Raw genomic sequence first — 72,089 nt, 5'->3', positions numbered from 1 at the left:
CAGCCATGTGTGCTTGCAGCTCAGAAGGCCAACCATATCCTGGGCTGCATCAAAAGAAGCATGACCAGCAGGTTGAGGGAGGTGATTCTGCCCCTCTACTCTACTCTGGTGTGACCACATCTAGAATATTGCACCCAGCTCTGGAGCCCTCACCACAGGAAAGACATTGACCTGTTGGAGTGGGTCCAGAGGATGGCCACAAAAATCATCAAAGGCCTTGTCGTGACCCAGCCTGGACAGTCTAGGAACTGCCAGGGTAAGACCCTGTGTCTCCCTATAAAATTTATGCGTTCAGTACCCATTGGGATAAATGAAGGCAAAACAATGCCAAACACTTTGTCCAAAAAGAAATTTATTTGTACAGGCTTTCTTAGGGATAAGATTGGCGTTGGTTCACTGAATCTGTGTTAAGGGAAAAGAAAGAAAGAGATAAAGGGAGGACAGTGAGAAAGAAAAGTGCAAGGACACCACCTGGGCTCCTGTCCTCCTCATCTGTCTCAGAATGGCAGGCCCCTCTCCCAGAGTATTATTTATAGTTTTCAGTGGACTTGCACAGTGATTCTTCTAGGAAAGTTCTGGAACTGAGTTTCAGGTGGGCTTAGTGGGGTTCTGAGGTCTGAGGCAAGTTCAAGGTATCATTCTGCCCCTGCTCTCCCTACTAGCAAGACTGCAGCATGACCCCTCTGGGCAGCAAGCGCAGCTGGGCTGCTTGAGAGAGTGAGATAAGGGTGAAAGACACTGCCTTTACTGCAGTCAAAAACAAGCAGTTTAAGGTAGGAAAACAAGTGGTTTAAGGCAGCCAAAAAGAATCAGTCTCTTACAGGCCTGGAACACCTTCCCTATGAAGGGAGGTTTAGAGAGTTAGGGCTGTTCAATTTGGAGAAGATTCTGAGGAGACCTTATTGAGGCCTTTCAATACTTAAAGGGGGCTCACAAGAAAGATGGGGAAAAACTTTTTAGCAGGGCCTGTAGCAATAGGACATGGGATAATGGTTTTAAACAAGACTCCAGTATAATGTGATTTTTAAAACAGAATACATTGACTAAAGCTAGAAAGACTTAATTTTCTCATATTATTTTAGAGAAAAATAGAGCCAATCATGAACCACTGCAAATAGACATTTCAATTAAAGTCAATGGATTACTCTCCTAATTTTACAAAGGAAGCACAGCAAATGAGAAAAATACAGGGTAGTTCTTTACACAAGTGAGCCCTGGCTTGCAGTTACCAGTCTCAAGCATGATTAGTTCACCGTGTAAAAGACTTTCAAGAACGGATAAAGTAATTTCATTCCAGGGAAAGAAACCTCTCTTGGGCTTTTATGCTGATCATACTTTGTGCTAAAAGCCTTGTAGCACCTGTTGTTTGTACCTTCTCTTATAAGGGAGGAGGATGAGCCCCTCAACCTGTCTGAATCCAAATTATCTGATATTCCTCTCGTCGAGACGTGACTAAGGTCATGAGGTGGACTGTGGTACAATGGAGTTGCTAGGTTTTGTGGATAGCAAACATCATCAGGAGGTCCAGGCTTGACATCATGAAAAAATTTTCACAGAAAGGCACTGAAATAGACTGCCCAGGGAGGTAGTTGAGTCACCTTCCCTGGAAGTGTTTAAGGGACAGGTGAATGAGGTGCTGAGGGGCATGGTTTAGGGAGCGTTAGGAATGGTTGGACTCGATGACCCAGTGGGTCCCTTCCAGCCTAGTGATTCTATGATTCTATGATCATACTCACTGTGAGTTTGCAAAAGAGAGTGGTTTGCAAAAGGGAGCAATTCTACTGCAAGACAGACTGGACCAGGTCATCTCTCAAATCAGCTGAGTGACACCTGGGGTGAGGCGGAGGCCTGATGTTGCTTCAGTTAAGAACAGAAATATCACCGCCCCCCCCCCCCCCCAAAAAGAAAAAGCACGTACTGAGCTCCCCACCTCGAAGGCATGGTGAACTGCGAGTCCCTGCTTCTGACAACACTAGCAGCCTTGCCAACAGCCAATCAACACATACTAATTGACTTAGTCCCACCTGGCTAAGAGGCACCAATGAGTTTCAAAAAAGTGTAAAAACAACACCTGAAAATCCTTTCTTTGGGGAGAAAAAATGACCACTTTACCTGATGGATGGGTCTAGGGGCCTTGACCTCTCTTTCCCTACCAAAGAAGGATGCCTTTTTGGTAAGAACTGACTCTGTCAGATGGTTTCTGGGAAAATAATTACTAACTCAGGTTTTTATTGTTACTTGTTACATATATATATATATGCACACTCATTGTTAACAAGTTGTAATTGTTTAGCACTGAGGCAGCGAGTGAATTTATCAATGGCAATCCCAAACTTGTTTTAATCTGTCACTTGAATTAAATTACTTATCACCTCAGCATTGTGAAATTATCTTTCTGACAGGCATTGTGAAACTTTCTCCAGGGACAGCTGACGCACGGAATCAAGCTTCACAGCTCAGGAGAGTTATAAAGCAGGTATGTTTTATTGCCAGCTGGGGTGCTAAGGGGGAATTTCTTCTAGCTTGCACACCCATGCACTTCTAAGAAGCAGCTACTTATGGTGTAAAGGCATACATATTCATTAATGTGGGCTAGGCTATTACAATTAGTTCACTAAAAGGGCGTTACTATTACAATTATTTCCATTATCATAAGTCCACTCTTTGCCTTAGCTGAGTTGGCTGTGTTTCAAACCACAGAAACGGTTAGCCTTGGACAGCCTCCTTTCTTACTGAATGAAGCAGAGCAGCACAGCTTCTGCCTGGGCCCGGAGTGTTCCTGATAATGTGCTCTTGTTTTGAAGAATGCCTTCAATTCTTGTTACTGAATACCTCTGTTGGTTAACCCTTTCATTCCCTTTTTCAATTCTCCCCTTTTCTAGCCTATTAGTAAATTCTTTATTTAAAGGGTGCTTTCTGTATTAAGGCTCTTCTTAAAGTATTTTCTCGATTCTATCTTCCGGCGAAGTGGATGTTTTTTTTCCGTTGTTCGTAATCATTATTAGCCCCTTTAGTACAACATATAAAACATTTAAACATAAAATACAGTAAAAGTCCTAAAATCATTAAAGCAATTATCAAAGCAAGCAATTATCTAAGCCAAGCAAAGTTAGGTAACCAAGAGGTAAGCTTTTCCCAAAGTTCAGTAAAACTAAAAGAGGTACTATCTTGTGCTGCTTTGTGTAAAACCTTGGTTTGTTTCCAGATTTCATCTATGTCTTTTGTCACCTTTCCTGATTGGTCAATGTAGGTGCAGCAACTTGTATTTATTGTATTTACAGTCCACTAGGGCTCACTGGCAGCAAGTATTAAATCTGTGTGTACCAGTCTCTGAGGAGACTCACAGGTAACTGAATTCTGACTTGTGGCAAAACACGTATAAGCACACACACATAATCCTTTAGTCATAAACCATCTAGGACTAGAGACGAATCTAGCCACACCTAGGCTCCTCTCTGAGGGGATTCTTAGAAAGCAAGGGGGTTCATCTTGAACCCTGTTACCTGACAGGAAGGCCTCCCTCAGCCACCTGTCAGAATCTTACCTATTTAGTGTGACACCTTTTCCCACCAATTCTGGGATAGCCTTAATTTGCCCAGGAATAGGTGTGAGCAGAGGCCTCTCTACACGCCAATGGCCCTTCACCTTGGTGATAACTATCAGGCTGGAAAGTCAGAGAAAAAATGTTCTGCTTTAGCCCAAACCAGCACAAGTGCAAATATATTTTTACACATCAAAATTTTTATGATTTTCTAAACACAAAAAATACCTACAAAGCACAACCTTCATTTTGTAGGTTTGGGTTTTTTTTCAAAAAAAGAATCAACTAATGATCTTCATTATTATTTTTAACTAAGAAATGTCTTTTCTTAAAAAGAAAGAAAATTTTATGAACACTGAGGTCTAGAACACAGCTATCTCTAGGAAACTGTGTTATTAAAAGGATCCAAAACTTGAATGAACTGTAAAAACAGAACAAAGTCTAAATATAATGACATCTTTTGTTATAGGTTTTTAAATACTTTTTGAATGTTGCCATCCACCTACATCTCATTCATAATACATCCATAAAATTTCTCTGTGCCTTTAGTCCAAAGGTCTGTCTAGTGCAGAGAGACTGCTTATCTCCAGCAGTTAGTAGGCCAGAGAGAATAAGAAACTCAGCAGGTATAAACTTATCTTTCCCAGTACATATTTTTCTACTGCTAGTATTCAGTGGTTTAGGCATGTCATTAACTAGCAATGACATCTGGCCCAAAGTGCTGCACTCAGTTTTCATATCTGAGCTATAGAGTTGCATCTGGAAGTTTCTTTGGCCCAACTGTCTATCTTCTATAAGGATAGTTCTAAATTAGGCTAAGATAGATACATTCAGATAAGACAAAAAAAAGAGTTACAATTATACAGGATTTTCAAATCTGTGAATAGGCAAACCCCAAGCAAATATAGAGTACATATTTCATGTTAAAATTAATTGTTGGCGACTCCAAATTGACTGATTTCACTTAATGACCAAATCAGAGTAAGAGCTGTTAAGAATGTTAAAGGCATTCAAGAGGCCTTGGTTCTCAGCTAGTTTTTGGGTTTTTTTTACTTTTTCTTACTTTTTTCACACTTCTTCCACACTTTTTCTAAGTTTTCTAACAATAAGGGAAAAAAAATTTTGATAGAAATAAAGGCCAATATTTGCTGGGGTGAGGGGAATAAAAGGTTCCTACAGAATGGTTTCACCTTCCAGTTGAATTGGCAGAAAATGTACACTGTTGAAAATCAAATCAAATCAAACCAGGAACTATTCTTGTTAGAGCAAGAAATTTAGAGAAACTGTTATAAAAACTGTATGTTAAGAAACTAAAGAGTAAAATCCATTTAACATTTCTGTATTTTAAAATATTTATATATTCAATGTATTTCTACTTAGAGAAATCAAACTTTTAAAGAAAATAAATATTGAAATAAACTACCAACCTTGTATATGATCTTGATTATATGGTTGCACAACTAAAACTGTCAGGTGTTTTACTTATTTTATTGTAGCTGGAACAAACTAGATAAAATATACCATTGAGGAGAACCATTATACATTCTGAGGGCCTGAAGGGGTCAAAAGCAGAATGATGAAGCCAGAGGCCTTGAGAGCAGTGTTCTGTGGGGCCTGAAAGGGTCGATAACAGAAAACTGTGCTGAGATTAAAAGCCGCTCCTCCTGGAAGGGAGGATGCGGACACAGAGGTTCTTGGCAGTATAATGTGTTTCTCCCCATTCCAGGGCCCAAGCTAAATGTATACACTCCAGGAACACCTGCAGATTTAGTTAAGGATGTTATGTGAACTCTGGACAGACACGTAGACCCTTGTTTTGTAGAACTTGTAGAGCCTGCTTTCTCACGACAAGAATAATAATAAAGTATGTAAACAGTGCATACAAGTACGATGTTATCTCAACCAGAAGAGTATGAAAACCCCGTTTGGAGAATAAAATGTTGCTACTTGCCACCAGAGCGGTAGTCCGTCTGTCGATTTAGGCGTCCCTGTGAGCTGGTCTCCGTCATACCATGCAACAAAATAGAATTTCATAAAATCACCAATCAAGATGCGAATTTACATCTTGGGAAGAATGCTATATGAAGATCTCTGAATTGGTACATGGAAGCTAGTTATCCTTCAGGATATTAGTTGAAGAAACAAATCCAGTATGGTATAAGGAAAAGACAAATAAGGTTCCTTTTCAGTTATGTCGAAAGCAAACGCTTGCACAGCTGTATGGAAAATAGTTTTGCCTTGTTGGCAGTTTGAGTACTCTGAACAAAACAACTTTTTTTTGTCACTGTAAAAGAGATCAGACAAACAGAAGGTCTTTCTAACCAAAGGGAGATAAATAATCCAGTGAGTGGGATGAGGAGGAAAACTTTATTATTAGTTTACAGACCTCTGGAGCAGAGTTCACAGGGAAGCCATGTAACAAGTAGCAAACAACATGAAATGTTTTTGCATGTCTATGGAACCCAGTTATTCTTCTCTGTCTTTCTGTCTTCCCCTAATTTACTGCTCTAATCAACAGACATACTGTCTGCCCTCTTGGGTACTACCATCTTGTGGGGGTCCACAGCGGGCTGGGGACCCCTGCTTACTGCACCCGGAAGGAGATCATGGGACGGGAAGTGGGCATACAATATAGGACCGTGCACGAAAGTAGTACCATCCCTTCACAGATTGTTTATGTATAAGCTAATCCAATCATGCAGAGACGCGTGTGTTAATAAAGGGTATAAGAGGCGCCTGTAAGATCAAGCGCGTGCCAGCCATGTAACTTCAATAAAGAAACTTGCTTCCACGTCACCGTGTCGTGTCTCAACAGCGACAGCTGGTGACCCCCAATGTGATATAGCTAGCGATTTTCTGAGAGTTTTAATTTTGGGGTTCCCCAAGGTGGCACAGCCACTAAAAAAGAGTTTTTGGCAAGAATAGCCAAGAGGAGCGGCAAGAGAAGCTGCTTAATTCCGGATCCGGGACTTTTAAGAAGACACCGAGTGCAGGTGAGGTGCTGGGGAAAAAGATGGGAGCCTCACTAACAAAAGAGGAGGAAACGATTATAAGCATGTGGAAGCAAATACTAGAAAAGAAGGGGGTAAAGCTAGAGGAATTAATGTTGCAAAAGATGCTTTTATGGAGCAAGAGACAGGGTTATACTTCAGATATAATAACATCATTTACTGTTTCAAATTGGAAAGAAATAGGGAACAGGCTGTTTGATAGCGCTTCACACGGAGACAAAGAGTCAGTATCCTTGTTAACCACATGGTGCCTTTTGTTTGATACTTTGAAAGACTTCAAAAAACAGAGGGATTGGGCAGAGCAAGATCTTTCACCCCTTGCCTCCCGAAACGAGCCTCCATCTGCTGAGGATCTGTTAACGGAGCAAGAGAAATTTTCTATATTAACTGCCAACCCAGAGTCTGCATCTCTATCTGAGTTTCAACACCTAAATTCAAGAAATCCGGTGACACGCCCAGAGAATAAACCATCTCGGTTAGCGCAAAAAAGTTTTCTTGTTGATGAGTCAGACGATGAAACAGACTCGGCTTCTCCGATATATAAACAAAGCTGATGGCAGGTTAACCCTGTAACACCGTCTGCCCCTCCACTGCCCCCTGAAGAGCAAGGGGCACCCGAAGCGTACAATCCTTTGGTACGCCTGCCTTTGCCAGATGAGCTGGGTGATTGGGACAATCCTGTGGCAGAGGGGGGCACTGAGGCGGCTGCTTCAAAAAACAGAAAGTTCGAGGCTAACGTCGAGCCAACCTCTGGGAGTTCCTCCGGTAAACCTCAAACCCCTCAGACGTGGGATTCACCCTCGGCACAGGTTACTGTGAGACCGTATGATCCCTGTTTATTTTGGCAAAAGGTAAACCAACAGGCTATGCTAGAAGGATGTTGGACATTGTCCGAGGCAATAACTACACCCTTAAAGGAACGTGACCCGAGTCCTGTGACAGCTATGGCATTCCCGTTGGTCCGGGGGGGATCCAGGACAGGGAATTATGGATGAGCACAGACCATACACCTGGAAAGTAATACAGGAACTTCAAAAAACTGTTACACAGTATGGTCCCAGCTCCCCTGCAACAATGCAATTGCTTCGATTATTAACTATGGAAGAAATGACACCATATGACTTTGCCCAAATTGCACAAATTATGTTTCAGCCTGTTCAGTGCACAGTTTTTCGAAATATTTGGACTCAAAAGGCAGAAGCACAGGCGATATGGAACCTGCAGCTCCCTGAGTCAGACCCCCGATATGGGAACGGTGTAGATGTTTTAACAGGAACTGGGCAGTTTAGTAATCCACAGCATCAAGCTCAGTGGCACCCTTTAGTGCTTGAACAGGTAAAAGCAGTAGGGCTTGAAGCACTGATGAGAACAGCTGAGATCGCTGAATCGAAGGATAAATATACAACAATTAGACAGGGAGTTTGAGAGCCATTTTTACAATTTGTAGAGAGGCTGCGGGCTGCTGTAGAACACCAAGTTTTTGATGACTATGTCAAAACACTGTTGATCACACAACTAGCGCGAGATAATGCTGATGCAGATTGTCAAAAAATAATACGTGCCTTGCCAGGTGAACCGACTCTTGAAACTATGATCATGGCTTGTGCCCATATGGGGTCGACTGACGAAAAATGGCTGCTCTCGCTGCTGCTATGGCAGCCATGGGAACACCTGACAAAGGATGTTGTAAATGTAACCAGACTGGACATCTCAAAACTGCCTGTTCAAATAGACAAAAAAAGAATAATGGCACTGCTAGATCAGCGATCACATCAGCTGTTAGCAGATGTCTCAGGTGTGGGAAAGCTGGACACTTTGCTAAGCAATGCCAGTCCAAATATCACATAAATGGAGAGTTGCTACAGCCGGGAAATGGGAGACAGAGCGCGGGGGGGGGCGCCCAGACACAAATACCCGTGCCCATGAAGAATGCTTGGTCTCCTGCAATGCGGCCCCAGGCCTTTGCGACTTCTTATCAGGAAAAACCAGTGGAGCAGCAGGGATGGATGTATCCACCGCCCACACAGTAACTATTAATACACAGGGAGTACACAAGGTCCCTCTGAAAGTGTGGGGGCCCATCGGTTATGGACTCAGTGCCTTACTTATTGGACGTTCCAGTGCTATCTTACAAAACATTCTAGTTCATGTGGGAGTAATTAATGAGGATTTTACAGGACAGATTTGTGCAATGGTTTCTACTATCACCCCCCCTGTTACAATACAAGAGGGAACTCGCATTGCACAATTGGTGCCTTTTAAAAGCAGTGTTCTTAAAACAGAGCAAGTCATCCGTGGAGATGGGGGATTTGGATCCACTGGACCACCTCAAATTTGTTGGTCACAACCTCTCTCATACACAAGGCCACAAATGAAATGTATCCTTGATATGAACACTGCTTTTCCACATTCCATTCAAATATCTGGACTGCTTGACACAGGGGCTGACATTACTATCATTGCTCGAAGGGACTGGCCTGATTCCTGGCCTGTGGTACCTGCAACTTCAGGAGTAATGGGACTAGGAGGTATGGCTACTAGTCTCATAGTAGCAAAACCTGTAATTATTACGAACCCTGAAGGGCAAAATGCCACTGTACGACCTTATATTACTCCAGCCCCCTTAAACCTCTGGGGAAGAGACTGTTTGGGACAATGGGGAGTCCGTATCACAACGGATTTTCCATAGGGGTCCTATGGATCCAGGATGGATCCTGCAGGGCACTAAAAACCCACTTTAAGGTTGCGATGGCTTACAGATAAGCCAGTGTGGGTGGATCAGTGGCCCCTTAACAAAGAGAAACTCACAGCCCTGCACACAGTAGTGGTAGAACAGTTAGCTGCAGGCTATATTGAAGAGTCACACAGTCCTTGGAACACACCGTTTTTTGTGATCAAAAAGAAATCAGGAAAATGGCGATTATTACATGACCTGCAAAAAATCCATGAAGTACTTGCAACCATGGAGGCACTACAGCCGGGACTACCTTCCCCAACAATGATTCCAATGCAATGGGACATATTGGTCATGGACTTAAAAGATTGTTTCTTTACAATTCCTTTAGATGGAAATGATGTTGAAAAATTTGCTTTTACAGTTCCTTCGACTAATCATGCAGAACCCACAAAAAGATATCATTGGAAGGTTTTACCCCAAGGGATGAAAAACTCACCTACCATCTGTCAATGGTTTGTAGCCCAGACACTGAGTGTTGTGTGGCAGAAATATCCTGAATGCTATTGCTATCGTTATATGGATGACATCTTATTGGCTGCTGCAATGTCAGAACAATTAGGAGAATTGGAAAGGGACACTAGACAAATGTTGGAATGTTATAGCCTGGTCATTGCCCCTGAAAAGGTACAACGTGTTCAACCGTGGTTGTATTTGGGCATGAAAGTGCTGGCCAAAACAGTCCAACCTCAGGCAATTGAGATAGTAACTGAAATCAAGACTTTAAATGATGTTCAAAATATAGTTGGAATTATAAATTGGCTGAGGCCCTATTTGGGCCTTACATCATCACAAATACAACCCCTAGTTGATCTGTTAAAAGGGGACACAGATATTGCAGCACCCAGGGTTCTAAATAAGGAAGCCAGAAATGTTCTGACACTTGTAGAGCAAGCCATTCAGGAAAAGCATGTCTGGCGCATTGACCTGACTGTAATTGTGCAGGCATTGGTCTTTGTGGAAGGCACAGTGCCCCATGCTGCGCTCGTGCAGTGGGATCAGGGGTGGGAAGACCCCCTCCATATATTGGAGTGGATCTTCTTACCATTTTGAACAAAAAAGGCTGCTCCAGGATTATATGAGCTGTTAGCTCAACTCATTATAAAAATTCAAACATGATGTGTGGAACTATTGGCACAAGATCCGGAATGTATTGTTATTCCTCTACAAGTTCAATATTTTGAATGTTTGAATGGTATTTTGAATAAGTGCCAATAGTTCTGCACTTCAAGCTGCGTTACTTAATTTTACAGGCCAGATATCGTATCATTTTCCTTCCCATCCACTTTGTAAACTGGGAACTCAAATCTCTATTGCACAGAAATTGTTAAGCCAAACAGCACCTGTTGATGGACCCACAGTTTTCACAGATGAGTCTGGGAAAACAGGAAAAGCTGCTGTTACATGGTTTGATGGACAAAATTGGCAACATTTAATTGAGCATCAACAAGGCTCCCCACAAGTGGTGGAATTACGAGCAGTCACATTGGCATTTCAACAGTTCCCACAAGCCATCAATGTAGTAACTGACTCTGCTTATGTTGCAGGCCTAGTACAGAGATTGGATAAAACAGTTCTTGGACAAGTGACAAACCCCCTGTTGTTTGGAGTTATGAAGCTCCTGTGGGAAACCGTACAAAAATGCAGCCAACCCTATTATATTCTACACATAAAAAGCCATACTGACTTACCTGGTTTTATAGCAGAAGGAAATGCCTGGGCTGACCAATTAGTATCTGTGGTAGCATTAGGACCAGTACCAAACATTATGCGACAAGCAATTGCTTCTCATCAGTTTTTTTCACCAGGGTCACATAGTGCTCAAGAGACAGTTTCAACTTTCTACTACTGAAGCTTGATCTATCATTGCCTCATGTCCCGATTGTCAAGGCCAACATTTTCCAACAGTTTATGGAGTAAATCCTAGAGGCTTACAAGCCCTACACATTTGGCAACCTGATATAACTCATATTTCGGAATTTGGCCGACAAAAGTATGTACATGTATCAATTGATACACCTTTTCTTCTGTCATTATTGCTACTGCACATACTGGAGAAACAGCAAAAGATGCTATTAGGCATTGGCAAAAGGCCTTCGCCACCTGTGGTGTTCCTTGACAAATTAAAACTGACAACGGTCCCGCTTATGTTTCTGGATGACTGAAAGCATTTTCACAGTCTTGGGGTGTCAGCCATGCTACAGGTATTCCTCACTCCCCCACTAGTCAGGCACTTGTAGAACGTGCCCGTGGTACACTTAAGTGCTTTTTACAAAAACAAAAGGCGGGAATGTCTGGGGAATCACCTGAAGCAAGGCTGAACAAGGTGATGTATGTATTAAATTTCTTAACTATCAATGATGAACATCAGAATCCCCCAGTGATTCAACATTTGGAATCCTTGAAGTCTACCACAGCTATCTCTGATGGAGTGAAGGTTCAAGTGAAGGACCTTCAAAGTGGTCAGTGGTCAGGCCCATGCAAGCTATTAACTTGGGGTCGAGGGTATGCTTGTGTTTCCACAGATGAAGGACCTCGGTGGTACCCTGCTCGTTGTGTTTGCCCTGCTGTGGATAAGCCACGGAGGCCACGTGTGGAGAATCAAACAGCTGGAGATGAGTGTGATGGATAGCCCTTGCTAACATCAAAGAACTGCCATAACAACTGGAGTATAAATCATATACCGGAACCACAAGTTAGGGTTTTTAGGATCAGTAGAAATAGAGTATAAGTCATGTACTGGAACCACAAGTTAGACCTGTTAGGATCAGTAGAAATGGAGTATAAGTCAATGCTTGTATACTTCTCAGACGCACCTACGATATTACTCAGAGCGGTCAAATGTTGATACTGCTTTACTTCCCTGTTTCAAGAGTGGGTATGTTTGTAGTTGTGCTGTCGATGTTGCCGTACATTGTGTGTCTGCTGCGAAGGGCCCCGCAGTGGATGACACAGGCAATCTTTAACAGGCAGTTTTCTTTAGCACAAATACTAAAAGGGGGAATTGTTGGGGTCCACAGCGGGCTGGGGACCCCTGCTTACTGCACCCGGAAGGAGATCATGGGACGGGAAGTGGGCAGACAATATAGGACTGTGCACGAAAGTAGTACCATCCATTCACAGATTGTTTATTTATAAGCTAATCCAATGATGCGGAGACGCATGTGTTAATGAAGGGTATAAGAGGCGCGTGTAAGATCAAGCACACGCTGGCCAGCCATATAACTTCAATAAAGAAACTTGCTTCCACGTCACCGTGTCATGTCTCAACAGCGACACCATCTCCATTATGGGTTGACATAAATAACAAAGAAGAGCTCTATCCCTTGACTTCACCAACATGAAACACTATATACAAAAGGAGTTACTGTAAATAAAGCAAGGGCTAGTGTTGTAAAACTGTCACCTTTACCCACAGGATTTTCCTTCCTAATAGACCTACACGCTTTTTTATTATCATCCACAGTAATTTTTTCTGAAATGCTGAAGCTGTAATTAATCAGATACAAAATCATTTAAGGACAGGAAGCAAAGGCATGTTTCCTTAATAAACAGCAGGGTAGACAATAATTGTCACGAATTTGGGAGTTATTTTTGCCAAAGAGAGAGTTTGATTCCACATTTTTTGGTGTTAATGATAAAACACCTGAATTCTGAGCCAGGGAGGATCTGACAAAACTTACTAAATAGTCTTAGGTAACTGGAATGTTGAAGCAATTATATTCCAAGCTACAGCTAGGATTTATCTAGACAGATATATCTCTGCTGTTACCCTGCCTGGTTTTTGAATTACAGCTTGAGTCAAATTTATCAGCTATAAATAACAGCAAAATTAACCAAACCATGTATGCAGTACAGTCTATTATGTGTAGCATAGCAGTTTGAAGATTACATTTGATTTAGTAAAGGGGAAATCTCATGTGATTTTTGAGGTCTGGTTGCATAAACCAATCAAAAGTTCAAAGGCATTATGATGAAGTGTGACATTAAAAATCTATTACATACAAATGTAAACATTCAGGTCTTATTTCAGTGGATGAGTTGGTTCAGCTCTATGAGGTCTTTCTGGTTATTTTCTGACTTTAAAATATTTATGATCACTCTGAAATTCATGTTTACACTAGGGAGAGACTGCAATTCTAGCCTTTGCCTTTGTATAGATATCTGTGTTTAGTCCTAGAGCCGAGTGACTTTCAACTGTGGTTTCTGTCTTCTGGTTGCTATCTGCTGTTCACTGGAGTCAACAGATCAATTTAAAGTGATCTTTGGGTTATACCCACAGCCCTGAAGTAAACATTCAACAACTTGGGTGCACATGCTTGAGAAGGCACATGCTTGTTCTTAAGTTAAGCAGAACGTGTATCCTGAATGTCATAGCTGCCTGCAGCTACTAGGTTTTGATTGAAGAATCTGCAACAGATAACCTCACATTTAGAATGGATGCAGCACCTTACACCTAATATTTAAAATTTAGTTGCATGAGCCCTCTGAGTACAACAAACATTGCAGCAACCCCCTGAAGCTCAGAACACTCAATAACTGAGAATCACCATCTGGCTCAGAACCAATGGCTGAACCATTAGAGGAACAACAAAGCTGGTGAAGGAGCTGGAGAAAAAGTCTTATGAGGAGCAGCTGAGGGAACTGGGGCTGTTTAGCCTTGAGAAGAGGAGGCTGAGGGGAGACCTTATTGCTCTCTACAACTACCTGAAAGGAGGTTGTAGAGAGGAGGGTGCTGGCCTCTTCTCCCAAGTGACAGGTGATAGGACAAGGGGGAATGGCCTCAAGCTGCGCCAGGGGAGGTTCAGACTGGATATCAGAAAAATGTTTTTCACAGAAAGGGTCATTGGGCACTGGAACAGGCTGCCCAGGGAGGTGGTTGAGTCACCATCCCTGGAGGTATTTAAAAGACAGGTATATGAGGTGCTCAGGGACATGGTTTAGTGGCAGGTAGGAATGGTTGGACTTGATGATCCAAGTAGTCTTTTCCAACCTTGTGATTTTATGATTCTATGACTATTTCTGGGAAATTTACAGATCAAGCTCAACTAATAAACTTTATGTGTCTCACTTAAGAGAACTATGCTGAAATTACACTGACTCAGGGGTTATAAAACCAAGGAAGAAATGTTAACTTTTTGTGTCTCGTACACTAATTCTTACCTTAACCCAACCTAATTGCTCAAAATTCTGTTCAAACTTCTTCTATGGACCAAATTAATTCAAAATTTTGCAAATCATTTTATTCAATTCCCTTTCAGTTCAACAAGATTCCCTTGCATGATCATTATTTAAGTCTTCTTTGATGCCTCAAAGAAGTCACAAATAAACCATGTCCTGGACACCTGTAAGGAGCTGAATTTCAACCACTTACCTAGAAATAAACACTATCTCAAAATTCTTCAGAAGAGTTATTTTTATTCCAGTTTTACCAATGTAATGCTCAAACAAACTGAAATAAATGTCTAGACACAGGAGGAAGACTGTCACCAGGAGACAGCTCTGAGTTCTTAACCCTTACCACAATTCAACACTTCCTAGAAGCTGTCATTGAACTTTATGGTGACAAGGATCTGAATTTCTTCCAGTTCAAAATCCTACTCAAAACAGTAGCACAGAATAATCATACTAATTTTACACACAAGTAATTACAAATCATGAAGTCTAGCTCCCAAGCATTGTTCTTGAGTCTTATAGATGTGTCCCTTTAAAAATTATTGTGATAATTCCTGTTAAAATTAATTTTCAGTTGTACAAAGTTTACTTGAAAACAAAGTTAGAGAATAATGACTCTGGAAAAGTAAAAACAACACTCAAGTGTTGCCAGTTAAACATAGTCACTGCTGTAGATCTTCCTCTCCAATATACAAAACTAGGACATTTCAAAAGAGAAGTGTAATTAAAAAGACATATAAGTAATTTAGGCCCCTGAAAACAATAGAAGCTGCTCAGGCACTGTTTCAATGGATCTATACAGTGAAAGCACATCACTGAAGTCAACAGCAACAAACAACACTATCTGTAAAGCTGCTTTCAAACACCCAGAGCTTACAGCTGTCCAAGGTTATGATCTGGATCAAAAGGTCCCAGATACTAGTCACAAGGTTAATGAGCTCTGTGCAGGTTATCCATGACAGAAGATAATACATTCCTGTCAGCAAGCTAAATATTCAACAAGAAGATAAAATAATAAGTGGAAAGTGTAGTATCGCCCTCTTGCCTCCTGAAAAAATTAAATGTTTATACTTTGATAATGAAAAATCTAAGTTTTAAAGTGGGTCTGATCAAGAGATGATCTAGAGCTTCGGTCACACTATTAAAATGTTTGTCAAAAAATACAAATACTTTGTGGAAAAGCAATTAGCAAGTCCTTGATTTTTACAGAAGTAATTTTAATTTCTGATAAACCTGAATCAAAGGAAGATAATTTGACCCTGGCATATCTGACTAGGAAGAAATGCATGAATAAGTCATAAGAAAGGAAATTATTGTTTTTCCTTGGTTTCAAGGGTTGGTCACTGTCAATTAATGTAGTTTCAGTTTAGCTGTAGGTTTGTTTGTTAATCAAAGTCTTCTCTTCTGCTGACTATTGAGTGTTAAAGAGGCTTTCTCTCCAACAGAGGCTTGAAATCAGCTGCAAATAATGATTGCTCACACAGAGCAGATTTATTTATTTTTTAAGAAGGATGAGTGAGTCCTGAGAGCACAGCTATCACTGATCATTTTATTTATAGAAACGTGAATCCATTTTTTAATGATTACTTATTAAATATATCAGTGATTAGCTAATGTGTCCCTTACTTTGCAATGTAAAGACAAAGCATTAATGTCAAAATCAGTTGTCAAATACTTCTTCATACAGTACTCTGAAAAACAGAGATAATCAATAAAGCAAAAGTTTATTTTGCTTAATTTTATTTCCATTTATTGTGTTGAGTACCTTACAGTAAGTACCTTTTTGCTTTCTGTCATATATACATGGACAATTATCACTGTCTTTAGAGGCAGAGTTGCATTTTTTTCTCAGTTTAGATTCTGAATGGATTTAACAGAGAAGATTTCAACCATCCCATTATTTTAACTGGTGAGTTCCCTGTCCAAAACTCTTCCCTAATTTAGGATCTGATCCTTATTCACCTCTATTTATTCCATTGAGCCAAAGATCAAACATGCTAGATATAATTTCACAGAATCATAAAATCATAGAATGCCATGTTGGAAGGGACCTCAAGGATCATCTGGTCCAACCTTTATAGGTGATATATAGTTTAAATGAGATGGCCCAGCACCGTGTCAAGCTGAGCCTTAAAAGTGTCCAGTGTAGAGGACTCTACCACTTCCCCGGGGAGATTGTTCCAATGTTTAACTGTTCTCATGGTGAAAAATTTTCTTCTGGAATCCAATTGGAATCTCCCAGAAGCAACTTATAGCCATTACCCCTTGTCTTTTCCATGTGACCTCTTGTAAAAACAGAGTCTCCATCCTCTCAGTAGACACCCTTTATGTACTGGTACATGGTAATAAAGTCTCCCCTAAGCCTTCTCCTCTCAAGACTGAACAAACCCAGTTCTCTCAGCCTTAATTTGTACAGTAGGTTTCCTAGTCCTCTGATTGTATTAGCAGCCCTTCTTCGGACCCTCCCCAGCCTGTCTGCATCTTTTTTGTATAGTGGGGACCAAAATTGAAAGCAGTATTAAAGTGTGGCCTGACAAGCACTGAGTGGGATAATGACTTCTTTATCTCTGCTGGTGATTCCTTTCTTGTTGCATCCCAGCATCCTGTCGGCCTTCTTCGCTTCTGCAGATCACTGTTCACTCATGCTGAGCCTGTTGTCCACCAAGATCCCCAGGTCCTTCTCCACAGAGCTGCTCTCCAGCCAGGTGGAACCCAGTCTGAGCTGCACTCCAGGGTTATGTATTTCCAGGTGCAAGACCTTACGCTTATCTCCATTGAACTTCATAAGGTTCCTGCTAGCCCACTCTTCCAGCCTGTCCAGGTCTTCCTGGACAACTGTATTCTGGGCTGTGTCAAAAGAAGCGTGGCCAGCAGGTCAAGGGAGGTGATTATGCCCCTCTACTCTGCTCTTGTGAGACCTCACCTGGAGTATTATGTCCATTTCTGGAATCTCCAAAATAAGAAGGATATGGAACTGTTGGAACAGGTCCAGAGGAGGGCTACAAAGATGATCAGAGGACTGGAGCACCTCCCATACGAGGACAAGCTGAGAGTTGGGTTTGTTCAGCCTGGAGAAGAGAAGGCTCCGAGGAGACCTTATAGCTGCCTTCCAGTACCAGAAGGGAGCATACAAGAAAGCTGGGGAGGGACTTGTTACAAAGGCATGTAGTGATAGGACCAGGGGGAATAGCTTCAAATTTGAGAGGGGCAGATTTAGACTCGACATTAGGAAGAAATTCTTCACAATGAGGGTGGTGAAACATCTTACCTTACTATTAAAGACTGAAGCAAAGAAGGCATTAAGTACCTCAGCCTTGTCCTCATCCTTTGTCACTATTGTTCCCCCTGCATCCAGTAAAGGATGGAGATTCTCCTTGGCCCTCTTTTTGTTCTTAATATATTTGTAGAAACATTTTATTATCTTTCACAGAATTGGCCAATCTAAGTTCTAGTTGGGCTTTAGCCCTTCTGATTTTCTCTCTGCATGACCTCACTTCGTCCTTATAGCCCTCCTGAGATGCCTACTCCTTCTTCCAAAGCTCATATACTTTCCTCTTTTTTTCTGAGATCAACACAGATCTCTCTGATCAGACAAGATGATTTTCTTCCCTGATGGCTCATTTTTCATCACATGGGGATGGCCTGTTCTTGCACCACCAGGATTTCCTTCTTAAATAGCATCCAGTCCCCTTGGGCTCCTTTGCCTTTTAGGACTGCCTCCCATGGAACTTTATCAACCAGCCTTCTGAACAGTCCAAAGTTTGCCCTCCGGACGTCCAAGATGGCTGTTCTGCTGACTCCCCTCCTTACTTCTCCCAGAACTGAGAACTCTATCATCTCATGATCGCTGTGCCCCAGGCATACTCCAACCATCACATCTCCGACAAGGCCTTCTCTGTTGATAAACAACAGGTCCAGTGGGGCACCTTGGTTTATTCACCGGTTGTGTCAGGAAGTTGTCTTCCACACACTTCAGGAACCTCTTAGACTGTTTCCTTTGTGCTGTATTATACTTCCAGCAGACATCTGGTAAGTTGAAGTCTCCCACATGGACAAGGGCTAGCAATCGTGAATTTTAATCATGAGATTTTGTGTATCTAGGAGAGTGTTCTTGAAAAACTCCCAGCACTCACTTGCTCCTTTATCCTCCATGGAAGCTTCCCATGTGAACCCTTCCAACTGAACCTTGAGCAAGCTGAAGTTTGCGCTTCTAAAATATAAAACCTTGGTCTTGGAACTGACCCCCAGCGTGCTCAGCAGTATTTCATACTCCACAATACTGTGATCACTCCAGCCAAGGCTATCACTGACTGAGATATTACAAAGCAGGTTTTCTTGATTTGAGAGCAGCAAGTCCAGCAGTGCCCCCTTACTGGCTGGCATATTTAACATTTGTGTGAGGAAGGAGTCCTCTATATGATACCGAAAATGCCACCAAATAAACTCTCTGAGACTCGTTTTGGAATTTTAGAAAGGAAACATCCTTTATTACAGCACTGGGCACATGGAGGAATAATTCCATCAATCATGCATAATGAGACAAGAGTTTGTTACAGAATATATTTCCCATCTACATACATATGTATAACATTTCCCAGAAACCTTATGCATATTCTATTACTGTCCAAGGACTAATTTTAGTGTTATTATGATCTTCACAATAGCCAAATCTCCACTAATTGGAACAGTACCAATTCTCTGTATGACCTTACATTCTTTAGACAGAGAAAGATAATATAAACAAATGAAGAAGATTATAAAAGATGACACTTTTGTTCAGCACATATCATAATTAACACAGGCATTATCATTTCTCAAGAGAACAGTGTCTGGAAAAACACTTTTTGAATAAGAAACATAGTATCAGAGGGACATTCTGTCTGTAACTGTCAAAAATAGTTACTTAAATGAGACTTAACTGAAGTTAGAAAACTGATTCTACTTTAGCTTAAACCAGAATATTCCACTTCTGCAGTAGTAACTACTTCTTGCATTGTGCACATTCCAGGAACTTAATGGATGACATGTGAACTGCTATGTTGTTCTTCCAGCAAGTTAAAGTCACCCATAAGAACCAGGTTTTGTTGACTCAAAGCTTCCTTAAGTGACTCAAGCATTGCTTTGTTGGCCATGTTATTTTGGTTTGGGGGTCGGTAGCAGATGCCTACTATAAGGTCTCCCTTGGAGACAACCCCTCTGATTTTGACCCAGAGGCATTTGATAAGACTTCCGTAATTACCATAGTTGACTTCCATACATTCAAGGTTCTCCTTATATAGAGTGGGACTCCACCTCCACCTCTCCTTCCTTGCCTGTCTTTATGAAATAGCCTATAGCCATTCATCATGATCCTCCAGTCATGTGAGTTGTCCCACCATATTTCAGTTATTCCTATGTTATCATAGCTTTCTGACTAGGCACAGAGCTGCAGTTCTTCCTGTTTGTTTCCATACACTACAGGAACTTGATCTTTTGATTCTCATTTAGGGAGACAGGTAAGGCATATTCTACGCTGCTCTGGTTGGCCTGGTTTGTTCCCCAATTGATTGTGGTGGGGATAGTTGCATGGGCATTGCCATACTGGGTCCCTCTCCCCAAGTCCTTCAGTTTAAAGCCGACCTCACCAAGTTGGCCAGCCTACTAACAAAGACTCCTCTGTTTCTTCTGGACAGGTGGATTCCACCCCATCTGTCAAATCCCACTCCTGAGACACGACTAGTGTTCAGGCCTTCTCTAACCTGCACAGTCAAAGAAGGAGATTTTTTCATATCTGCGCAGCAATACGGAGACTGACAAGATCTCTCAGGGTGAAATCAAAATGCAGGATTTGAAAAACTTGTGTGCACATCCGAGAGGCAACTTCCCAAATTTACAGAAAACATCTCAATCTGCTCTACAAAGATGATCAGAGGGCTGGAGCACCTCTGCTATGAGGACAAGCTGGGAGAGTTGGGCTTGTTCAGCCTGGAGAAGAGAAGGCTCCGAGGAGACCTTATAGCGACCTTCCAATACCTGAAGGAGGCATACAAGAAAGCTGGGGAGGGACTTTTTAACAGGCATGTAGTGATAGGACCAGGGGGAATGGCTATACATTTGAGAGGGGCAGATTTAGACTAGACATAAAGAGGAATTTCTTTGTAATGAGGATGGTAAGGCACTGGAACAGGTTGCCCAGGGAAGTTGTGGATGCCCCATCCCTAGAGGTGTTCAAGGCCAGGTTAGATGGGGTCTTGGGCAGCCTGATCTAGTGGGATGTGTCCCTGCCCATGGCAGGGGGGTTGGAACTAGATGATCTTTAAAGTCCCTTCCAACCCAAACTATTCTATGATTCAATGATTCTCAGAGAATTTAGGCCTGAATGCCACTTTCTAAACCCTCTATCATTTGCCTGGAGAAACATCCATTCCGAATATGTGAAGTATTTTCCATTCAATTTCACTTTTAATGTATCTGCTCAAACATTGTCCACACCACCAAAGTCACAGAAGGCAAAGGCAGGGACTGGGAGATCAAAGAATGGCCCAGTGTACGAGAGGATCAGGTTTGAGACCATCGAAGAAACTTGAAGGTACACAAGTCTATGAAACTTGATGACATGCATCCATGGGTCCTGAGGGAATGGGCAGATGAAGTTGAGTTACTAAGCCACTATCAATCATATCTGGAAGTCATGGCAGTCCGGTGAAGTTCCCACTGACTCAAAAAGAGTAACTATAACTCCGATTTTTAAAGGTAAAATGAAAGACCTGGGGAACTACAGGCTGGTCAGTCTCACCTCTGTGCCTGGCAAGATCATGGAGCAGAGCCTCCTGGAAACTCAGCTGATTCACGTGTAAAATAAGGAGGTGATTGGTGACAGCCAACATGGCTTCACTAGAAGCAAATTGTGCCTGACGAATTTGGTGACCTTCTACAATGGGACTACAGCATTGGTGGATAAGGGAAGAGTAACTGACATCATCTACCTGAACTTGTGCAAAGCATTTGACAGTGTCCTGCATGACATTCTTGTCTCTAAATTGGTGAGACATGGATTTGACTGATGGACCACTCAGTGGATAAGGAATTGGCTGGATGTTTGCATTCAAAGAGTTGTGGTCAACAGCTCAGTGTCCAAGTGGAGACTGGATGATGAGTGGTCTTCCTCAAGGGTTGGTATTGGGACCAGCATTGTTTAACTTCTTTGTTGCATACATGGACAGTGGGATTGAGGTGACCCTCAGCAAGTTTGCTTATGACACCAAGCTTTGTGGTGTGGTTGACACATTGGAGGGAAGGGATGCCATCTCTGGACCTTGACGGGCTTGAGGGGTGAGCCTGTGCAAACCTCATGAAGTTCAACAAGGCCAAGTGCTAGATCATGCACCTGGGTCTGGGCAAACCCAAGCACAAATACAGTCTGGGTGGAGAATGGATTGAGAGTAGCCCCGAAGAGAAGAACTTGGGGGTGCTGGTGGATGAGAAGCTCAACTTGAGCCAGCAATGTGCACTTGCAGCCCAGAATGCCAACTGTATCCTGGGCTGCATCAAAAGAAGCGTGACCAGCAGGTTGAGGGAGACGATTCCGTCCCTCTACTCTGCTCTCATGAGACCTCACCTGGAGTACTGTGTTCATTTCTGGAGTCATCAGCACAGGAATTTATCTGTTAACAAGGGTCAGGAAGAAATGCTGATATGTTTCTTAATGCTACTCCCATTTTAGAGGGCCTCAACTCTTCCATGTTTCTTCCCAAGATCTGGCTATGCAGTGAATATCAGGATATGATACAACTGGCCAGAAATAGATATAGAAAACAAGTCAGGGAAATACCTATGATGGGTCCAGTAGCTGCTGTAGAGCAAGAAACCCTGCAATTTGCTACATAAATCCACTTAGGTTTTATTATTTATTTTTAAGATGGAGTCTAGTGGAGGAATAAAGACTGAATTCTTGATGCTACAAGAACATCTTGGTTTACTCTCTTGAGAAATGAGAGGCCTTGAAGAGAGATTTAGATGGACTGGAGCATTGGGCAATCATCAGTGGCATGAAATTTAACAAGAACAAATGCAAGATTCTGAGTAATGCTGGACACAAGTATAAATTGGGAGAGAAGTGGCTTGAGAGCAGCTCTGCAGAAAGGAGTTTGGGGGAGCTGGTTCACAGTAGGCTTAATATGTGGGAGCAGCGTGCCCTGGTGTTTTTCCACAGAGTGCAAACCACAAAGTGAAATCAGCGTAAAAGACTCATACTCTCGAATATTGTGTGAAATCAAGTTTTACTCAACTTATTTAAACAAGAAAGGCAACAAATGATTAGTAGTGATTAACAATGAGTTAACAATAACAGCTTTTAAAGGCAATGTGTCTAATCATTACTACAAGAGAATAAGTATAGTAATTAAGAAAGATACGTCACCAATTGCCCTATTATCATCCAGATCCGCAGTCACTGCGGAACTCGTGTAGCAGTGAGAATTTGGAGAACCTGCCCCAGCAATTGGGAGGTCCTACACAGTGCGTCCACTCGTAGGTGAGGTCTCCAAAATCTCTGCAAGAGGGTCCAGCTTTTATATAGTTAAATAAACAACCTCATCATCCTGAAAGTGTGGAATCTCTGATTTCAACTGCCCCTTTGGACCCCCTAACAGAGCCTGGACAGAGCCCGGGGAGAGAAATCAAGGGAGCTGCTCTATATCTATTATCTTTGAACTAAGGGGGTTGTTGTTAATGTAGCATTCCTGCATATCTCTTGTCCTTTCACACAGTGTCCATGCTCCATGTCTGCCATGCTGATTGGTCAGCCAAGGTGTCAATGGCCAATCAGAATGGTGATCACACGCTGTCCATAGACTCAGGTACTGTTGCTTATCTCTATGATGTACCTTCTCACGCCTTGTGTATACTGAAGAAGCTACAATTAAAACAGCAAAGTACAATTCTACTGATAATACGACTATGATGCATCTTCTCACGCTCTATGTACTACAATTGAAACAGCACAGCACAGTTCTACTGACCATAGCAATGGGAGAAGTTACAATCAAACAGTACACGTAGCAATGTGGTATGGATCATCCATAGGTAAACTATTTTGTTTGTTATCCTGTTGATCAGGCCCTACCACTTCATCTGGCAGCCAAGAGGGCAAATCATATCCTGGGGTGCATCGAACAGTAATCTAAGTAACTGTACTTTTTGTAAGTTAGACAGAATGTCCCTTTGATAGCATGGGTTTTTTTTCTCTCTGATAGCATGTTTTCTTTTAGACAGTATTTTTCCAGACACTGTTCATTCTTTGAAGATGATAAAGTCTTGTGTGAAGTATGAGAGGTGCTGAACAGACGTCTCTTCTTCTATAATCACCTCTGCTTGGAGTCTCTCATTATCTCAAATGCAAGGTCAGGCGGAGAGTTGGAGCCAGCTCCAAATTATCAAGAGTTTTGACTGTTGTGAAGTTCATAATAACATTAAAATTAGACCTTGGAAAGTAATAGAATATGCATAAGATTTCTGGGAAAATTTATACATGCATGTAATATATTCTGTAACCAGCTTTTGTCTCGTTGCACATCATTGATGGAGATCACTCCCACATGTTGTCCAGGCCTGATTAAAGGATACTTGTTTACTAAACTCCAAAACAAGTCTTAGAGAGTTTATTTGCCAGCATTTTTTGTATGAAAAGTACCGATCTGTCTTTGAGAATTCAAATAGAGAAAAAGTATCTTCAGACAGAGGCAGACCATCAAATATAGGTCATTATATAGAAACCTGTATATATATGATCCATTTTACTGATATGGCTAAGGATAATCCTTTTTGGAGGCTACCAGATGTAAGGAATTGACAGACATGACATCATATATTTCGGTTTTTGAAAAAATCTAGTCAACTGGTGAAGTATCCATTTACATCTGACTAAATATGGCTTCCTGCAGAAGTCTCTCAAATTCTGTGAAATTTTAGTGGGATATTTCTTATGCTAACCACAACATTGTTCAGTGGGAACTGGAATTGATTTGTAGTGTCACTAATGGAACTGCACAAATTCATGCCACCTACGGAGCTGCCACATTAAGAACATTGCTTCCTCCTCCCTGAACACATGTAAAGCACATTTAAAGATCAATTATTTTCCAACAAATTACTCTTATAAAACTTATAAAAACTTTGGTGTTTGTGAATAAAAACCATGAGCAGTTGTAGACAAACATACATATGAAGAAAATGGCAGATGATGTTAATTAAACATTAGAGATGTACTATGAGGCAAGAAGTACTATGGGTCAGTCTAAAACAAGAATAGTGGCACATGTGAAGGAAGACTGACGAGGACCTGGGGGAATCCACCCTAGTAGATCCATTGGTTATAATGAAGCCAGGGAAAGAGGAAAAGAAGGTACAATTTTTAGTTGACGCAGGGGCAACGTATTCACTTTTGAACCAACTTTTGATGCCCCTAGGAAATGACTATATCATGGTAAAAGGGGCAACTGGCCAAAGTGAAAAGGCATATTTTTGTGAACATCTAAGATATAAACTGGGAAAACAATGGGGCATCCACAGATTCTTGTATATGCTCAACTCCCTGAAGGCACTTTTGGGAAGAGCCTTATTAGAACAATTGGGTGCAATAATTAAATTTGAAAAGGGAGAGATTACTCTGGAGGTAAATGACCAGCAGTATATACAACTAATGAGTTTATCCCTAGCCAGTGTTCCCACAGAAGGAAAAATCGGTGAAGAAATCACAAACAAGGTATACTCCGAGGTATGGGCCACCGATGTGCACAGGAAAGCAAAGAATGCTCCAACTATTGAGGTCAAACCCAAAGAAGGACGACAGCCGGTAAGAATTAAACACTATCCCCTGAAGAGAGAAGATAGGGAAGGAATTTGCCCAGTAATAGAAAAATTTTTACAACTAGGGTTCCAGGACTTATGGACTGTAAATAAAATAATTGAAGCCCTCTACCCAGTGGTGGCAAATTCATATACCCTGTTGACTGTATTAACACCTGAACTAACCTGGTTTACTGTTTTAGACCTGAAGAATGCCTTCTTTTGCCTCTCTCTCTATGAAGCCAGCCAGAAAATATTTGCATTTGAATGGGGAAACCCTAAAAGTGGGCGCAGAACTCAACTCACCTGGACGGTGAGTCTGTTAAACTTTTTGGGACTCCAGGGATACTGGGTATCTAAAAAGAAGGCCCAAATAATGCAATGCGAGATGATCTATCTGGGATATAGAATCAGTGCTAGGACGTTATCTTTGGGACAGGCCCAAAAAGAGGCAATATGCCAAACTCCGAGACCGCAAACAGTGAAGGAGTTACGAACTTTCTTGGGGATGACTGGGTGGTGTCAGCTATGGATCTATAACTATGGGCTGCTTGTTAAACCTCTATATGCACTAACCACTGCCGAACAAAAATACCTTCAATGGAGCAAAGAGGCTGTGCAAGCCTTTGAACAGCTGGAGAAAGCTCTGATGTCGGCCCCGGACTTAGGACTTCCAGATGTGAGTAAGCCATTTTTCCTTTTCTCTCATGAGAAGCAAGGGATTGCCCTAGGGCCTGGCTTTTTATGAGCAGTTGCGGACGTAGTGCTAAACATCCAGGAGGCATGAAGATTTACCCTGGGCCAGAAAATGACTGTGTTAGTGTCCCATACAGTATCTGCACTACTGGAAGCAAAAGGTGGGCACTGTCTCTCTCCACAAAGGTTCCTAAAATACCAAGCTATAATGGTGGAACATGATGATATGGGAATTGTGGTTACTAACATCATCAACTCAGCTTCTTTTCTCAGTGGAAATACAGGAGAACCAGTGCTCCAGGACTGCTTAGAGACCATCGAGGCCACATACTTGAGCCCTTTGGACCTGAAAGACAGTCCCATGGAAGACGCGGAGAGCTGGCTCACAGATGAGAGCAGGTATGTCTTCAGCGGTAAAAGACATGCTGTGTATGCCATCACCACCAGTCAGTAAGTAATAGAGTCAGGGCCTTTGCCCATGAATACCTCTGCTCAAAATGCATAAATAATTGCCCTGACCCGCGCCTTGGAACTGGCCCAAGGCAAAGCTGTAAATATCTATATAGACTTGAAAAATGCTTTTGGAGTTGTACATGCACATGGAGCAATCTGGAAAGAGAGAGGATTATTGAATTCACAGGGCAAAAACATCAAGCATGCAGAGGAGATCCTGAGACTGCTGGAAGCAGTGCAGCTACCTGAGAAAGTGACAATCATGCACATCAATGCGCACCAGAAAGTGAATTTAGAATTGGAAAGAGGAAATGAGCTGGCAGACAGAGAGGTAAAACTGGCAGCCAAAGGCGAGGTAAAAACAGAAGGGGCTTTTATCCCTGAAGGGCGAATCTCCCTAAAAGGTAAGCCAGAATATACCAAGGAAGACCAGAAGCTTATAACAGACCTGGAAGGGTCATATAATAAAGAGGGGTGGGCCCTCACCCCACAAGGGAAACTAATCATTCCCTCTTATTTAACATGGTCTTTGATAAGGGAGGAACACAAGAAGAGGCATGGGGGGCAGAAGCTCTATATAAACACCTAACTAGAGAGATTACAGGTAGAAATTTATACACCACTGTGAGACAAGTGACTCAGCAGTGTGACCTTTGCCTCCTGACTAATCCCAAAAATACCCCAAACCAGAAATGGGCCAAATTGGAAGATGCAACGGGCCTGGGCAACAATGGCAGATTAATATTTCGGAACTCCCAAAAAGGGTGGGGTATTGATATTATTGGTATTAACTGGTACCTTTTCAGGTTGGCCGGAGGCATTCCCTACTAGAACAGCCAAGACTCGGGAAGTAACCAGAACGTTAACACAGGAGATAATACCATGTTTTGGGGTTCCAGCAACTATGTCTCCTGATAGGGGACCACATTTTATCTCAGAAGTAGTACAACAGATCAGTCACTATTTGGGTATGGAATCATGACCTCCTACATGGTGGCATTGGATAAACAACTCCAAAAAGATTGAAAAACATGAGGTTAAGACGTGAAGTAGGGGTTTGGATGGATCTGTGTATAACATATGACCTGGAGATTATGTGTATGTAAAGTCTCTTGCAGATAGGATTCTGGAACTGCAGTGAGAAGGACCATTCCAGGTGCTCCTTACCTCCTTCAGAGCAATCAAAATCAAGGAGCAGAGTGCATGGATCCATCGCACCCGAGTGAAAAAGGCACATAAATCTCCATGGAAGGTCACACAAGTCCAAGCAGGAAAATTATTTTTCTCATGATCATAATTATAATACAGGGATGGCAGAGCACCTCTAACCAAAAGAATACTGAGTGGCCTTGGTCCCAAGCTTTTATTGGGTATTCTGGACCCATGGGGAAATATTCTGATTGAAAGGGTTTAAATCTATCAACTGTTGTTATGCATGAAAATCAAGTATACGTGAGGCCTGTATTTCCAACAAATTAAACTGTTGGCATAATTTTACATTAGTACAGACTGTTAAGGTGGTTTGTCTCTGGGCCTGTGATACTAGTGGGCTCTCATTCAAATTTAAAATAAATGCCATAGATAAGCCTGTTACAACCCAGATCACCAGCACTCAAGCCCAAAACCAGATCACACAACCTACGCCAGCACTCAAACTCAGAATTTATGAGATCAGTCAGTATATAGTAAGGAATACAGGGCAACAGCAAATGCTGTTCAACCCGGAATGCTCTCTTAAATGTGTTGAACTGCTAATGCAAACTAATGTTTCTGAAATTCAACCAGCATGCTCTCCTTTCCTAAAAACATCCTTCAAGAGCTGGACAAGCTGTCTGCAGAAACAATTGCCCTTCAGGGGCAGAATGAAAAGGGACCTAACTGGAGTGTTAGAGACAGTATTGGGGGTCCTAAATGGAATTGACTCAGAAACACTAATGAATAAATTGGCCACTACAACTAGTGATTTAACAAAATTAAGACAACCTTTACAGTCTTCTTTATCAGCGTTAGGAACTAATCAGTGGCTGTTATCAAGAGTGTTACCAAATTGGGAAAAGTTGTAGGAACAGGACCGTGAATTGATAGTAAACGCACTCGGTGTGATCCAAGATAATGTTTCTTTGGCTCTCAGTTGTATACAGGCACAATTATGGATGCAATCAGTAGCCGCCTTAATTATAAGAGCTTCTCACTACCAAAGTAGCAAAGGCACTTTCCCCACAGAAATTCGGAAAATTGTTTGGGACAGTGCCACTGACTTAGAAAGTAAGCTCCAATCTTGGTAGACTCTGGTAAATTTTACCTATGAACCTATTACTAATATGGCCACAACCTTTGTGTTCACCATACGTAGCGCTTCAATATATGTAATCCACCCCATCATTGCATTAGGATTAAACCATGAAGGAATGGTGCTCTATCCTTCCAAACATAGGGCATGGGCATGAATGGTGAAGGGGAGGTGGCAAACTGTAAATTTGGAGTCTTGTATTGCACGAGAACAACAAGGGTTTATTTGCGAAAGTAATACAATTGATGCTCAAGACATCTGCTTCGACATTGAACAAGGCATTTGTCACTTTGAAATCCATCCAGACGTTAATCAAAAGACCGTGCTTGTATATATTGGTCAGGGTTGCGCGTATTTGAGAACTGCCTGTACCTTTATAACAATAGACAAGATGACTATAGATAGCAAGAATCATTCTAGTTTCTGTGTTTGTAATTTTGTTAGATTGTTGGGTGTGACTTTTCTTATTTAGCACCAGTCATATCCCACCAGGTGATAAAATCCAATTATATAATGTTTCACAAATTATCACCTGTACCTATTGGGATGAATCTTACATTGTTAAAACAATTACTGGAACATCAGGATTTGATCAAAATTTTGAAGGAGGTCCAAGAAAATGGGAGAAAAACCCTGATAACAATCCATCATGACACAGAGGAAATAAATAGGGTCCTGAAAAAGGTAAAAGAAGATGCAAGCCATAATTGGTGGGATGTACTTTTTGGATGGTCACCTACTGTGACTGGCATTCTAAATAAGTTTTGTCACCCCATCGTTGTTCTTTTAATACTAGTTTTAGTCAGCTTTGCTTTGTCTGCTATACTGTTTGCTTGGAATTGGAAAATGTTACAGCAACTAACAGTTCTAACTTCTATGTCTAGTGCGCATGAGAATGCATTAAGGGGAAACTTTGCTTGAAAGTATAAGGCAAACGACTTCGCCTGGCATCAAAGACAAGGGAGAAATTATAAATAAACATATAAAATACAGAGTTTGAAGCAACTTAGAAGAAGCTTAGTTTATTGTAAACTGCACCATATAAGGGAAGAGCTTAGACCATTGCGTTTCCTACTACCTGTTAGTAGGGGCCTTGAAAGCTGATAAGAAGGAGTTGGTATGCAGCATTCTGCTGATAAGAAGAAAACAGGAGTGTGAACATCAGCAGTCTCGAGCAAAAAACAGTTTAATCCTACTTCGTGGTTCAGAGGAACACCAAGAGTCCAGAGAGCATGTGCACAGTTCTGGGTTAAAAAAGTTCATATTGAGGAAGACTACTGACTTCATCCCTGAGACCCCGGCCCACGACCACCAGGAGGCGCTGCACAGGCACAAGACTGAAGAGATCCTTCCAGAACTAATTAAAATACGAAGTGGGGAAAGATTATGAATATGTAGTAGGCGCTTAAAAATATGCATGTCTTTACACTATAAGTACCTGCTTGTTAAGCGATATGGTGTGCAAGTTGGGCAGAGCTTATCTCCCTTGCACTTGCCGGTGAAATAAAGACATACCTGCTTTATAACTCATTTCCAGTTATAGGGGTTGATTCCACAAAACGGCTCCAGAGCTGGATGCAGGACTCCAGGTGAGGTCTCACCAGAGGAAAGTAGAGGGGCAGAATCACCTCTCTCAACCTGCTGGACATGCTTCTTTTGATGCAGTCCAAGGGTACGGTTGGCCTTCTGGTTTGTGAGTGCACATTGCCAGCTCATACCCAGCTTTCCATCTACCAGTACCTAAGTCCTTCTCCACAGGGCTGCTCTCAATCCCTTTATTGCCCAGCCTGTACTGATACCAGGGTTTGCCCTGATCTGGATGCAGGACGTTGCACTTGGTCTTGTTGAACTTCATGACGTTCACATGGGCCCCCTTCTCAGGCCCTCGTTCAGGTCCCTCTGGATGGCATCCTGCCCCTCAGGCGTGTCAACTGCACCACTCAGCTTAGTGTTGTCTGAATACTTGCTGAGGGTGCACTTGATGCCACTGTCTGTCATTGATGAAGATATTAAACAGCACTTATCTAAGTAAGATAAGTATTTAAGTAAGTATTTTAAAATGGGATTTTTCCTTACAAAGAAAATTGTTGTTGATATAGGTCTATAAATCCTTCTGGAAATTTAGTACATAGTATTAAGTAGTACTTACCATCAGGGCAGAAATAAATTCCTTTGCACAACCCACTCTTGTAGAAAATATATTGGAACAAACTGGACATGCTGTAATCCTAGAAGCCTGCTTGCACAACCCTGCTTACGATGATCAGTAGAAAGGAATGTGTTAAAGTATCAATGTTTAGACACAAAGGCCTATAGTCAGTTCTTAGATACAAAGCCTTAGTATAAGGCTTCAAGGTTGTGATGTTTTCTGAGAGCTTTGCTATCTCATGAGAATGAGGAGGCTCGCTTGATAGTCAGAACCAGGCATGGGAACCGGGTGCGCAGTTTAACAATGTGACTTTATGATTAGAATATGTTGTAAATATTCTGATTCCATGGAAACATGCACTCTGATTATCTGTATAAATAGACCCTGAGATGTTACAATAAACGAGCAATGATTCATACCTCTATGAGGACTCGTTCATTGACTCCGGGGCTCCCCTCCCCCAACACAATCTCTTAGGCAAATTACTTTATGTCATTATTTAGATAATTCAGCTTTGTAAGACGTTATCTTTATTTTTGCAAGAAAGAATGAAGGCACACAGTTGTATGTGCTCTCTCCATAGAAATGCCAGACTTTCTATACTCCATAAGTTTTCTGCTGTCTGGAGGAATTAATTGACTTAAATCCAAAGGGAAAGAAATATAATAAACTACAAAGTATTTGTTGTTTTGGAATGAATTTTTCATGCCCTTGAATCACTGACAATGATGAATCAAGTGGTCAGCAAAAGTGAGAATCATAGAATCACCAAGTTGGAAAAGACTTCTTGGATCATCGAGTCCAACCATTCCTATCTGCCACTAAACCATATCCCTGAGCATCTCATCTACCCATCTTTTAAATACCTCCAGGGATGGTGACTCAACCACCTCCCTGGGCAGCCTGTTCCAGTGCCCAATGACCCTTTCTGTGAAAAACATTTTCCTGATATCCAGTCTGAACCTCCCCTGGCGCAGCTTGAGGCCATTCCCCCTTGTCCTATCACCTGTCACTTGGGAGAAGAGGCCAGCATCCTCCTCTCTACAACCTCCTTTCAGGTAGTTGTAGAGAGCAATAAGGTCTCCCCTCAGCCTCCTCTTCTCCAGGCTAAACAACCCCTGCTCTCCCAGCCACTCCTCATAAGACTTGTTCTCCAGCCCCCTCACCAGCTTCATTGCTCTTCTCTGGACACGCTCCAGAGCCTCAACATCCTTCTTGGAGTGAGGGACCCAGAACTGAACATAGTTATTTGAGGTGCGGTCTCACCAGTGCCAAGTACAGGGGCAGAATAATCTCCCTGAACCTGCTGGCCTAGCTGTTTCTGATACAAGCCAAGATGCCATTGGCCTTCTTGGCCACCTGGGCACACTGCTGGCTCATGTTCAGCTGGCTGTCAATCAACACCCCCAGGTCCTTCTCCTCCAGGCAGCTTTCTAGCCACTCTTCCCCTAGTCTGTAGCACTGCAGACAAAGTGATATCAATATCAGAAGACACATCTGCTCCATGAAGCACTGACTCACCTTTCACCAAACTCTCTAAATATGGTGATACTCTTTTGAAACTATTGCCTTAACTTGCTTCAGTGATACTATGAATATCAAGTAACTTTCTGGTAAAAATTTTTCAGCGTAAGTGCAAGTAAAGCAAAGTCTTGCATCTTGTCAGCTACCTTCAATCCTATATTTCTGGAAAGCTTAGCTACCCTGTGATTAAAACTATTCCTTACAGAGATGGAGTATGTGATGCTGCTTCTCCCTTATAAGATCTTTAGAGGAATTTGCAATAACATCCATTTTGTAAACTATTCTTCAAAAATCTAAGGTACCTACTGCAGACAAAATTAATACTCTCTAAATAATAACTGATTCAGAGTTTTGTCATGAGTAGAAGCTAAATTGTTTCAGTTGAAAAATGGATTAAAAGAAGATGTCATAAATCTAACTTGCTTTAATAAAAGTGAAACGTGACTGGAAGGTTCACCTCTGGACATGTTGAAGGCTACTGTATTACAACAGGGAACACCAAAGTTAAATAATCAGTCTGCATGAACCAAAAATAGCAAGGTCTTTAGACTGAGGACTGAAAAAGTTTCACATATCTAGTGGCTTAAGGTGTTAGAAAGACACACACCATGCTGACCAACAGACTAAATATTTTCAAATTAAAGGGGAACATTATTATCATGGAAATAATAGATGGTTTTAACACAGGAAAAATATCTTCAAAACAATTTTAGGTGAAATCATCATATACATCTTATATAAAAAAGAGGAAACATTGATAGATTCTGCAATAATAGGAACTAGTACTGAATATCACACTTTATTATGTTCAAGCACGGTAGCTTCCAGCTCCTCCTGCTTGTTGCCCAAGCTGTGTGTGTTTGTATAGAGGCACTTCAGCTGGGCTGCTGGTCGCATTGCCTTCTTAGTGGACCCTTTATTACCTATAAGGTGTTTTGGAGAAGTTTCTTCCCTGACACCTACTACCTCAGGAACCTCCCACTCATCTCCACAGGACTTCAACTGTACCACAGCATCCCCAGCATGCCCTGGAGCAGCAGGTGGAGGGCCCATACCAGCACCCCATCCCTCCAGCCACTGTGTGTCCTCCTGCCGCTTGTCGTAGGCAAGCCTGATATTATCCCCCTCCCGCTTCACATCTAGTTTAAAGCCGTATCAATGACCCCTGCAAGCTCCTGAGCAAAGAGCCTCCTCTCTCTTTGAAAAAAGTGGCTTCCGTCTGATATGTGTAACCCTGGTACCATGTAGGCCATCCCATTGTCAAAACACCCAAAGTTGTTGTGGTGACACCAGCCATGGAGCCATGTATTAATAGACTGGACACATCTGAGCCTTACAATGTCACCACCCGTAACTGGAAGGAGGGAAGAAAACATTACTTGGGCCCCAGATTCCCTCACTAGCTGTCCCAAGGCCCTAAGATCTCTTTTAATCCCCCTTGGGATATGTACTGCGGCTTCATCCCCTCCCACATGGAGCAGCTGTAATGGGTAACAGTCTAAGGGCCTCACCATGTTGGGAAGTTTCCTAGCAATATTCCTTACCCAGGCACCTGGGAGGTAGCAGACTTCTCTGTGAGTAGGAACTGCTCGACATCTTGGACCCTCTGTCCCCCTCAGTAGAGTCTCCTATAACTCTCCTTTCCATCCTCGTGGCAGTTGTGGTAATATGGTGTGTGTGCCATTGCAGTCTTGGCTCCTGCGCTGATGTGGGTGCGTCACCCCCCATGATTTCCTCCGGTCCGTCCTCCACATCAAGAGCCTCAAATCTGTTGTGGAGAGACACCTGGGGAGGTGTGGGCAAGGAGGGGGTTGGTTTTCTGCCCCGTTGGTGGACTTGCTTCCACTCACTACTTCCTTTTGAGCCCCTGCATACAACCTGGTGGGGGAAAGATACTGGATCCCTTTGATCCTGAGCTTTTTCCTGTGGCTGATTCTGCTCCTGTATCTTGGAACTCAAGGTGTGGTTCCACCAGTCTATCTCTAACTCACACTCCCTGATGCTCCTTAGCCTCTCTACTTACTCTTTCATCTCTGCTACCAGGCTGAGGAAGTAGTCCACCTGCTCACACCTTATGCAGCCCTTGCTGCCCTCTGTTTCCAGCACAAGCTGGTGGCACTCCATGCAGCCTGAGACCTGGACAGTTGCTTGTCTTCCTGGGAGCTCAGTCTGGACTGACGCGTCCCTTCTGGCAGGTGTGGAGGATATAGCCACTTGACGGGTGGACACCACAGCTGGGCTCTCTTTCACTGACTGAGCTTACCTTCTGAGTATGGAGACTGCACCTTCCCTGCGTGCCCTGCCTTTGTGAACTGCTCTCTCAAAGTGCTTGAGCCCACTCCTCTGATGAGGCCCGCATGCTCCTGTTCGCAGCACTCCTTGGAGACCATTTAAATCTCCCACGGCTGCTTCCAGGTCCACCCTCCCCCCATCCCACATCAGCCACAATGTAGGAGCCTTGGCTTCTGGGAGTCCAGATCCACCCACCGGGCTCCCTCCGGGGCTCCCAGGCTTCCCTCTCTCTGGCAACTGCCTCTTTGCCTCGATCTAGTGCCTGGCTCAGCACTTACGGTGTCTGCTGCCGAACCTTGTTGATTAACCGTTGCTGCTGGCTTTGTTGCACACGATGTCAGGTCCGGTTGTGCTGTAACCACCAGGCCACAGTGACATTCGGTGCTAATATGGTCAATCGACCCAGCGTGCATGGGCCTCCCTTAATTGCCTTTGGGAGATCAGGCCAGGCCCTATCTCCACAGATGAGGAATAGACCCAATGGCAGTGTCATATGTGTGGAAAAACTCATAGTTACATTGGTCGCTGTCATGTTGCACATTGGACAAATTATGGTACTATCACTACGTGGTGTTTACCCATCAAGATATCGTATTATTGTGTCTACTGATGATGTTAAACAGAATGCAGTTATTGGCATACAGGGGAGCGTCCCAGGTGAACAAGATGCGGCCAAAATCCTGTCATTGGACAAGCCTCTTTAGCTCTTGTGGTGTTGCAAAGGCCTATCAACTCCTTGGTCATTAGAGGAACTCTGATCAAGCACGTGGTGAAGGGGTTCTGAGGGATAGCCATGCTGAGGCACAACGTATCCTGTCCTGTCACATTGGCGAGGGTTACCCAGATATTCTCATCTTGGGGGACATGGGTGTTATCGGATCTGCTGAGACAAGAAAGGGAAGATGTTAAACACCCCCCACCCATCCCACCCCCAGCTTATTCCCTACGGTGGTGGTGTTTGGCAGGGGCTCACTCCCACCAGTTCTGTCCAGGAATTTCTATGGTAGATTGTATCTGATGTACTAAAGTGGCAACCTTGAGACTCGTGGCTGTGATCGGAGGGTGTCTTTTTATTTACTGCTCTATAATCAATAGTCATTTGCCAGCTACCATCAGGCTTTTTTATGGGCCAAATCAGACTGTTAAATGGAGAGTGGGTATATCGCACCATTCCAGCCTGTGTAAGGGTCGGTCAAAGAATCAATTTCTGTCTCAACATTTCCCATCAGGTGCTAAATCACAGGTGCAGGCCTTGCAGTAATGGCCGAAGCTGGTATGCCTTGTACCTATCAAGGTTGGTACAGGACGAATGCTTTGTACCTGTCTCTAAACCTCTACTATTGTGAAAGATCCATGAAGCAAGGCAAGACTACAGACACAAAGGCTCCCTGCTAATCACTATTGTGAAAGGTCCATGAAGCGAAGCAGGAAAATTAACGATGGGACTTTCAACAGACCCATACCCCAACACAGCATGCACAAGGGGAGAATGCCTGCCTCCAAAGCCGACCACGCCTCAGACACTCCTCTCTTGGCATGTGTGACCTGCCAGGTGGAGCTTGGCATATCTCCACAGGACTGAGGTGGGACAAAGGCGGGTCACAAGGAGGACCCAGGTGTATCGAGTAGCATAAAAGACAGCTCTGGAGCAGCTGAATTTTGAAGATCTTCTCCACCGTGAGATCACATCGACCGAAGACAGAAGCAGAGGAACCCCTTCTGGACTGGGACCCCAGAGACATCTGTGGACCCGTGGTGGTAGCTATAACCCTCCCTTTTCCTTCCCTTTTCTCCCTGTCCTATCCCTTATTCTCTCTCTCTTTCTATTGCAAGCCGCTTTACGGGCACAATTAATAAAGTTCCAAAAGTTACCATGATTTAACTCCCTTGACTCATTGAATTATTGCTTTGCTTTCTTTTTGCACTCCGAGATTGTAGCTGAAAAGAACCATCACACGTCCGCTTACGAGTGGACGGTGACAGCCTGCAAGAGATTGTCTATGGCTGTCTGGATTTCTTTGTCTCCTCACAGGATGTGGTATTGTTTCAAGTTGACAAAATCAGTGGCTACAGGAATGTTGGCTTCCTGCGGTATACAATTAATGGCAATTGCTCAGGTATGTAACCACCGCATGGTACCAAAAGCCCACAAAGCTCCAGCTATATTCAGTGTGGCTCCTCGTAAGACAGCCACCCCCAATATATATTCACTGATGGCAGCTACCAACACTGTGTATCTATGAGGATCCCAGTCTCTAATTTGTAATTTCAATTTAGTGAGTTTGCCAACTACTGGTTGATCACCCAGCCCACAGGACTAATTGTTCCCTGTGTTTTATTTGGATTGCTGTGGATGACTGTAACCTCCACCCCTGTGTCCACCAATGTGTGAACCCCCTGCTTATTCCTGCTAGACCACCAAATAATGCAGAAAGTAAAGGGATGGGGGTCCTGCCTCAATACACAACACTCTGGTATGGGTGCTTGGTCTGATCCCTATTCTGCTTCCATGTGTCAATTGGCTGCTTCCACAGCAGTCTGAAAGTCCTGCCATGGGTACAGCATCGCGTATGCCTGTGAATTATGTTCTTGACCCTGCTTAGAACAGTTGTTACAGGGAGGCTCTAATGCCAGGATGGGAGATTGTCCCGAGGACTGGCATTCCATTTTACTGGGGCTAAATGTCGGCACATCCATTGGAGTGAAGTTTGGGTACGTTATCTTTCTCATATGCCTCCCATGAAGATCCTGCACCATCCACCACAGGACTTGCAAGGGTTTGCCATCATTAGTATACCAATTAGATAAATCTTTCCCTACTACTTCTACCATATTTCACATTTGCCCATGCCCTATATGGCGTAGGGTGGACTGCACATATGGGCCAGATGACAAGCCCATAAATTTTTTTGTATCCGTAATTTTTTTTTATATATCCAATACACACACACATACTAAACGTGTGTATATTGTCCCCCAATCACACATACATGACAATAAAACTGCCTGCAGAAATAACCACACAACAAAGTTTGGACAGATTGGTAGCTGGCACTCTATTAAAATTTTGAAGGGTCATCCCTTCATATTTTAATAAAGCCTGTTTGAGTCTTCCCCAATAATCACTGGAGTGCTCATTATTTTACTCAAATAAAATTGCTCATAACTTGGTATCCCCTTGCAGAGATAACAGGGTTAATTCCTGCAGATCCAGTGAAGAATCTGAAGAAAAATAAAAACTTCAAGGACAGGGAGGAGAAGGGGAAGGGGGGGGGCATTCACACACACAGCTGTGGTTGTTTTTTTTCTCTTGAAGCTTTTGTATTTGCCAAATGTTCTCAAGATTAAAACTATTTGTGGTTGCCACTGTCTTTTGGGTTTTTTGTTTGTTTTTGGTTTTTGTTTTTTCTTTTTTTGTCAGAGTTAGCCAAACTTGTTGACATAATTTAACTGCACGCTTTGTAAGTTTTCATACTCCAGGCTCAGGGCATCCCCTTTTTTATGCCGAATATTTTAAAATTTTTGCTCTCTGCAGCCTTCCACTTCAAAGATCCCAGGTGAATTCACCAGTTTGCTGGCTTAGTGGACATTTGAGCTGAAAGGTTTCAGAGACATATTTCTAGGGTCTCATCTAGGCTAAACCCTAGATTCTGAGTGTCTCAAAAGGGTGGGGGAACACAGAATAAAGGAATTAACTTCAAATCTTTCTTCTCTCTGCTTCTTGCCACATCTCATAGCCACCTGCACTACATACTTCTCTGCCAATGTAGCACATTTCTTTCTCCACTGTTCCCCCTCCTTTACAGCAGTCACGAAAGCTTGTCATTGCTACAAGAGATCAGCCTGTGACTTCTCATTTTCCACCCTCAAGGCATCATATTTTTGCTGCCATTCTGTGTTCCTATCCACCATAATCTTATAAGCGAACAGCAGGCAGACAGCCAGCCATCCACCCTGCGTGCCTCAAATGCACTCGCAGTTGGGTATGAGGGGGTTGTATAAATTCACCCCAATACTTTAACACTTCCATCAGTTCCTGTGCCTCCCATGACTCAGGACCAATGCTTGTGCATGTTTCCAGGTTATCCCACAAAGTACTCCACAGTTCAGTAGTTCATCCTGGCTGTTCCAGAGGGGGAGCAGCAGCCTTCTCCTCCCCCCCCCCGAACATATTAACTGTTTATCACTAAACCTCTACATGGCCATAACAACAAAAAGCGTAGTTGACCTGCAACACCGCATATACACTGGGCTAAGCATATGTCACAAATAAATATCGTGTGGGAGCAGGTTCTTTCCACACTTGTTGACAACAAGCAGACACAAACGTATGACACCGATGGCACAAAGGACACAAAACCACATTAACACAGAGGCATCCACTCAGAGGAAAACACACTGATTCCACTCGGACCACCCACATGTCCCCAAATGGACCATTATTTATTATCTTTGATACACCTATCTGTGCAGGTAATTGAAACATGAGAACAGTTTTGTTATTAAAGATCAGAAATATATCAGAACTCTGCATTTATAAAGTCTCCAGTGCTTAATCTGGTTTATTGGAAAAAATGAATGTTGCCCATACCCAGGGATATTGTTGTCTGGCAGTGGTGGGTCTCCTCTACAATTATTTTTTTTCATGCGAAAAATACAACCTACACCACTATCAATCTGCATATAACATTTGTAATTCTTCATTAAACTACGATTGTAATTCAGTTTACAGCATCCTAGACATGACAAACTCAGCTTGTGGCTTACAGTGTTCAGTTAGGAGTTTTTTTCCATGGATACGTAATTGTGAAGAAGTATTATGTCTTTTTGGCTGTATCGCTGTTAGTATTCTGCTCTCTCATCTCTTCCTTTCCCAGCCTTGCACTGACACTCCAGGTCACAGCTGATCACAGGTTACAGTCAGCACTATGAAATGATCAATTGAATTTATATGTCATTTTGACTGATCAATAGCCTTATGCTTTCGGAATTATTACCAAGCAAGGAAGATTTCCTCTGGTCAACAAATAAATATCTTTTCTTCCTTCCCATTTTTAAAATTATTCTTCCTCATTTGAATGAGTATAATTAATTAATTCCCAGGTCTTATATTTGACCTTAGAAATTCAAACTACCATTTTTTCAGACACAGGATGATGAGGGAACAAAGATTTCTTCTCAGAGGGATGCAAATACATGTCTTTATTAGTTGATTATATGGTAGAGCTTCTTCAGCACATGTTACCACCTCCTCTGGTGGAATTCCAAAGTCTCTTCCTTCTGGCCAGTCCATGATCACTTCTAATATTCTTGGATGATTAGGGCTTCCTATGCAGGCTCGCTGAGCGATTAATGCAATCCACTTACTCCATGTAGCAATGATTGAGTATAGCTGGCTTCAGAGCCTTTGTATCCTCAACTTCAGAGTCCTAGGAGTGGACCTCATGTCTCCCCTGGTGCTTTCTGCCAAAAGGAAAAATGGTCAGCTAGGACCATTGTTTCCGGCTGTGATGTAGAGCACGTTTATGATGTCTTGCCTGGTTTGGACTGGCACCAGGGCTACTACAGGCACAATCTCTTGTTTAATTTGTTCAAAGGCCTGTCATTGCTCAGGGCCCCAGATAAAACCATCTTTCTTACGAGTCATTTTATAAAGAGGTTTCACAATTTGACCATAACTATATTGCCATTTTCTTCCTAAAGACTGGATCTCTCATGCAGGTCCCTTGACCTTGCTTCTCTTCATAGCAAAACCAGCTGTCAAAAGAATTTGGATTATTTTCTCACCTTTCTCAAAAACTGTCTCTGCTGTGTTACCCCATATGGTGATGTCATCAATGTATTGCAGATATTCTGGAGCTCCACCCTTCTCCAGTGCAGTCTGGATCAGTCCATGGCAAATAGTAAGGCTATGTTTCCACCTCTGGAGCAGTCAATTCTAGGTGTATTGGATGCCCCTCCAGGAAAAAGCAAACTGCAGCCTGCACTCTGCTGCTCAAGGAATAGAGAAAAAATGCATTAGCAACATCAGTTGTGGCAGACCAATTAGCTGCCTTTGATTCCAGTTCATACTGAAGTTCTGACATGTCTGGTATGGCAGCACTAAGTGATGGTATAATCTCATTTAGACCACAATAAATCACAGTTAATCTCCATTCATCATTAGCCTTTCTCACAGGCCATATAGGACTGTTAAACGCTGAGTGAGTTTTGCTGATCACCTCTTGATTTTCCAGTTGTCGGATCAGCTTGTGTATGGGAATCACAGAGTCTCAGCTGGTATGATAATGTCATCGATGAACCATGGTGTTAGCAATTGGCACCTATTGGTCTTCAACCTTCAGCAATCCCACAGCAGAAGGGTCCTCTGTAATGCCAGGCAAGGTAGACAGCTGTTTAACATTCTCAGTCTCTACAGCTGCTCTACCAAAGGCCCACTTATACCCTTTTGGGTCTTTAAAGTACCCTCTTTTAAGACAGTCTATGCCAAGGATGCATGGTGCATTAGGTCCAGTTACAGTGGGGTGCTTTTCCCACTTATTTCTGGTTAGGCTCACTTCAGCCTCACCCCAGTCAATTCTTCAGACCCCCTGTCACTCCAGAAATAGTGATGGATTCTGTCCCTTTATGATTCAATGGCAATAGGGTGCACTGTGCACCAGTATCTACTAGGGCTTTATACTTTTGCAGTTTTCTTGTACCAGGCCATAAAATCCACACAGTCCAATAAACTCAGTTGTCCCTCTCCTCCACTTGGCTGAATGCAGGGCCCCTCTAATTTGGAACATAATACCTATCAAGGAATGGGGTTTTTTGGATCACAGCAGGGCAAGACCAATCCTGCTTACCCACATCTTGTAGATAAGAATTAGGTTCCCGTCCACTGGATACTGGAGCAACATTCCTCTTAGAACTACATGACTTTTATTTTAACTCACTAACTTGTGACTTGAGGGCAGCACTAGATTATCCATCCTATCTCCTCATGTCCTCTCCGCGGTCACGCAGGAAAAGCCACAGGATGTGTTGTGGTGTTTGCCAAGTCTTTCATGCTGTTTTTGTAGGAGGATGGGGTTTTTTTTTAATTGCTGAGATGTGGGTCTGTGAGAAGTAGGATCCATCCTCACTCTGAGACAGTTTATCAAACAGTTTGTCTAATGAGCATTCGGATCTTTGTTTGGCTCTGTCAAATCTTTCGGTTGTGTTTTCAGATAATTTCTCCAGAGCCAAGACACAGGTCTGTAAAGCCTGAGAGAGATTGTCTTTATGTCGTCAGAGTTTGTCAACCACTTCACCCACCATCAGATTACCAGCAGTTTCTCCCCAAATAATTGTTGACAATGTATGGGAATACATCAGTTGGGCACTCTGCACAAACTTCCGCAATATAGCTCAGTGACATGGCAATTCATCAGGATTTATAATCAAATGCCATGTGCTATATATCAACTCTTGCCCAGTCAGTTCTCTCAGGTACTTAATACCTTTCTCCATGGTGTTCCATCTGATTGGGCAGCATTCGATGTCATCTCTATAGGGATACCCTTTTCTTACAGTTGTCAAGAGTTGTCTCCAGAAGCTAAGGGTTTTTATCTTTTTCCAAAGTGCCTTGTTAATTCCTTCGTCTCTAGCTACGGTCCCATCTGTTTGGCTTCTTTACCATCTATGTTTATGGTATTGGGTCCATTGTCCCAGCACTGGAGCAACCAGGAAACAATTGGCTCACCCTCATGATGGCTAAAGTCTTTTCTTAGAAGTTGCAGCTCCTTTGTAGATAAGGATCTAATGGTAACATCTGGTTCTGATTGTCCTGAATTATTCTTCTGCTGATGCCTTGATAGCACTGATTTTGAAGGACCTTGTCGTTGTGAAGGACTTGGAGGTCCTAAAGGACTCTGCAGTTGTAAAGGACTCTGGTCACTGTGAAGGACCCTCTTATGGTTCTTCCTCTTGCTCTGGAATAGGAGCAGTTTCTTCTTCATCCTCATCCTTGCTAACTGCCTTTTCAGGCTGTTTCTCCTCTCCCGAGGTTTGTTTGTATTTCCTCTTCTTCACAGGAGCAACTGGCACAAGTATGGATTCAGTAAGAGTAGCTGTAGTCTGCATAGCTGTAGTATTTGCGACCACTGGAACCAGTATCGATTGAGTAAGTGTATCCATAGTAGTTATCCAAGTACTTGACTCAAATGGATCTAGTTCATATTGAATGGCTGATTCTCTGGTAGTCCTTGGCATAACTATGGTGTTTGTGGCCACTGAAACAGGTTTAGATTGAGTAGCTGTCTGCATAGCTGCTGTGCTTGTGATGGCTGCTGCTGTCTGAGTTTGCTGATTACCTCATAATACAAAATGCTATGACTCAGAACTGCTACATGCAATTACTACCTCAGCCCTATGTGCAACCACAACCCTGGTGAAGCTGCTTGCAATAACACAGTGCTTATCTGTCACCCAGTGGGACCTTTAACATTAACTTACAAAAATGCAAACCTACATGTCTCACAGCTCAGTCATCCAAACAAAACCCTTGAGAGACTTCCCAAAGAGGAAGAATAAAATTCAATAATGATTGAAACCTCCTCCATCAGGAAAGAGGAAGCTGAGCAGGTTCCACTCAGGCTCAACCTGTTCTTTAATAGTTTAAGAGTATCTTACTGTCAGAAAGATTTATAATGAGAGGTCCCCGTGGATCTGCAGGGCAAGTGACATCCTAATCTTGAAAGAGAAGCAGGTTAACAGTTCCAGAAACTTTACAGTACCTGGGAGCTCCATAGCTGAGGCTGTTGTAGCTTCAGTCTCAGCGAGGGCAGGCAAAGGTGCATGCAAACATCTGGAAAAGTTTGCAGACTCCCGAGACAAGATGCAGCTGGGCTGTGGGGGCAGGAAGTCTCACCTCGGAACAATAGCATTTTGGGCAGCTGTGGTGGGGCTCCTCAGGGTGCCCCACAGCCCAAGGACTGTGAACTGTGGCACAGTTCAAATAAGCAGGTGGCTGCCAGCAGCCAGTGGTTTCTGAGCATACAGCAGTAGTTCTGGCCTCTGCTGCCAATGCTGGAAGTCTCCTTTCAGTTTGGACTGCTGCTGGAGAAGTTTGGTACAGGGGAGGGTGAAGCACATAGCAGCAGTTAGCATAGCATGGTGTGCTGAGACCCAGTCCTTTCCCATAGGACTGGCTAGTGCTGCTGGAAGGTTGTGCAGCAGTGGTCTCAGCATGCCAAGGAGCATGCTTTGCAACACAAAATGGTGTCTAGATCCAGACAGAGCTAGGGAAGCATCTGGTATTTGTTGGGGCATGACTTTCAGAGTGGGGAAAGCTGGAATCTTGTGACCCTTGGCAACAGCCACAAGAGCAGGTGGCCTCACCTGCATCTTCAGAACAAGTACCTTGCCCTGGTCACTAAGAAGAACAAACAAGGATTTATCAGAGCCAGCTGAGTTCAAACCTTGTGTCTTCACAGAGGTGAAAAGGAATGTGATAATTACTGGAGACACCCTCCACCTGGGGATGCAGACACAATCTTCTGACTTGCCCTGATGACACCTTAGGAGGTCTGGTGCTTGCCATGAGGCCAGGATCCAGAATGTTGCCAGGGCTTGTCCAGTCCTTGGACTATCACAGCTCTTCCATGTGGGCACCAGCAGTACTGCTGGGTAACCCAGAGCATGTCAAAAGTGATTGCAGAGATCTGGGGGCAGAAGTAAGGCATAGGGACCTAGGTGATGTCTCCTCAGTCCTGCTACTGAGGCTGAAGGGCTCAAGCAGAAGTAAACTCATCTAAAAGGACAACATCTGATTGGGTTTCTTATTGAGAAGCCTGTGAGAATCAGGTAGAACTGTTAAAATTAAGGTAACTGCTAAGGAGTCATCAGCAAATTAAAGCAATTAAGTGCCAGTACTAGTCATAACAGCTTTAAGAGTGCCATGAGTTGCTCAGCAGCTTCATGAGACCTCATGAGACAGAGAGCACAGATAAGAAGGTAGAAGCTTACAGGGAACATATTTGAATCTTGTTTGAGGAATAGAAATACTGTTCACAATCATCTGTGGTCAGGCATTATCACTGTGTGCGCAGCATGTTGCTGTCTGTGATGTTTAAATACAAGGGGCTTATAAAGTAGTAGTACAACTCAGGAATTGCATCTCCTACAAAGAGGAGGACATCTGTAAGGGCTTCCTTGAGGCCTCACAGGACTTGTCTGTCACAGCAATTTGAGATACAAATAGCAATCAGGACAGGAGCCTTGAGTCTTCCCTTGAGGTTTAGCTGCATTATAGTTGGAAAACCTACAGACATGCTTGATCTTTGTCCTGAAGAGGAAGGTCTGAAATGTGACCCATGTGAATCACCATTCTTTGAGAAGAACTCTACAATGCATGAAAATAAAAAGGATGCATAGGATGGGAAAAAAAAACCCAGTCTTTCACACTTGTTGTCTGTCCCTTGGGGACAGATTTGCCAGGGATAATGCACTATGGAAGATGTTCTGTGTCAGGCTAGTGGATCCTGTCATAGATTTTATACATAGATTTCTGTGACAAGGATCAGGGATACCTTTAAGATAATCAGTTATAGGCTCACAATGCAAGTCATAAAATGGCAATGTGTATCCCTGCTGCAACTGCCTTTTTCCTTACCTAGCTTTAGGTTCTGTGCTGGTAAAATACTCTAATAACCTTAGACACCACAGCAGCAAAGTTTGTATTTATGTATAGTATTTGAAGAAATGTTTTCTCTACCTTTACTTCCAGACTCACCTGACTAGCTGGTACCTGATATGACTTCCTTACACCAAAGAAAGTAAGAGTAGTATAGCTCAATTGCCCAAGGGATAATTTTTGCTTCTGGAAAACAAATAGGATATCACCAGGATTCCAATAGTAAGTCACTTGCATTCTTCCACCTAATATGCTAGATTTCATTATTGTTTAAATCTGTATATTAGTCCCTGTAGGGCCCAGATTTTCTATCATGGATGTGGTACAACAGACTTGCTAGGCCCTGTGGACGGCAAACATCAAACTCATTGTGAGTTTGCAAAGGAGAGCTTGTTTTTGCAAAAGGGAGCGGTTGGCAAGAGGGAGCGGCCAGCAATGGACAACTGCATGTGGTAAAACAGATAGATTGGGTGGTGGTCTAACAGTCTTATCAGCTAAGTGTCACCTGGGGTGAGACGGAGGCCTCACAGCTTGATGTTGCTTTAGTTAAGAGCAGAAACACCCCTGAAAGCATAGACTGAGCTCCCTACCACAAAGGTGTGATGACACAAGCAGCCTTGTGTATTAGGTTCCTCTATAGATACCAGTATGCAAAGATAGGACCACTAAATCAAAAAATCAAATATGCTTTATTGTTCAAATACACTATTATATCTTAACCGATTACACCTGACTATATTAAAATTTATAAACTTACCGACCTGCCAGATGGTGCCATCTCACCAAGCAGGAGGAGATGGAGCATGGTGCCCAGACTGTCGGAGTCGATAGGTACTGCATTTTCAGGGCATCCCCCAGTGTAAACATGTGCATGTATTCCTTCTCGGCCCTCACCCGTCCAGCCCAGCTCCTTTTATCCTCCTCTTGGGGACTGCAAAAGGGTTTAGCAGCATCACCCACCTCTCGCGTGGCTAGCGCATGAGCAGGCTGAGTGCCAACTTGTTATTTGTCCTACGCTAACAGCGATTTTGACACCATGCCCTGTTCTCATAACAACTTTCCTGGCTAGTCATGCTCCTTGGGCTCTGCTTCAAGGTCTTGTAAATACCAGGCAGTTCCAACTGCTTTTCTACTTATTTATCCAATCTACTATCTACTTTTTTATCCTTTTTTTATCCAATTCCCTGCCTACAAGTACAAACAGTCACATACTTTCTCACCACAAGCTGGCTAAAAATTGTTGCTTAAGCTAATTCACTACTTTAAAATTTGAGTGTACAATACTTTAACAATATATATATAATTTGTCTATATCATGTCCAACAATGGACCATTATTTGTTATCTCTGATACACCTTGACAAGAGACAATCAACACATACTAATTGACTTAGTCCCACCTTGCCAAGAGGCACCAAAAAGTTTTCAAAAGATATAAAATTGGCACCTGAAAACTCTTTCTTTGGGGGAGAAAAAAATGACTACCTTACCTGATGGCAGGCCTGGACCACTCTCCTCCCCTCAAGAAGGAATATCTTTTGGGTAAGAATTGCACGCCTCTGACTCTGTCAGATGTTTCCCCAAGAAAATAACTACTATATTAAGTTTTTATCATTACTCTCTCTCTCTCTCTCTCTATATATATATATATGTTAATTGTTAACCAGTTATAAGTGTTTAAATGCTAATGCAGCAAGTGGATTTATCAACAGCAATCTACATTTTTTTAATCTGTTGCTTGAATTAAACTACTTACTACCTCCAGCACTGCAAAATTGTCTCTCTGACAGGCATTGCTGCAAGTGGATGTCAGCTGCCCATTTGGGCCGTGAGCCACAAGTATTAACCATGTGTGTACCAGTCTCTAAGGAGACTCTCACAGGTAACCTAATTCTCACTTGTGGCGAATCACATATAAGCACACACACATAATCCTTTAGTCATAAACCATCTACCCAGTTTGGGACTAGAGACTGGATCCAGCTGCACCTAGGCTCCTCTCTGAGTGGATGCTTAGAAAGCAAAGGGATCCATCTTGAACCTTGTGACCCATCAGGAGGGCCTCTCTCAGCCACCTGTCAGAATCTTATCTATTTAACATGACATGGGCCATGTCTCAGGTTCTAGCCTGAGTATAGTACAATTCAAGACAAATGTAAGTACTCATCAGGAATCTATGAATAAAGAACATGTGGTATGCCTGGGTAGTGTTTGATAGAACAAGTCTAATCCATTTCTGTGAGAAGAGGAAGAGTTTGCAAGGCGAATGTTTTTTTATAGAAGCATGAGAGAGTAGGCTGTGAATACAAACAATAGCAGAAATATTTGGAAAAGATACATTGGTGGGATAATTGCTTTGGGATGGAATGAACAAAAGCAGCAGTTTATTCTTGTCTTACACACATGGCACAACATACAGAATCAGCACAAATAACTTACAAAATCTCGTACACCATGCTTCCTCTCGAATAGCTTCTGTTAAGTTACAGCACCATAACAAATCAGGTATTTATTTATCAGACCTTCAGATGTGGATAGTCTCACATTCAAGGAGTTACTATTTTTGCAAGCTACTTAGACAAACATCATTTTTTTACATGTTTAATACAGTATAGTATCTTCAACAGAGCTCAAGACATTCACAATGAAAATGGAATACTTTATAAAACAGCAGAATTTATCATCTCGGTATAGGTCTACATTCACTCCTGCCTTGTCTGGTTTACAGATGTGTTACAAGTTATCTTTACTGAACTTTACAAGCTAAATATTGCTTTAAATGAAAAACAAATCTCTATTTACAGTTTTTTTTTTTTTGATTTCATAAAAATGCCTTTGCTTCCCTTTCCCATTCCTGCCCCCTTCCTCCAACAACAACTGTCATTTAATTGGTAGAAATAGTAACCCTCAAGCTGCTATAGAAACTTGAAAAACAAAAATTGATGATGACTTGTCGGATGCAAAATGAAGGATGGTCACAGTCCATCATTAATTCAGAAAGGTGGATATTTTTCTCCTAATGTCAGAATTTGTGTCCATTTGAAACAGATTACTCTTGTCATCTCATTTTTAGAGCTAATATACTACTTATGTGCCAATATACAAAACCTCAATTGTTTTTAGTTACAAGCTGTCCCACTCTCTTTCATGCAATCACTTTCAATGTAAAGTTTCCTTACTAGAAACTGTAACAACTCTGGTTGTATGGTACTGACTTAAACTCTCCCAGCCTCTGTTAGATCAAACCATGTCTCCCTTTATTCATGGTCCCATTGGTATTACTGGGTTGACTCACAAGAAGAGTTTTGCTGTGTGATTGCACTTCAAACCCCACTGAAGCCTGTGGGCATCTTTCCTTTGACTTGTTGACTCTGGATTAGCTCTGCTTGAATGTGGCTGGCAGACTCTAGCCCTTAAGCAGTTAATCAGCTTTGTAAAGAAATAAGCAAAAAAGATTCCTCTCCTTTGTACATACAATATGCAGGGGTTTTTACATTGAGTATTGTCATAAAGAGCATGTTCATGGGGGTTTTTTTGAAAATGGATTTTTACAGAGCTTTGTAAACAATGTTATATCAAACACAGTCTCAAAAACTGGAGCAAATACTGACACAAAACCCGGAAGAGCCTCAACAGAATTCTTCAAGTACTATTTGTCTACTTGCATATTTCATATTTCAGTGTCCTTTACTGCAATCATAATTTGACCATATGAGAACAGGTGAAGTCAAAACCAAATCTCCAACAGTTTTCAATAAGACCTGGTTTTGTTGTTTAATTAAAGTAATTTGACAGCCAATGTATATTTTTTTACCTGGCACGCACATTCTATTACCTTTACTTGCATTGAGCAATACTTTAATTCCTAGTCTCATTCACTTCAGTGGGATTACACATGAAAAAGCAACGTACGCAAAAATATTGAAAATGGTTTTCCACTTTTTAAATCCTTCTTATGCCAACAACTAACATAATTATATTCTTCTTTCTATATATATTGTAATTGAAAATTACATAAGAATATTTGCAAATAAATCTGTATCAGAAATCAGTGTACAAACTTTAAGAAACAATCTACTTGTAATTGTGCTATATTTCTGAGAGTCTAAAAATATGTCTCGTGTGACCAAGAGTAAATTTCACAGATCTAAATGCTCTATAAATAAATTTGTTTATATTACACTTGACGCTGCCTCAGTCTGGCACAGTTCAAGTTTAAACATACATATGTCACACTAACATGAAATCAAGATGTTATTTTCCGTTACCATCACCACTTTTCCATACAATCAGTAATGGACATTAACGCATATACTCTCAGTGATACGTACTTTTCAAATAGTTTGTCTAACATAATATCAGATAAATTATTATGTGATCTTTGTTTCCTATCCTGCAAAAGTGTTAAAATCCATTGAACTTTGTGTGTTGGGAGTAGTCTTACTGACTGTAATGACATTTCTCACAGTTCACAAAGCTAAACAGCAGAATAAGGTTTTGTTCTCTGTCTCAGATTTTGTTTGTTCTTTAATGAAATGAAAGAAGAAACAACTTTTCTTTAAGTATTACTGAGTGGCTTAAAATATGATTGATGAAAGGTCATTGACTGTAATGTCCCCTGTGTTACTTCATCTCAATAGAAATGCTTTCCCATGGCTTGAAATGCTTAAAGTGTAATCCTTGCTAGAGGAAAAAACTCCATAAGCCATATTTAATCCCAAATTCTAGCTATACTTTAATATGTGAAGTCACCCATAAAGAAGCACTTTTAACAAAACAGTGTATGTTGACTTGCTTAACAGTTTGTAGAATGTATCTATTTCAGTTACCATAGTAAAACAAGTTGTATATATACATATTAAAAAAATCCAAGTGCAAATAATTATACAGTATTTCCACACATAAAACAACTAGTTACACATGATGTGATATGTAAAACAAATTGCTGAAAATCTCTTCAGTTTTTGGGATGATAGAAGTATAAGTAACCAAAACTTACACACAATGATTGAATTTTCATAAAAGAAGTTTTCTGATGGAGAAGACAGAAGGAATTCCCCTCCCAGTCACTCTCCTTCCCTATGGCTTTTACAGATTCACTCCCTTCCCCTAATAAGCTACAGGTGGGGTTTTTCTTTGTCTAGCGATATATTTTAATGATGTTATCTTCTTCTGTATAAAAGTACTAATAAGGTTTCCAGTGACTTTTTAATAAATCATAGTCTGTTCTTATTGAAGTTTACACTGCTTTAGAAGTTTCAGACTACTTAAACTCCATAAGAATATGAATCTAATCCAATTATTTTAAATTATAATGAAATAGAAATTCCTTTATTTACTGTGAAAATTTAGTTACTTTCTGTTTTGATAGTTTTTATTACCCCGCACCAAAAAAAATGTAGTTACAAGTCTGTAATTATACATAGCAAAGAAAAAAAACTGCTCCTTGCCTATGGAAATATATATAGTTTTTCAAGTTCCAACTCTTCTCTAAGATGCTAACCATCACACAACATATGCCATTTGGCACTTTGTCTCCTAGGATATTCACAAATTTCTTTCCAGTTCTCTCCACCTCTTCCTTCTACTGAAGATCCCAATGTTAATCGGCCAATGACCTCATTCCTTGACTCCCTATCTGAATCTAAAACCAAAAATTCAATGTTGATGTCATCAAGGTCCTCACAAGGAATGTCAAAACCAATTCATTGAACACTGCATTGGGGGGGGGGCATTTCTTCACATGGATTTTCCTTTTAGAAATTCTCTTCTTAGCATGTTACGAGTTCACTTTGACATAAGGATCTGCAATGAAAAGAGAGAGCATGGGTCAGCTATAGAACACTTGCTTAGAAATTCCTTGATCTAGTTAATGGTAAATTTGATAACTTAATTACATCACAACATAATTACATCACAATGAGATGTTTCTAGTTATCAAAGATGATTAATCTCATACAATTTTTGTGTTTACATCTTAATTAGTCCCTTTAAGTTCCCAGTGGTCACCAATGATGTAATCAAGATAGTCAGTGAAGTCTAGGGCCAGATTCATCTGATCAAATAGAGGTGTCTCCTTCATGAGATAAATCCTGCCCTGTAATCTGTTAACCCTAATAACATCTTTACAACATGCAAAGGTGGTCTGAAGGTACACAAAATTCTAATGGACTTCAACAAACAAGTATCATTACATATTTATGTGTAACAGAAATCTCCTTTTCCCACATTCTACCAGTAGAGGATAACCATTAGTGTTATTATAACTAATGCAAAGAAAAGCCTCAGAAAGGAAAGAATAAGCTCATGCTGATAGAATGGATGTGATTCATTAATGTTGTGGTTCTACAAAAGTCAATTAGCTTGACTGAATTACTCCCACCAATTTTTATTGAACGAATTTAACACTAAACTTTAAATGTAAGGGTATGTTTGTTGCTAGGACACGTCCTTGACTTTACAGCTGTACAGCCACCGAAGAAGAGAAAATGTCCATATTTTTAGCTGCCAATCAACTCTGAGTGTTTGCATTCCTCGTAATTACTCAACTGTTGCAAGATTCCTTTGCTATTGTCTTCAACAATGGTTCTATTTCTTCCTTAAGAGAAATTCTAGAGATGTTTTAAAAATCATCCCTTTCAAGTACCTTGGCATTTATTTCAGTGCAAACGTTGCCCTATTTCCAAATTCTCATGGTGCAAAGATGCAGTACAAAATCCTTTCTACTGAATCCAGTCAAACAAGAGTCTATGTAAACTATCAGCTAATTAACATCAAGAATATGTGAATACTTTTTTTTTTAAAAAAATAAGTAAAATTAAAACTGAACTGTATTTTGAAATGCTCTGCCGAAGTTATCAGACTGAAATGGTTAGATAATGAAAAGGTTTTTGTTTCCTTGAACTGACAATAGTTTAACAGCAGTAAGGTATGATAGAATACATGCTCACTTTCATACTCGATCACTATAATAAACCTTTTAAAAATAGAGTTTAATGTTATTACAGTGTTCATTGGCTTCAAAATGTATATATGCACACAAGCATTAAAAGTATGAGGATCAATATCCATCAGTGGATTTGTGCTGTTGCTCATTTCTGTTTAAATGACATTTTCTGACTCTTACTTCTGGACATCTACTAGATAAGGCTAGAATGTTCCTCTTGATTTTATTAGGTCAATCAGGAGACCTCAACACCAGTGATCATGGAAATCAGGGAGGTTGTGGGAATTTAACACATGGGGAAGCTTCCATCTTCCTAAGGAGACCGAATTATATAGTTGTTTATCTGACTGCAGAGAAACATCATTTCACCCTCCTCCCTGTCCAAGATTTATGTTATGCTGAGAAGACTGTCACAGAGGAAATAAGGACTGTCATGACTACAGTATGTTACTGACACCCAAATATGTATTGATCTTGGCCTTGCTGATGAACAGCAAGTAATGAAGTAAATGAACTAGGTGTCCAGGTGTAGCATGACTGCCTGTATCTCTTAGAAATTATATTCCTGTTATAGTTAGTTAGGTTGTAGTGAAGGAAGCAGAAAGAGCAAACTGAATTTATAGTGTTATTTGTAAGAGGTACTGTAAACAAATGTGTCGTTTGGATGCACTATAGAGTCCAGGTGGCTGCTGAGACTGGGAGGGCTTTTATTTTCAAGTCGTTTTCACACCTAGGTAAACCTCAGCCAGACTTGGTCTACTGAGATCAGCTTGCTGTCATGCTGTCTTTGTGAAACCTCCACTATCTACCATGACTTTGTGGTTGATTATTAAAAGTACATATGCTCTCTTATAGTGGAGTAAACTGTTGGGCTCCATTTATATTTTTTCTCCTTATGATATGTGAATAAAACTGGGGTCAGAAGGAGGGTTTCAATGAAACTTCACCATATAAATGGGAATCATCTATAACTTTGATTTATTTGTTCTACGATAGGTTAACTTTCTATGTAAGTTGCAGTATTACTTGCTATGAGAAGTAGAAAGACTATTAGCTGCAGTAATTATGATTCAGTGGTTCCCAAAACTACTTCTTTTTCTGCTTCTTTGAAAAAAACAATCCTGTGAAATGAAAGAATATCAGAATCAACAGCAGATGTGCTACTGTTTGTACTGTCCTTTGTGTGGTTGTCTTATCCTTACTATATTGTTCATTAAATATTATTCTGTTGTTATGTTATCTAGCATTAATGTGCATCTAAGTGCATTTCTGGTATTGGCTTCAAAGGAAGTTTCACTGAATACAAAATGGCACAACAAGACCAGGAGAAGGGAGTGCAAAACCTGCTCTTAGTGCACCCCAAGCTCAGTTCATGACAAAGCACAGGTTTTATGATACAGCCTGCTTCCAGCACTGGCACAGTTCACCTTTTCACCTCGCACTGTTAGTGCTCAGTGGGCCAAATTCAGCAAAGATATAAATTTTCTTAGTCCTTAGGTGAAATAAAACATATGATGATCTCACCTAATACTGATCTTCTAAAGAAACCCTGATTTTTTTTGTCATAAATAAAAGCTTTTTTATCTGCAAACAACATCCCATACTCAGGGCAGATGGATTCTGTTCAAGACAAATCTCATTGGTTTCCACTGCTAGCAGATGTCATGTTTTTTTAACATGTGATTGAAGAACAAATTTGTAAAATGCATACCCTGTAAAATAAAAATTTACCTAGATATGAATAACATGAATAGGCTGCAAATAATAGTGACACCATTTCTGCATTTATGGGCTATTTTTAGTATTTGAAACACCCCATTTCAACTGTCTTTTGTCTGTAAGGCAAATTCATTAGTAATAACATTACCTGATAGACCTGACACATCAGATTCAGGTAGATGCCTGGCTTTTAAAACAACCATAGTGAGTGTGTTTGTTGTAGACTGATAACAGAGAGATATCAGTAATTCTCCACATCCTGATGATTTCTGAGGAAATGAAAGAAAAATAAAGAAGAGCATTTAAAGCAATTACATTGACCAAGCTTTAAACCAGAATTAAGAAGATTTATGAGATGTCACAGAACTGTATGTTCTGAAATGGTATAAAAGGAGCTATGGAGCTTAGGACCTTATGCTAAGGAGTTTAAGCTTAAACTTAAGGAGCTTAGCTAATGACCTTATGGAGCTATGCTGCTTTACGTAGGAAATATAATTTCCCTCTACTACAGTTATATAACTCTTCTCATGGTTGATTATGAGATTAAAAAAAATTAATTAATTAATTAATTCAAATATAGGTTGACATAACATCATTATCTTCAGAGATTACAAATGAAATCCTACATCCTGAGAAAAAAACTCAGCGAAACCAAAACAAAAAGCAGTGAAAGCAAACCAAAATTATTTCAATATACATTGAAAAAAATTTGAAAAAAGGTAAATAAAACAAATATTCAGTAAAATGTTTTTAAACAGGAAAGATTGAAACAGCTAGTGAAAACTCATCCCTGACACTTTCTAAAGCTGTATAATACACATGAAATAAAGATGAGATCAAATACTTTCTCTATGATAATTAGATTTGAATTTGCAGTAGTTTATTTCACAGAAAGTAGGAAGGCAAAGGAAACTAGCAAAAATAATACCTTATATACCAGAAAACACAATATATTATCAACAAAATATCAGTGACATAGTTATAGTCATTGTAATATAGCGATAGAATTGCAAAATAGCAGTATTAGTTATTGTCTAGTTGAGGAGATTAATGACACGGATTCCGATATCTTGGATCGAAGACCCTTTATTGCTCTTAGCGAGCTCCTTATATACACAATGTTATATTGCATCTAAAACTTGGCATCATTTGATTGGTTACAAACAACTGTTCACGTGTATAAGTTTATACTACTATTGGTTAGTTGCTACCATCCACATGCGCCTAGATCAAATGCTTACTTGGTTAATTAGCTTTGCATATTTTACATGCTTTTCTCCTAAGTTATCATGATTTCTACTTTTCTAGCTTACACCTCCCTCTCAGCTTTTGGGCATACAGCCATAGCTTACTGTTGCTATCCATTGTTTCCTCTTATCACACTGTTCATGGTCCTTCAAGGGCATCGTGGCCTTCGGTAATATAAAATGTTTCTAGAATTCCACCTTTCTTTTCTTCGACAACTAGAGCGTGTAGTTGTTGATATTGGTTTTTTATCGTTCCTTGGACACATTGTAGTATGCAAGGAATTATCCTTAAAATCACAATGATCACCAGTAAAATGATTCCAATTTTCATAACTAGTTCTTGAAGCCAACCTCCGATGCCCCATCCAGACAACAACTGCCTTAACCAATCTGGATCATTGTTATGTTGTAATTGTTTTGTCAAATCCTTCAACTGTTTCGATTGATGGTGTATTGATTCAGAATGATCCAATAAATTCATACAACACATTCCTTCAAATCTCCACACCCGTGTCCTTGCGCTAATAATAAAAATCTATTGCAGCTCTGTTTTGTAATGTAACATGCGTAACACTATCAGCAGCAGCTAACAAGCCACTCAAAGCCATTGAAGTAGCATTAGTCTGCTTACTCAACCAACGTCCCAAATTTGTCAGCTTTGTCAAGGCTGCTGCAGTTGCTACGCCAGGAGCCAATGCTGAGGCAGCTACAATTTCTCCAGATTCCCAGAAAGGTGACTGTACTCTCACAGTCAGCCCCAAATTGATTGATAAATTGTTTATTTAGTTTACTTAGTTTCTTTTTATAAATCATAGTGAGATTGGGAGTTAGTAGCGTAAGCCATCCAAGGCTATGTAGCCTACCATTAAATTTTGACAGAATTCCTCCTCACACTCTATCTCCACAAATCAGAAAAAAATTCCTACAGGCAAAGCAACTGGAAAAGAAAAAGAACGTGATACTTTAGGAGAGGTATAACTATACCAGGCTGTAGCATTTCTATAGATGGGTAAAGTAGCATTTATATTACCTTTTCAAGTTATGTTATACGTATAATTATACATTAGACAAGCATCCATTATTACTGACCCATTTCGCTGGAACCTATCTTGGACTGCTGTCTGTAATGACACAAGCATATCCTCGTCCCCAGGTTAACAATGGAAATAGACCTTCCCAATTTCCTTCCCAAGTTCTTACCATGACTTTCACTTGATTTTTATGTTCAGTCATTCCTGTTGACATGTTTTGCATGTTTCAGTATTAGAGGGATTAAAGTATCTCCCGGCAATCGTAAAAAATCATAAGATAGTGTACTTTAGCTAACCTATTTGCTGGTGTTTCTCCCTGTTTCCCCTGGTTTTGTTTTTGCGAAAGAGTTTTGATGGTGCAATGTGTTCGTTCCAGAATTGCCTGTCCAGTTGGGGAATGTGGAATGCCAATAAGGTGTTGCACTCCCATCTGTAAAAACTGTCAGCCCATTTACCGGTGTGGTAGTACACTTAGATTTTTCCTCTAGACATTCTTGTTGCAAAAAGGTTGTCAACTGATGGCCTGAATGATGAATTTTAATTTGTCCACTAAAGTTTGCCAAGGCCACTTGTGATTCTAAACTATTCTGCATACTCCATTGTAAATATCACTCTGTCATTGGAATGACTATTGTTTCAGGCTCTTTCCCATTCAATTCCTCTATCCAATCTCGACCTTTCATGATTAACTGTGCAAACATTTCTACTCTTGTTACAATCGTCTTTGATGGCTGATTGGATAAGAATTGCCATTCTATAATTTTTCATTTGTCCAAATAGGTTTCAACTCATTGCATTATTAACCCAGCAGGCTGATAAGCATTATTGATGATCAAAAAATTGACAGGCCGCCCATATACTACAAGACGTGCTTGTCTGTTACTTACTGCATTTTCTATTTTTTCCAACATTTGTTCTGCTTCCTTTGTTGGTTTCCTCAGTGCTAATATATCTGTATCTCCTTTTAACAACTCAAACAAAGGTAACAACATTTGATTATCTCTATACCAGTCCCTGTCTGTTTGTTGTCGGAACCAAAAAGGCAAATTTTTTACTATCGCTGGGGTCAATAGGTATGGTAAAAAACCCAGTCCTTTAAGTCAATAACTAAAATGCTCTAGTCTCTATAAATCCTTGAGGACTGACCAGTGGCCATCCTTCAGGGCAGTCTTTTTCTGCCATGACGATGACATCTGCAATGGTATCCACCAGCATAGTTATTTGAATTGTTTGATTTTCTAATGTCAATATCACCTTTAATTGTGGTTTTGATTTTTTAATTTCTAATGCCCATGTTATCTGTTTATCTTGTCTTGTAGGTATGAAGCTTCCACTTGCCCTTTCTTTGTTTTCAGTTTGGGGAGCTTTACTTTTAAACAGTACTAATTGTGCTATTAGACTGAATGCCTGACACAGAGCAACAAAACCAAACACAAATAGTGGATGACCATCAAGTCGTCTATGGGCTTTTCTCTGAGTAATGGCTTTTTCAATTTTGCCCAAAGTTTGTTGTGTGCCACTCCTAAGAGTAGGAGGTGCTGTTAAAGCCATGTCCCCCTTAAGAAGATCAAATAATGGACTTAGTTCTGCATTAGTAATACCCAAATAAGGTTTGACTCAATTGATTGTTCCTAGGAGCTTTTGTAAATCGTTTTAACTACTGTTTGCAATTTGACTTGCTGAGGTTCAATTGTGGCATTCAAAATTTTCCACTCAAGATATTTCCAGGTTTGAATTTTTTCAGGTGTGACTTGAAGGCTGATTTTCTCTAATACAATCTTTGAAATGGTATTAATTGAGCAACTCAACTGCTTTGGGTGATATACACAGGTGGGAAAGGAATATAAACCATAGCTTGTATTTGTCCAGTAAAATCAGAATTAATAACACCAGGTTACACAAAAAGACTTTGCAAAGTAACACTCGAATGACCCACTAACCAAGCACTTAAACCATTACTGATAAGACCAAAAGCTTGGAGCGATACCTTGTCACTATATTAATCCTTTATTGTGATTGAGAAGGTAGTGGAGAAGATCCAAGCAGGAGCATTTACTGTTGCCATGCGTCTCCGCCGCGCGCTGGGTTGCTGGTTTTCTTGGTTCTTTAATGTTAACGGTTTACCCCCAATATCGTATTTGGAACGGCGTTGATTTGTAAAGTGACAACCTTTTTGACATTTATGGTAACAGTCCAGGTGTTGTCCAGTTCCTGGCTTATTTTGTCTGTTTTTACCTGTATGGGAATTTTCAAGGCTGGAAATGCATTAACTTTTCTATTCTTTTGCAGTTTTTTAATCTCAGAGGATACTCCTTTTGGACTCTTAAATCATGCTCTCATCAGTGTCTGGCTAAAATCCCCTTTACGGTTCTCTGCACTAGGACCCAGCAGTTGCTGATCTAAGAAGGGACACTGGAATGCAGGATGTTCTTCATAAATTGTTTCTCCCCTAGAGAGATAAGGACTTCCAAGCTGAAAGACAAAAAAAAAAACCTTCACATTCAAAAAAAATCAGGAGAAGGAGGGGGAGGAAAAGTGGGGGGGAACTCACACACAGCCACAGGGCTGGGTTTTTTTCCATTTTCTTTTTCTATGTTTGTTTTTCTATTTTTCTGTTTTCTATGTTCCTTTTCTATTTCTCTACTTTCTATTTTTTCTTTTTTCCATTTTCTTTTCTGTTTTTCTAGGTATTTTCTTTTTTTTTTCTATTATTTTTTTCTATTTTCTTTTCTCTCTCTCTCTCTCCTTTCTTTTTTTCTAGGTATTTTTAAATTTTGTCCTTTGCAGCCTTTCACTTCAAAGGTCCCAGGTAAATCTACCTGGTTGCTGGCTTAGTGGACATTTGAGATTGAAAGGTCTCAGAGTTGCATTTTTAAGATTAATCAAAACAAACAGAGGCTCAAACTCCTACAACCCAAACCCAATTTGCAAATCTTACAAATGTTTAAAACGCTTTAAACACACACACAGAGAACCACTCTTTTGAGAGCTAGCTTAATATACCTATACAATGTTGTTTACAACCAGTCAATAATAGTAGCATGATGGTATGAATATTTAAACTATATACGGTACCGAACACATACAACACTTAAAATATGCACATGTATTATAAAATAAGGTTTGTATCGATTGTTTAACAGGTAATAGTCTTTGGTTGTTACAGCATTTTTGTGGCAAAGGACTATCCTGTGGCAGCTGTGAATTATGCATGCATGTGATGAAGCCGGCGGCTGCTTCAAGCGCTGGGGCGGTGGGCAGCTTGGCGGCAAAACAGTCAGTACTTTCTCTTTTTACAGCTTTTCGAATTTCTTTGATTGCTACATAACTAACTGATTCCCAGCGAATATCTGCATCTCGTGATAAATCATGGGAAAAATTTGCAACACTTCAACCTGTTCCCGCAGCTGTGCTTCCCTCCTCGAGGAGGAGGACTTGTGCCCATCTCAATTACTTTCATCCTCAGAAGTTTCACTTGATAGTGGAGGACAGAGAAGTGGATTAGTGGTATTCAGAGGAGATCTTACATCGGAAAGAGGCAGGGCAGGGGATTGTACTACAGCTAATCATTCGCCTTTACCATTTAGCTTGGATTTGCTCGCAAGTTCGGTGGGCGTCTTGTAAGTCCTATCTTTAGTTGGATATGATTGTTTCTTAAAAGCTTCCTCATCCTCAGAATCACTCCACAATGGTGATCGATTTTTCATTTTCCTTGAAGTCCTTTTAAAAGTCGCCTTTAGGTCCTTCAGTACTGGACCAGGAAGGTTAGTATTATTTAAGGCACTAGCCTCTGCTAGATCTTGTTGTGCTTTAAATCTTTCAGTGTCTCATATAGCAGTCGCCATGTTATTAACACACGGGAAGCATTTAAATCTCCCTTGGTGGCATGTTCAAACAGTAATTCACCAGCCTCCTTCCAAGTCCCAATGTCAAAAACATGCAGTGATTCCGCAGGCACATTCTTACTCCTTAACCATGCTAATAACAATTCCAGTTTATGTTCTTCATAATGATTTCCTTTCCTTTTCAAAATATGCTTAAACATATTTACTATTGCCTTTTCTTCTGTTGACATATTCGCCCCTGTCTTACACTACTTAGTTTCTCAGCTGCTCACCTGAATCTCTTGGAACAGGTGATTGTGGGCCCTGGGACTTTCTTCTTTGTCCGCTCGGTTCATCCGGCAAGACGATCATTCAGCTGAGACATCTCCCCCGTGTGCTATCCTTTCCAGTGTCTCTCAGATCCCCAGATCAGCACCTCTCTTGCTGCGTCGCATGACTGTCAGGGTCACCATTTGAGGAGATTAATGACACGGACTCCGATATCTTGGATCGAAGACCTTTATTGCTCTTAGCGAGCTCCTTATATACACAATGTTGTGTTAAATCTAAAACTTGGCATCATTTGATTGGTTACAAACAACTGTTCACGCGTTTATACTGCTATTGCTTAGTTGCTACTGTCCACACACCTAGATCAAATGCTTACTTGGTTAATTAGCTTTGCATATTTACATGCTTTTCCCCTAAGTTATCATGATTTCTACTTTTCTAGCTTACACCTCCCTCTCAGTTTCTGGGCATACAGCCATAGCTCACTTTTGCTATCTGTTGTTTCCTCTTACCGCACTGTTCATGGTCCTTCAAGGGCATTGTGGCCTTCGTTAATATAAAATGTTTCTACATCTAGTATACATTTATTTGATTTGGCAGCATGCTTGCCCTTTGAAAACAATCAAATTGAAAGTCAAGACACATTCCACTTCCTTAGCAGAGATTAAGAGATGTACGTGTGCATTTCTGTAGTTCAGCTGTGATGGTTGTAAATGATCTTTATATTCTGAAATGAGACAAAATGGTATGAAATAATTTTAGCCCAGTGAAGGCAGTATGTTTTGCCATTGACTTCAGTAAGGCTTTGGCTTCTCCCTTGTTTCTTACTGTCCTTACTGTCCTTACTGTCCTTACTGTCCTGCTTGCTGCAGCCTGTGCCACAGTTCTTGGGAGAGAAGGTAGTAAGAGCACTGAAGTGCAAGAACATACTACTGCATCACCAAAATGGTTTCTAACAGGTTCCAGTTCCTTAACTGAAGACTGCCTGCATTCTTTAAGGATCTGCTATAAACCTCACATAGCTGAAATGAAAGATTTACATTAACTTCAATAAGCTTTAAGAAAGAATGATTTAAAACAGAAAAGGGGAGCAAGGAGAGGGGGAATAATATCATAGTATCATAGAATAGTTTGGGTTGGAAGGGACCTTAAAGATCATCTAGTTCCAACCCTCTGACATGGGTAGGGACATCCCACTAAAGCAGGCTTCCCAAGGCCCCATCCAACCTGGCCTTGAACACCTCCAGGGATGGGGCATCCACAACCTCCCCAGGCAACCTGTTGAACTGTCTCACCGCTCTCATGGTGAAGAAACTCTTCCTAATGTCTAGTCTAAATCTGCCCCTCTCCAGTTTATACCCATTCCCCCTTGTCCGATCCCCACAAGCCTTTACATATAGCCCCTCTCCAACTTTCCTGTAGGCCCCCTTCAGGTACTGGAAGGTCACTATAAGATCTCCTCTGAGCCTTCTCTTCTCCTGGCTGAACAAGCCCAACTCTCTCAGCCTGTCCTCATATGGAAGGTGCTCCAGCACTCCGATCATCTTTGTAGCCCTCCTCTGGACACATTCCAACAGCTCCATATCCTTCTTATGTTGGGGATTCCAGAACTGGACACGGGATTCCAGATGATATCTCACAAGAGAGGAATAGAGAAGCAGAATCACTTCCTTCAACCTGCTGGCCATGCTTCTTTTGATGCAGCCCAGGATATGGTTGGCCTTCTGGGCTGCAAGCGCACATTGCCAGCTCATGTCGAGCTTCTCATCGACCAGCACCCCCAAGTCCTTCTCTGCAGGGCTGCTCTCAAGCACGTCATCCCCTATTGTGTACTGAAAACGAGGATTGCCCTGACCCAGGTGTAGGACCTTGTACTTGGCCTTCTTGAACCTCATGAGGTTCTCACAGTCCTACTTCTCCAGCTTGTCCAAGTCCTTCTGGATGACATCCCATCCTTCCAGTGTGGCAGCTGCACCACTCAGCTTGGTGTCATCTGCAGACTTGCTGAGAGTGCACTCGATCTCGCTGTCAATATCACTGATGAAGATATTAAATAGCACTGGTCCCAGTACGGCCCCCTGAGGGACACCACTTGTCACGGATCTCCATCTGGATATTGAGCCATTGACTACTACTCTGAATGTGACCATCCAACCAATTTCTTATCCACTGAACAGTCCACTCATCAAATCCATATCTCTCCAATTAAGCAGGAAGGATGTTGTGGGGGGATCGTGTCAAAAGCTTTACAGAAGTCCAGATGGATGACATCCACTGGTTTTCCCCGTGTCCACTGCTGTGGTTACCCCATCATAGAAAGCCACCAAGTTGGTCAGACAGGATTTCCCCCTGGTGAAGCCATGCTGGCTGACATTAATCACCTACCTCCCCTGCATGTGCTTTAGCATAGCTTCTAGGAGGATCTGTTCCATGAATATATAAATCTTTGCATTCTTTCCTTTTAAAGCAAATTAACGTGGATTGAGGTCTCTTGACCTAATGTAAATTGGTCCACTCAAATCTGCTGGACCAGCTGAATAAGCAAGTAGCATTTAGGACATTAGCAATTTCTTGCAACATGTTCATTGTAATGTCTTTTATTACATTTGTGTAATTGCTTCCTCATACTGCTGTTATGAAAGCATATCAGTGACTTGCATGATGAGCTTGTTCCCATTTCTTTCCAAGATGTTAGCAGCATTACACAAGAATCATAGCTAATATTAGCACAATACTTTTAAAGTTTAAATAAAAAACATGTTACCCTAACATTTCTTTTGATGATCTCTCTGTCCATTAGCAGCCTTCCTTCTGATAATTCAGTTCCTGCAAGGGGAATGAGGACTTCACCAATGACGTCATCTCTGGAAAACCTGTTAAAGCTCAGGATCATGAAGTGAAGTGTTAACTCTTGAATTTGGCTATAGGGGATTCCATAAAACGTGAAGGTCTCATTGAAAGATGGATCAAAGTTTTTTCTCAGCACTCTGGTTTTCACCTTGTGCTTTTTCTCAGGCAGGATTGTCATTTTGATGTAGGGATCAGAAGTCATTGACTGTTCATCCATTGCTGGCAGCCCACGTGCTGCTTTGATGTTCTCTACAAATGCCTTTTTGTCAAAGTTGTACTCTAAGGAGAAGAGAGTTCCTAGCTTGTCTTTTATATCTTCAGATGACAGGGAAGTGATGGATTTAAAACTATCAGAGGGTACTGAATCTTTCTTTGCTTCTGCAAAGTGCTTAGGAGACAAATTTTCAAGATCTGGAGAGCTCTGCATTTTAGGGTTTGTTTTGGGAAAATTGCCATTTAGATCTCTTTTGTCCCGGTCAAGACAGAGAGGATTCTTTGGCATCGCTGATTTGTTCTTTGCTTCACTTTTATCATCTGCTCCAAACTTCTTACTATTGAGAGTCTCAGGGTAAATATCAACCCCCTTCAGAACATGGACAAACTTATACGGAGGAGTCTTATTGGTTTTGGAAGAGTTACACTGACAGCAGATCCAAGCAAAAAGGGAGACAGAGAAGACAAGGCCAAATGCACTAAAAATCCCAACCACTGTAGGAATTTCATCTGCAAAGCAAATAAATAGCAACAAGCACATAAGCAGCAATACCTTGGACTCTATGTGATATTCAATAAAGTAATGATTTAGTAAAACAAACTGATACAAGATAGTAATAGCAGCAGGACTGACAGACTGAGTGCTTTGCATTGTACATATTGCTTGCCACCTGCAGGCATGAATGTGTAGTTCCATACCAAGGCACACTTCTTATGATAGCATTTTTCCATACACAGAGTGTTTGGGAAGAAAATACAATACCCTTCCTAATAGTAATAACCATTAGTAATTGCTCAGCTATCTCATCCCTCTGTGTGTAGTTTCTGAGTTTATATGTCTGTGAATAATACCAGCTTTCAGAAGGCTTCAGTTTTGAGTTTATGGAGTTTTGTTGGTTAGATAAAACAGATTCTGAAATATACATTACTTATAGATATATCATTTGCTTTTCACACTGCTTCTTAGAATACATTGTATATTCAATTAACTAATTTTTTTTATCTGATCCCATAATTGCCTGGAGGTATCTCTTGAAGGAACTGAGTTTAATTGGAGGTTATAACACTCAACAGTTTCAATGGGATTTTCAATACTTTGCAGGATGAAGTCTATCAAGAAAATTTAGAATGATTATATACCAAGTGTCTTTTCACATTTTCTGTGGATGTGACATTGGGCAGTCACATGTGAGTACAAAGCTGAAAAAACTATTAAGTGCATCATTGATAACCACTAAGCTTTACATTTAAGAGACTATGAATTGTGCTATGGGGAGTTTACATGAAGGGTCACTACTTTTTTAGGAGTATATACGAAAAACATTAAATCATAATTCTCTTCTACCTTAAAATGAATCCTATGCTTAAAGCTGAATAAAGAGAAAACTGAGTAAGTGTTGCAACCTCAACTATCATGTGGCTACATTAGTTACATATAGAGCATCCTTAGCCCTTCAAAGCACACATGGAAGGGGTAAATGAGCACAACTAATCGGAAATCTAATTTTGCCCATAAGTAACATTACTAAGTGAGTTTAACCCTCCCACAGTGTAACAATCGGAGCTTAATCTTTATTCACTGCAACAGTGGAAGAAGACTAGTAGAATATTAATGGAATGGGATTGTTTATGTATAAAGGCAATTGTGTAACAGTTCTGGTTCTCTCGCAAATGATTAGCAGATCATTCTGGATGAGAAAAGAAAAGCTATCCCCCTCTATGTATTACTAAATCAGCTTCATCCAGGTAAAAGCTGGGCAGATAGATATGCTGTCAGTATACCTTTGCATTTTTGTGGGATGAATCAAAAAAATCCACAATAATACTATCAGAGAAAAGTAAGACAATGTTTCAGCACAGAAAGGATCAGGCCTGGCCATTAATTTCTTCTGACAATATTCATGCCACTTTTCCTTTGCCTACAAGCTGTATAAGTCTACATACTCAATTGTAAGAACTTAATGAAATTACTGAAAATTATATACATAACCAAAAAGTATTTTTTTCTAAGTTAAGCACATGGCTCTGAGTTTCAAGAGTTCCCTGAGCTGCAGAAATTTAAATATACATGGTAGAAAGGTAGAAAGCAAGGAGTAATTGAAAACTAATCAGAATGCTTTAATAGCTTTCAAGAATGATTTGCACATTTACAATACTTTTTCATGAGATGACAGACTTTTTTATAGTAATGGAAATTGTGTGATATATTAATTCTACAGCCACTGAAAACCAGTGGTATAATCAATTTGGTGTTTAAAATATTAATTATCTTTCTTATCTAAATAAGTAATTAGATAAGCATGACATCACAAGTGTGGTTAGGAACATCATGTGGGTGGGGTAGGAAAGAAGATTAGGAAAGCACTAAAATGTTTGATATTTACAATTAATGTTGCAACCTGAATTTCTTACTGTTATCATAATATTTAGCATTGCTGTTTTCATAATTGTTGATGTTCAAGTCAGTGCATTAATAGGAAACAACACCTATTGATCCTGGTAGAAGTCATTCTTTCAGTTACGTTATATAAATCTGGAGTCACTTCATTTACATCAATGGAATGATCCTTGAATTAAATCATTGCTAAGGCAATCTAGGATAAAGTCAGTCTTTGTAAAGCACAGTTCAGAACATTTCTACTTACTGCTTTTCTGAGTAAAGCTATTTATATATCTATTTATTAGTGCACATATTTAACTCTGAAGCCAAGTTATTTTAACCAAAACAGAGAAAACCTCAAACCTCTCTCAGAAAATGCACCTACACAAACCTCTTCATGTCTCCCAATGCTTTACCAGGGCCAATGGATTAGGGAAGAAGGAAGAGACAGAGAGAGAAGGAAAAGAAAGCAAATTCATGCAACTTCTGAGATTGAAGAGAAATGGGGGAAATTGGGTTTCTCCCAACAAGCTGTGTGCTGGGAGGCACAGGGTGGCTCAGCAAAGGCTGCCTGCGTGCACTTCGCCTCGGGAGGGGAGCAACCCCCAGCCCCACAGGCGGGGAGTTTGGGGCCGGGACGCGCTTACTGAACTGCTGCGGGATGGCCGCGATCGGAGCCATGTTGGCGGCGTGCGCTATCCGCGGTGCTGGAACCTCTGTCCGGGGTGCAGAGCCACCTGCTCGGGGAGCCAAACGCACTGCCCTGCTGTTCCCGGCTCTCTGCTCTCACAGTGCCCGGGTAACCATTTTTTTTCCAAAGTGTTTTTTTTTTTTGTTTTGTTTTGCTTTGCTTTTAAAAGAAAACAACAACAACACAATAAAAAACAAACCCGGGGACATGACTTGATGGGGAAGGTGGAGAAGGAAGCTGTGAGGAGGCTGGAAAAGAGGGGGGAGGGGAAGCTTCGGTCCTCCCCTTTGCACTCTGATTTGCAACCCCCTTCCTGTTTTGGCTCTTCTGAGTAGCTCTGCTCCGAGACTGAAGACTTAGTTAAAACCCAAACTGATGTAATCCTGATGCTACAGCACCTTTCCCACATCCCATCCCCCCTCCCCAACCACCACATCCTCTCTCTCTCTCTCCCTCCCTCCTCTCCTCCACTCTCCCCCTCCCCTTTCCGGGGACTGAACATACACTCATCACTTATTTTAACTGCCCTGATGCAGGACATGAGTTCCCATCCTCCATCGGACACAGACAGTGAAATGCTCACGACTCTGATTCAGTGCACCTTGTATAATACAGGGGTATGTCTGTTTTGCAAGATTTATTTATTTGCTTTTTTATCCAACAGCAGGACAGGCTGCAACAATGTGAAGGAGATGCCAACTCAGATGGTTCAGACATCTTGGTTGCAACTGGAAGGCACACATTTCTCCTATGACCGACATGATACACTTACTGGATTTGAAGACTGAGAACATCGGCGGGGGGGCTGGCAGGCAGGAGGAATGGGGGGGGAACAGAACAAGAAAGCAGGGCTGTCTGTAACTAGAACGGCTACACTGTATAATAACACTAAATCCTGATGCAACAGAGACGCAAAAGCTAGCACCTGGCATTTGACTACTCCTGGATTCAGAAGGCATCATAGCAGCCAAGTTTGGAGGCCAACTGCTAATTCTGCTGCATAAATGGGAAACAGGTGTTGCTGCTCTTCTAATTAACAAAATCCAGATGCAGGCATAGTCTTGCATGACCCTGCTCCACAATGGGCCACTTGGAAGCTAATATGTCTTGGCCCACTTTAAAGCATGTTCTTGCTTCACAGCAAAGCCGGTGAAGAACCTTGGATTTCAGAAAAATTAAAATAGGGAATCATGAAGGAATCATGGCAAGCTAGTGTCAAAACACAGCTGAATGAAATGTCTGGCCTATCCTGAGAGCTGAAAACCTATTGGTTAATGTTGTTTATGTGTATCTGCTACACCTTCAGCAACTTGGCCTTTGTATACACCTGCATAACTCTTTCAGGAACAGCCATACCACTACCCCAATCTTCACTACATCGCATCCCATTTAATAAAACACAGACAACAGCTTGCCACCACTGTTCCTCTTGCAAACACAACTACAAGGTAGTGAGGTATTAGAAGACTGCAGAAACTCTTATGTCTTGTTTGTGTTTTGGCAGTCCAGTTTGATTTGGTGTTTTTGGGTTCATATGTTGGCAGCGGTCCAAGCAAACATGGCTCAACTTCTCTCTTCTTTCTGGCAGTCCTCCCTCACCTCAGCCCTGCTACCCACTTTCCTTTCTCTGTTCAAAATCCAGCCTTGCTCAAAATGTGCACGCATTGAAAGTAGTTACATTTTATTTTAGACCACATTCCAGGTATATGAGCCTCCAGACATGACTGAAATATGTAATATCCTTAAACAAATTTAGAGTTAAACATGTTTAACTGGGATGTTAGACTATCGTAAGCTGTTACTGTGTCTGGATTTTAAAAGCAGTGGACTGAAAATCAATATATGGTATATCTTGGTAGAGTATTTATCCTATTTGAACTGGGATATGGTGAGCATATATATTATGCTGACACTTGAATTATTGTAAATTTTTTTGAAGCTTTTTATTTTGTGAATGAAATCCAAAACACCTTGTTTATACATACAAAATTTATGGAGCATGTGGAAATTGTATAACAATGACTGATTCAGGTTTTCTTCCCTTCAGTTTTTCACATGTACCAAGGACATATAACAAGTTTTTGCACAATTTATATGTCTTTATATAATGCACAGGGATAATTTCTTTCATCATTCAGAATTTTCTTTCTTGGTTTGTTTGTTTTTTTTTTTTTTTTTCTGTGACAATGCTGATGAAATGTGTAAGATACATAGGACTTTTTTGGTTGGGTTTTGTTTTTTCTTCCTCCTTTTCCAAAATTTCTGGTAGTTCATGCTAGATTTTAGACACTAATTAAGACCTATATGGTGCAGGGTGCTTTACAAACATATAGTAAAGAGCTCTTTCTTTAATCTCAGTTCTGTGCATCTGTAGCTCTTTAAAGCAATACAGAAAACATTTCATTTCTCTGTCTTTAGAAACTTGGAGCTGCCAAGACTGTGTATATACATAAGCATGTATAAGCATATATAAACGTGACTCCGCTTAATGGAATAGAGTGCACATCACAAAATACTCGAGGAGGAAGTGGAGCATTGAGTTGCTGACACATCTTGAGACAGACACACTTTTTGCTCCCTGCATTGTGCAAGCACCATCTAGTGTACATCTCAGACCTATCAGCATCAGATGACTAGCATGTACTCATATAGGTAGTACAAACACAAAAACATATAACCAATTCACTGTTGCTTCATTACACTTTTGACAATTGGTCAGAGGGAAAAAAAAATCATCATATGAACCCTGTGTGTTTCTTAACCAATTAACTAACTAACTTTCAGTTCAGTCCCACATAGCAATTGTGACTCTCCATTTTTTGTGGTTATATGTTCTTCACATTTCCCTCTGTTCTCATAAAACCTCCTGGACACTTTAGCAAGACTTCACACAGTTTGGAACATATTCTTCAGTAAGAACTTGGGCTGGGAACTCACCGCCCGGGTAATATTCCCTTAATTTTCCCAGAAAACAAATACAATGGTCTTAAATAATTCCAGCTCAGAGACAGAACATTAAAACGAGCTGGTTCAGTTTTTGCCTGTGCTGAGTTGAAATGGATTGATCATCTGCAAAATATCTCTGCATATGATCTGGTTGGTTGTACCACAACAAGGCCTTCTGCAGTCTGAAAATCAGATTACTAGTGCACGTGCATGGGCAGAGCATCCTCCTGCTACTCCAAGAAGAGGGAGAGTGGTTGCTAAGCAACAGAGTCTGTACGCTTACCAAAGAAGATAGTCCTCAAATAAGCATATGGGGATGGAAAAGGTGGTCCCTCACCTGCAAATGAACTGTCACTGTTCTTCAGATCCCAAAGCCTACATGTAAAGAAAACCTAATCCTCTCCCTTTGAAAAAGAAAAAAAAAATTATTCTAAACAAGATACAGAGAGAAAGAGAGAGAAGGGGAAGGAAAGAAACCACCACATCGATGGCAGCAGCAGTTCTCGGGAACATATGGTCGTTGCAGCAGCGGCTTCTTCCAGGCCACGTGGTCCAGGCTGGTCCGATCGAAGTGATGGACGAGAGACCATGAGAGCATGGGAGTGAGAGCCCCCACCTGGTTCCTTGTGAGTTCCTTCTATAAGGCCCATCTGACTCCCAACAGCACGTGTTGGAATGGTCTTGCGACATGTCTTTTGGGAGGGTCTGGCCCGGGCAGTCTGGCGGGCAGAGGAAGATGGGGGGGCAGCCCCCACTGCTGCACCACCTCTCCCCCGTGGCAGCCAGCTCCGGGTCCCCAGCTCAGCCAAGCAGGGAGAGCGGTGCCCACTCCTGCACTGCCCCTCCGCTGAACCTGGCACCACAGACAAGATGGTGCCAGAAAGCACACAAATGGGCAGTCTTCAGACAAAATGTTTAAGGCAAAGAAACATAGTCGGGCTTTACAATTAATTAATAATATTCAGCACCTATGACAATCAAGGCCTCCAGCCGTGCTTACAAAATAAAATCTTAGTGAGAACACAGGTATCGGTGCCTGATTTTTGGGAAGCATTTTCAATGCTTCTGGAAGTCAAACAACTTCAAAGGGATCTACAAAGGATTTTGGTAGTTACACTGCTTAATTTCCACTTCAGTTAGCTCTAAAATTAGACAGAGGAAAGGGGTTAGCATCCCTCCCTGTCTCATCATTCAGCCTTAAATGCCTAAAAGGATGTCTTTGGGTTCCACACATATCCACAAGCCTGAACCTGACACCTGAAGATTCAGCCTGCTGCCTATTTGACCTTAAAGACTTACTGCTGTTTCCTAGGTTGTGACTGAATTCAGCTCCACACATTTAATGTCCAGTGCTACATGAAATACTTCAGCATGACCTCCAGTTTCTGCTGCAAAATGGTGTATATTTTCTGGACTGCATTTAGCAGTCCCATGTGGATACATCAAATGCCAGAGAGTTCCTGAAATGGCACAAGAGATATGGATTTAGGTAACTGAATCATTCTCTAGCTCATACACCACATTTAGACATCTAATTTCAGGCCTACAAATCTAGAGATGAATTCTTCTTGCTCTGGGGCTTGGATGAATTCCCCCTGAACATGTGTCTAGAGTCACTGAAAAGCCCTAAACTTCCAGATGGAACTAGTGAATACAAGATGGGATGAACAGCACACCTGTACAAACCTGGAGCAGCAGCTGAAGATGAGGTAGAGGTGCCTGCTGGAGTGGTTGGTCTAGGTAAACTGCCTCAAATGTCATACAACGTCATTTAAGCAACTGAAAAAATTCCCTAGCTCACCTACAGATGTGTAGAAGTCAAAATTAATGTTTTAAACATGAAATTGAGTCATGCCCCAAGGATCAGCTTTAAGCTGAGCAGAACCTTTCTCTTGACTCCACCGGCTGTATTGACTAGATGCTCATTTTCTATAGCGGGAATTTAGGACACCTATTGCACATACAGAGATGGAAGTTTGGCATACTAGTTTTAGGGCAGACCTCCATTCCTAAGGTTAGATAAGGTGTCTAAAGTTACTGTTACATTTACTAATTTAAAAAAATATATTGAAAACAAGTATTTTTCTTCTCTATAGTGACACTGTGTAGATCAGCGTCTTGATGAGACTGTAAGACTGGGTGAAGCATATAATTTCAGTAATTTAGTGGTGATGTTTATATTAAAGAAGCATCATTGGTTGTTTGATTGATGACAAGGTTCTTCCAAGAATGAGAAATATTGTTGTCCCTTCAGAGTTTGGGGCAGCTTGTACAACATTTTATTAAGTACACAATGACATGCATTTTGTTTTTCTTTTTTTTTCATGGTAAGACCTCCCTGCAATTCCACACAGTGGATGAAGAGAGGGAAAAAGAAACATCATCATTGTTGATATTAATTTTTTTCAGCAAAGAGACCAGACTGATTTCAGTCTGTATGTACTGGCATGCGCTGTCTTTCTAAAGTGTCTGCAGATCAGCTCTCTGAGGGTTACAGGTACATTTATGTAATAAGGTATCAAAAAGCAGACTTTGATTTTGGAGACAGTAGCTACTAATAATTCCTACAACATTTCTTAGCATTTTTATTTATTCTCTAAGATCTT

At 41.2% G+C, this 72,089-nt stretch overlaps 1 protein-coding gene across 1 annotated transcript; it reads right to left on the bottom strand.

Annotated features, from left to right (window-relative positions):
- Nucleotides 1-50,843: 50,843 nt before the first annotated feature.
- On the bottom strand, nucleotides 50,844-66,527 carry LOC128850293 (synaptotagmin-4-like). Its single transcript, XM_054053318.1, is given in 5 exon segments — nucleotides 50,844-51,046; nucleotides 51,049-51,150; nucleotides 54,159-54,279; nucleotides 63,168-63,976; nucleotides 66,494-66,527. Coding segments are annotated over 5 exon segments (1,269 nt in total).
- Nucleotides 66,528-72,089: the final 5,562 nt, after the last annotated feature.

The sequence above is a fragment of the Cuculus canorus genome, chromosome W (assembly GCF_017976375.1).
Source record: "Cuculus canorus isolate bCucCan1 chromosome W, bCucCan1.pri, whole genome shotgun sequence".
Lineage (NCBI taxonomy): Eukaryota > Metazoa > Chordata > Aves > Cuculiformes > Cuculidae > Cuculus > Cuculus canorus.
This window is presented reverse-complemented; position numbering and strand designations above follow the sequence as displayed.